Source organism: Eucalyptus grandis, chromosome 3 (assembly GCF_016545825.1).
Source record: "Eucalyptus grandis isolate ANBG69807.140 chromosome 3, ASM1654582v1, whole genome shotgun sequence".
In the NCBI taxonomy this organism is placed as follows: domain Eukaryota; kingdom Viridiplantae; phylum Streptophyta; class Magnoliopsida; order Myrtales; family Myrtaceae; genus Eucalyptus; species Eucalyptus grandis.
In genome coordinates, this window is record NC_052614.1 from 17756197 (window position 1) to 17828285 (window position 72089).

Genomic DNA, 72089 nt, shown 5'->3' on the forward strand with positions numbered 1-72089 from the left:
TTCACTCAATAAATATGCTGCGTATTATCAAGTATATGCCATAAGAAAATGATCGCAACTGCCCAACCTCAGCAATGGCAGGTGAGTTAGCAAGGGCTGCACTTTCCCAGACTAGACAAGGGCGACCAAGGTCACCCTCACTAGATCTAGAAAAGGGGTGGCCAACGAGGGCAATCCTCGCTTGTGGCCAATGAGTAGCGAAGGAAGAAGATGAACAACATACTAGATAAAAAATAATAAATAATAAAAATAAAAAAAGGAAAGAAAAAGAAGAAAGGAAAGGAAAGGAAAATAAGGGTCCGTTCGTTTTACGAAAAAAAAGACTATTTCCGGAAAATATTTTTCCAGAAATCATTTTCTAGGAAAATGACAATATTTTCTGATATTCGGCTAAAACTTGAAAATGTTTCGAAAAATATTTTCCGATTTCGGTAAGGAAAATACTTTCTAAGACTTCACCGCTTAAGTATGCATCACTTACCGACCTATAAATCCATCAAATATGAACTTGCTTTTCTTGTTTCATATCTTTGTTTCCTCATTATCACAAAAGGCTCATCTACTCTAAAAAATGTCTATGGATTTTAAAAAGAAGCAAAGCATGTACAACCCTAATGAGAATCTTCCAGTTGAGTGGCATGTTCTCCCCGCATCTTTTGTGTTCTAATAAACAAAGAAAATAGAAGCAAAGCATGTAGAGTCATTTGCTTGAGTATTGTACAACTATACAACTGTAAGATAGAGTAAATAAAGAAAATGATAAGCAAGAGTGCAGAGCGTGAGCTTGAGATTGACAAGCTCAAGATTCGCCTAGCAACGGCTGACGACTAGCCAAGAAAGAAGAAGATGGGAAACAAAGAAAAAAAAAGAAATAGAAAAGAAAAAGGAAATTAAAAATAATTCAAATTAAAAAAGAAAAATTAAATTAAAAAATAATTCGAATAAAGAAAGAAAAGAAAAAGAAGAAATGGGAGGAGGAAGTGGAGATTTGTAGAGGTGTAAGATAAGAGAGATCAGTGAGGAAAATATTTTCCTCTAATTTAGAAGACTTTTTTCCTTTCATGAAAAATATTTTCCCCAAGGAATTCATTTTCCGTGAAACGAACATTGGAAAATCCGGAAAACGTTTTCTTGTAAATTATTTTTTGCGAAATGAACGGAGCCTAAAGGAAAAATTGCAAAATGTGCTCACATTAGTCATGCCACTTAAAATGGCCAATACTAATTAGACCGCAATATCAGCAATTTCAAGCCTAGATTAGCTTAATGAACTATATTAGAAAATCATCAAAAGATTTAGGAATAAATTAGCAAAACTGGAAAAATTCATGACTGAATTGGCCGCCATACAATAGGTGTAGGATTTTTTGGACAATCCTCCCAAGCAACTAGGGGTGACCAGCACTAATGACCCAAATCTATTAGTTGACCTTAGGAATGAATGTATTTATATATAATATATTGACTGAAATATCTTTGGATGTAATATCAATTTTCACTTCTTTGAACAGATTGTGAAGTGCAATTTTAATAAGCTTTTATGGTCGGGTTGTTATTTGACTGTCTCTAACTGAAATAACGACAAGCCTTACTACCAACTTACACCATCATTCGTTGTATCTCGACATGGATACATGTAATCCATAAAATAAACGTGGAAGCAATGAATATTCTATGGGAATGAACAAAGAGATCCTTCAACTTAGTATTTAAAAGTCCATAAGATTATGAGCAGGCTGCATTTGTTTATGCAGGCGTACCATCAGATTCAAGGAATCCAACATCTATCTTTTCTATTTGTCCAAATTTGATTTAATGAAGGGTCCTCCAAATACTAAAGTTTGAAAAATGAGGAATAACATTGAACCTGGCCTTCGTAAAGTGCCATGTTTAAATAAACCCATTTGACTGATCTACCATCTCATTGTTATTTTTTTTTTAATTTTTACTGTGGTGTTAAAATATTTAAATAATAAATCATGCATTCATCTAACAATTTAATCATTTAAAACAGTTAACAGTGATCTCACAAAATCTCACATGGTATCAGAACTGAAGATTCTGAGTTTGAATCTTTCTAGGCTCCATTTGTCTCCCCAGTTAACTTTTCACACTCAATGCTAAACAACAAAAGACCATACCACACATGCGAGGGATTGTTAGAATATTCAAATAATAGACCACGCATTTATTTAACAACAGTTTAAGTTTTTAGAACAGTCGGTGGTGGTCTCACAAAATTTAATAGGTGAGCTCAAACTATCGTGCATCAATTTTGTTAAAATATCTTATTATTTTCTTCAAAAAAAAAAAATTGGTGGGCGACAATCCCATTGGCTCTCTTTTTAAATTGGATCGGGTTAATTTGGGACACTTAATCTAGGATTATGCATTGAACCGCGTGTATGCAATTCATCAACCAAGCAAAGGCGGGTGTGAAAAATTTCAGAGCTGTTTAAGTGGTCATTGATGGGCCATTAGTCATAATGATACGCAATTTAGTGGCCATAAACTTATGATTAACGTGTTCATATCCATCTCGACTTTGATTACTTTGGTCTATAAAAATAATCCAAGTTGGTATGTCATTTCGGGGTTAGCTGCCTCCTAACGGATCTATATAATATAGATGGGGGATGCGTAGATGGATTGCTTCCTGTCATTTGACAGGCTTGAAATTAACCCTGAACAGAAATTAATATCCAAAGTTAACTCGATCAAAAGCAAAAGAGCCGAAGGCATTTTCCTGAAGTAGCCTGAACATAGAAAATGGTCCTGAAATACTTGAAATTGATAAAACTCAAGGCCATAAATGACCTCGAAGGTCCAGTGAGGTCATAATAGAACTTCTGAAAAGGCTTTCTGAATTGATCTTATGGATCTCATGACTCTTCTCTAATCGAAAGTTGTAATTGACTGATTAAGCAATGTACTAATAATATTCTACAACTAGACACTTGAACATAATGTTCAAAAAATTCAATAATAAATCGAAACATCATGTTTCCAAAGACGTGAAGTCCACTTGTTTATCAGCATCAGCATCCCTTTAGGTTGGTTAGCCTTACTTTTATTCATCCTTTGATGAATTTGATTTTGGATCAGTTTAGATATAAAGAGCTTGAGATTCAATCACAAGCCTTTTTATTTTTGGTAAATTTCCAATTAATACTTTTAGTTTCGCATCAAGTGCTTCATTGACATCGGATTCACCCAAAGGAATGGGCAGTTACCGATGAAGAGGTCACCAAATGTGACTGGCTTTCCTTCAACATCCTCAGCGCCTTCGTGTAGCACAACTCGGACCTCACAATCAAGGCGAAGATTTGGAAGCCCTTGCAACCCCTTACTAAAAGTTGTCAACAAGGGCTTTGAGACCCCCACCCATTTGGTGGCTAGGGCTTACAGACCCTCACCTAATGTTGGCCATGATCGAGGCCCCGACAACCTTGCCAACCCTTTCTAGAAAGATGATAATGAAGAAATAAATGAAAAAAGGAAAGAAAGAATTTTAAAATATATAACTTCTCAAAAAGATGTTTTCAAGTGAAGTTGCACAAGTCAAATCACCGGATGGACTTCATTGGAAAATTGCGACAAGTTTAGGAATGCATTATCCAAATTGAAAAGTTTATATATTGAATTAATGGCGACACAATAAGTGAAGGTCTTTTTGGATTTTTTTTTTTTTGTCAAACCTTAATTTTGACATGAGGTTGAAAAGTTTTGGCAAATTATGTGGTCCTCAATCAGCCACAAGTGAAGGCACTCAATAATGCATTCTAAGAGCTTGTTTGTCAAAACATTGTAGTAATAATTGCAGCTCTGAGAAAATAACATATTACAATTCAAAAAGTTATTTGACAACTTCTCATGGTTACAGGAATCTTTATGATTAGTTATCTTATCGTGTAGTAGGTTTAAAACATGAATTATCAATGTGCAAATCATGAAACTTCATGACACAGTTACATAAAGTCTTGGCTATGCTTAAGGAACACTGCATCCAAGATATCATATGGAGACAAGAAGGCCTTAGAATAAGGATGAGAATGGGTGAGAAGGATTTCATCAGTATAATAATGATCCAATACCTCCTAAAAAGATTTCTTTTCACGCTCCATCATGAAATCCACCATTGAAACCCCTGTACTTCCAATTCAAAGAAGATAGCGCTTGAATAACAACCTCTTGCCAAGATTGCATGCAGATATAACATAGAACTTAGAAGACGATTAGCAAAGTGCTTTAATTACGGGACAAGCCTAGTTTGATTTTGGAATTCATAAATGTTTGATTACAACTTTAAATCGAATCGAGCGAAGTACTATGCTGTTCACGAAAATTAGATCAATCCATCCATTGGTTCAAGACGAGCATAAATTATTATGAACTTCAATTTGTCCAAGAACTTGACAAAACTTTAGCGGGAGAATCTTCTTATATCAGTGGGCAAACAACGCACAAACGATAACCACACGGTCCTGTGTCTTTTCATAAACTACACGGTCCTATATTATTATCGCATAGCTGCCATGTTGAGATTATGAAACAGCTAGAATTGCCTGTTCTAAGGACAAAGTGGAGTGGACTGGTTTTGCTTTTGTAATAAAAAAGACAGCATTTGCTGTGTTTTCTGACAATTAGAGGGGACTGAATGTAACCCACGATTTGAGGTGCCAAGTTGACCATTACGATGCTGACTCATCGTATTTTTCATGGAGATGGGGATTGGAAGAAAATGGTCCCTTCTGATCAAGCGTGATCACCGATCACATGCTTTTTAGACTAAACGTTACACGGATACCGACATTCCGAAGTTGGTAAACAAATTTAAATCAAAGACTACAATTTTATTGGATATACCGACGGTCTAAAAATTCTTATGTATTGAATGATTCATGACAATGCCTATTATTCAATGAACTTCAATTGCCCCTTTCATCTCCCCTTACAATGTCAGCTCTTTGGACCCTCCCTCTTTGACATTTAAAGAATCGTGAATCCACCAAGAATTGGTTAACTTCATTTGACTTCTTAAATTGATCGAGGCATCGGAAAAATCTTGGCATCTTGGTCCCATAAATTTACCTTGACGTTGCTTAGTATGGATCTCATTTTCTGTCGTACTACCCAAGCTAAAAAAGAACAATAATTAGATACTGAAAAGTTTGATGGGAGCAGCAATTTCTAGTCATGACTTCAATTTCATACTATTCATTAGAGCGCGGGGGTAACTCAAATAAAGAAAGAAGTGTCAAGTTTGAATTCAGGCACATCTCCCCCGTTTGTTATCGGGTTTGGGAACAAGGGGGTTAGAGATCTTTGTGCGATCAATCAGTGAGCATTGCATCTCAATCAATTAATTGGTCTGTCAATTAACACAATAATCATCATTCCTCGACAAATCAAGCAAGATGACTAGCTAGCTAGCCAGCCAATAGAGAGGTGTTAGGCCACCGAAGGTTGTACATCGACAAAAGCTCAATTAAATGAAAGGGAATCAATAATTCCTTACATGATATCAGAATCTGGGTTTCATTTTGATTTCCTTCATACGACTCCTCCGTTGATCATCAAGTTCCAAGTGTCGTTTTCGATCCAACTCGCACATCAAAGAGAGAAAAGAAAAAGGATCAAAGAAAAAAAAAACCGAGATTTATGAATGTGCAATGGACCTTGCATGGGAAACGGGCATGCAAAGGGCGAGGGGGGGCCCCACCACTGACCGAAAAGTGCCTGCGCCCGTGGGGGCCCCACCGTTCATCCATCGGCATCCGCGATGCTTCTCGAAATATCATTTCCTTTTCCCCCACCCGCTTTACTTTTACGTTTTCTTTTTTTTTCAATACTTTTTTTGGTCGGACATATCGGGATCAGTTAATGGGGGACAGAGCTGACTTTTCCCCCTTCAGATTAAAAGACAGAAAATGACCGGCATACTCATTAACTGATATATATCAAATTTATCCCTTTTATTAGTTTTCATTAAATTTTATTATTAAATTATTAAATTAGATAACATATATTCACAAGTGTACCAATTTATGACTTTCTTATAATATAAATACAATTTAACAGAAATTAATGATGGATAAATTGGTTATAAATGCATGAATTTGGAGTATTTAATGGTCAAATAGGTATATCAGTTTAGAGTTTTTACAATCCAAAAATTAATTAGAGATAAATTTATCATAGATATACCAGTTTAAGATTTTTCATGATATTTATTAACCCGATGACAAAAGAAAAGGGAGAGGTTAATCTTCAAATGGAGAAGGGTTTTGGTGTCTTTATTTATGTCATGAGAGCAAAACAGACATTTCACCTTTCTAATTAACCGAAATAATAATGGTTAATATCACCAGAAATCTCAAATTATACACATGGTAACATAGATATCCCAAGCCTTGTTTTGTGTCATAAAATGCCCCCAACTAATATCAATGTAATAGAGATACCCAAAATGGAACCAAAATATAACTAATTTGTGGTACAAATGTATAAGCTTCACTTCACAACACAAAAAAAAAGAAGTTAAAGGGTGTTTTTGTCAAAGTGAATAAGTTTAGAATTTTTTGTAACATGAAAATAGTTTAAGGAAGTTTTATTAATTTTGCAATATTTTGCCTAAATAACAAATCTCTCTCTCTCTCTCTCTCTCTCTCTCTCTCTCTCTCTCTCTCTCTCTCTCTCTCTCTCTCTCTCTCTCTCTCTCTCTCTCTCTCTCTCTCTCTCTCTCTCTCTCTCTCTATGAATATATTTATCCTTAAATCAAGTCACTTCCTAATTTTAAAGGTGTTTTTTTCTCAAAAATTGACATTTTTTTCTTATAATGTTATTTGTCATTGATAAATAAATAAATAAAAAGTTACTTTACTACTAATAACAATCGCTAGCACAGAGCAATTACAAGACTACTGTCAATATATTTGAAAATTTTCAATTATTAGAGATAATTTCTACAAACGCATCTCTCCTTTATAGGATGGAAACAAGATAGGTGTCCCAATGTTGAAGCTCAAAGTCCGATCATATAATAGTGAATATACCGAATAAAAAGATGGAGAGATCGGAATGTACATCCTCTTATTTCATAAGAAAATGATGGCAACTGACCAGCCACAGCTCCGACAGGCAAATTAGTGGGGGCCGCGCTTTCCCAAATCTAGACGAGGGCAACAAAGGTCACCCTTGCCGGATCTAGATGAGGCGTGGTAGGTGAGGATGATCCTCGCTTATGGCCAACGACTAATGAAGGAAGAAGATGAGCAACATGATAGGAAAAAGAAAGAAGGCAAAAGAAAGAAAAGAAAAGGAAAAATTCAATTTTTTTAAAAAAAATTAGAAAAATAGTTCACTCTATATTAGAAAAGCATCAAAATATTTAGAAATAAATTGGCGTATTTGGAAAATTCATGACTAAATTGGCCGCCATACAATAGGTGTAGGATTTTTTAAATAATTCTCTCAAACAGGCAAGGGTGACCAGCGCTAATGACCCCAATCTATTAGTTGACCTTATGAATGAATGTATTTATATATAATATATATTTATACCGTTGGATCAATTGAAATATCTCTGGACGTAGTATCAATTTTCACTTCTTTAAACAGATCATGAAGTGCGTTTTGAGTAAAGCTTTTATGGTCGGGTTGTTATTCGACCGTCTCTAATCGAAATAATGACAAGCCTTCTTGCCAACTCACACCATCATTGGTTGTATCTCCACATGAATACATGGAATCCATAAAATAAACGTTGAAGCAATGAACATTACATGAGAATTGTTAGATATTTCAGCAGTTTTGAAATATTTATTAGAAATTATTATCATCATGAAAGTCATCATTTTGGCAACGGCTTTTTTAACGGTCATAATGGTTGTATAATAGTCGTCTAATGGCTTTATAACTTTTGATTTATTACTTCATAAACTCTTCATTATTCTATAATAGTCATCTTTTTAATTACCAATTGATTTATGACGATCTCCTAACTACTCTCTCTTTTTCTTGTTTAAATATAAATTAAACTTCAAACCACAACTGGTGAAGATACATTATGTTCTCATATCTTTCCTTTTCTTTTTGCTAGGTTATACACAAAAGTTGTTCTGTTTCCTTCTAATATTCAATGCGGAGTATAGAGGAAGGTCTGTTGTATCTTGAAAGGATAGCCGCTGAAGCCTTACGCATCGAGTTACGTACTCCAATGGGCGAAATTATCCTTAAAAATAGTGTTTGCACGCCTCAAACATTTCTTTTTATTTTCTAATCTTTTGTAATGTATTTCCAATAATTATTATTACTTTATGTATTCTAATACTTTTTCCAACAAGAATGAACAGAGAAATCCTTTAACTTAGTATTTAAATGTCCATAAGATTATGGGCAGGCTGCATTTGTTCGTGCAGGTGTACCCCCAGATTCATCCAACATCTATCTTATCTAATTGTCCAATTTTGATTTAATAAAGGGTCCTCCAAACACTAAAGTTCAAAAGAGGAACAACAATGAACATGGCTTTCGTAAAGTCTGTGTTTTAACAAACCCATTTGCTGAATCTACCATACCACTGTTATTATTTTTTTAATATCTTTCTTTATCGGGCTGAAACTGTCGTGTATCAATTTTGTTACAACATCTTATTATTTATTTCAAAAAAAAAAAAATTGGAGATGGTGACAAATCCATGAGCTCTCTTATTAAATTGGAAGGGTTGACTGGGGACTCTCGATCGAGGATTATGCATTGAACCGTGTGTATGCAATTAGTCAACCAGGCAAAAGCGGGTGTGGAAAATTTCAGAGCTGTTTAAGTGGTCATTGATGAGCCACTAGCCATTATACGCAATTTAGTGGCCATAAACTTCTGATTAACGTGTTCATATATCCATCTAGACTTTGATGACTTTGGTCTATAAAATAATCCAAGTTGGTATGTCATTAAGGGGTTAGCTGCCTCCTAGCGGATCCATATAACATAGATAGGGGATGCATGGATGGATTGCTTCCTTTCATTTGACCGGCTCGTAATTAACCTTGAATAGAAATTAATATTCAAAATGAACTCGATCAAAAGCGAATGAGCCAAAAACATTTTCCTAAAATAGCCCGGACATAGAAAATGGTCCTAAAATGCATGAAATTGATAGATTTTGAGGCCAAAAATGACCTTGAAGGTGCAGGGGGTCATAGTATAGAGTTTCTGAAAAGGCTTTTCGAATTGATTTTATGGATCTCACGACTCTTCTATGATCAAAAGTTGTAATTGACTGATTGAATAATGTACATATCCTATTCCCTAGCTAGACGCTTGAACATTTACTTTTCTAAATGTCCAAAAAAACTCCTTAATAGCCTAAAACATCATGGTTCTAAAGATGTGAATGTCCACTCATTTATCATTATGATTAGTCCCCTTAGGTTAGCCTCACCCTTTTATTCATCCTTTGATGAATTTAATTCCGGATCGTTTTAGATACAAAGAGCTCGAGATTAAGTCACAAGTCTTCTTAACTCTTGGAAAATTCCACTCTTAATTTCGCATCTTTCTAAATCAAGTTCTTCACAGGCATTGGATTCCCCTAGAGGAATGGGTAGTTGCCGGGGAAGAGGTCACCAAACTATGACTGGCTCTCCTTCAGCCTCCTCAGCACCTTCACGTAGCACAGCTTGGACCTCACAATTTAGGCGAAGATTTGGAAGCCCTTGGAAGCCCTTGCAGTCCCTTGCTCAGTTGCTAGCAAGGGCTTCGAGACCCCCACCCATTTGCTTGTTGGGGCTTGGAGACTCTCACCTATTGCTGGCCATCACGGAGGTCCCGACGGCCTCGCCTACCCTTTCTGGAAAGATGACAATGAGGAAACAAATGAAAAGAAGAAAAAAGAAAGGAAAGAAAAGAACATAATTAAAAAAAATAGAATCTCAAAACAACATATTTTCTAGTGAAGTCGTATAGGATAGATTGCCGATCGTGCCATGAGGATGATCATTGCTGACTAGACACCGCGTCGGTGATTTCTAGATTGGCCTAATGGACTTTTTGAACAATTTTCTTTCCAAAATTTCAATTTTTTTTTTTTTTGTTAATTTTGACATGAAGACAAAAAGTTTTGGCGAATTGTGTGTTCCTCAATCACCCCAAGTGAAAGACAGCTAACATCGCAGATTAAGAACTTGTTTGTCAAAACATTACAACAATAATTGCGGCTATGAGAAAATAGGATATTACATTCTAGAAAGTATTTGACAACTTCGCATAGGTGCGGGAGTTTTTGGAAATAGTTTTTTCATCGTGTTCTTCGATGTAGTAGATTTGAAATGTGTATGTATAAAATATCGAACTTAGAAGCCTATTAGCGGTGTACTAAATGCAGGCCAAGACTACTGTGATTACAAGACTCATAAATGTTCGGTCACAACTTTTAAATCGAATCAAAGTGCTAAGCCGTTCATGGAAAGTAGTATCATTGACCCATCGTTTCGAGACAACAAGCATAAATTATTATGATTTTCAATCAGTCCAACAACTTGACAATATTTTTGCAGGAGAATCTTCTTACACCAGTAGGCGAAAAACCCACAAATGGTAACCACACGGCCTATATCTTTTTTATACAAACTACACGATCCTACATTATTATCCCTTGGTTGCCATGCGGAGGCTTCAAAACATCTAGAATTGCGTGCTCTAAGGATGGACTGGAGTGGTTTTACTTTTGTAATAAAATAGACAACATTTGCTGTGTCATCTGACAAATGGGGGGGACTGAATGTAACCCATGACTTGTGGTGCCAAGTGCATCATCACGATGCTGACGCATTGTATTTTTTTTTATGGAGAGGGGCTTTGGAAGAAATTAGCCCCTCTGATCAAGCGTGATCACCGATCACATGCTTTCAGATCAGGTGCTGCACGAGCACTGACATTCCAAGGACAGTAGGAAAATTTTAAATTAAGGACTACAATTTTATTAGCTGTACTGACGATGAAAAATGATCATCTGCATTGTATGATTAAAGACTTTGTCTGTGGTTCAATGCATATCATGCATTTTGCTTTTCGTGATGTGTCAAAGAATTGCAAATGCATGAACTTCAATTCGCGATCTTTTTCTTCCCCGAAAATGTCAGCTCTCTCCACCGTCCATCTTTGACATTTAAAGGCTTGCGAATCCACCAAGATTTGGTTAACTTAATTTGACTTCTTGAAATGGTCGAGACATTGAAAAAATCTTGACATGTTGGTCCTACAAATTTATCTTGACGTGGCTGAATATGGATCCCATCGTAAGTTGTGCTACACAAGCAGCCAAATGACAATAATTCGAAGCACTTCTTAAATTATTTCTTTTGTAAATCAACTACTTTACAAATTACAATTTTCACCGAATGGCTTTTAGATCAATATTGCTTTCCAATATGTTTATATGGTACGCTTTGCGAAATACTACTTATATTCATTAGCTTAAAAGCCTTTGTATTTTTTCAGGGACATTCCCTTCAAGGCGGAACCATTGGCACCCTTTACAAGAGAATCGGAGCAGGTTGAGTAGTTGAACTGCAAAGATTGTCCCGCTCTCTCGTTTGGCGTGTGAGTTGCCGTTCTGTCTGAATCCGAAGAATGTGACTACACACCACCACCCCCACCAAACATCATCTTAAATGTTTTGTGTACATTCACGGGGGCTCGATGGTCCCATAGGGATCAATTTAATAAATTTAGATGTGAACGGAGACAAATAATAATCAAGAAAAATATGTTTTTGATGTTTCTTTTTTCCTAATTGGCCACATTGTCGGTAGTACTTCAATTTCCCCGCAACTTGGCTCTGATAATTTGGGAAGAGGTACCAATTTGCCGATCTTTTTCCCCTTCTTCCCATATTCGGTTTCACAACTTGCATCTGAAATTGATGGGATTCCTTTTGTTGAATACTCACAACTTGAACGGGGGAGGTCAAACTAAATTATGGGGTATTAGTGTTTTGGATAAGTTCATTTTGTTCTTTGACGTGTGCCCTCTTGGAGATTAACACACGATTGTATGCAAAAATGTAATGTATTATTTATCTAAATACAAACTCAATGTGGATATGTTGCTAGTGGTAAGTACTATAAATTCTTTTTCATCATTAGTAAATGTGACAAAAATGGTCACCATAGATTGTGCACTATCAAAAATTATTTTTGGAAGATGCTAGGTTATTTGGTCTATTTAGGAAAATGATCTTAAGAATATCTGATGCGTTAGAGATTTCATTTACTTATGAAGTACAATTTAGTCTCTGGAAAGAAAATTGGATGATATATAATGGCCTTTCATGATATTTATAAAGAGATATGATATATATAAATATCCAATTCACACTAACTCTGAGAGTTATTTTTACAAAAGTAGAATCAATTATTGTTTTTTTTTTCTTTTTCTTTTTCCCCTTCTTGGTGTAGAATCAACTCCGTTGGACTCAAATGCATGCATGCGATGAAAGGTAAGGACGAAAGATAACAAATCGATGGGGATCGAACATATCTCAACCCAATAACACTATCACAAACCCCAACTCCATGCTAATCGTTAGGGTATCCACCAGTCATTTATTTGCGGGTTTATGCATACCGCACGCCGGTGGGAGCAGCTCCGACGAAGGAAAGAAGAGTCCGGTTTGAATTCAGGCCCGTCTTGCCCATCTGTTGCCGGGTTCGGGAGCACAGGTGGCTTGGAGAACTTCGCACGATGGATCAGTGAGCATCCCACCTTGTTCAATCGATCAGTCCGGTGATTAAAAGCCAATAACCATTGTTCATGAACCCACAAGTGAAGCAAGACGACTAGCTAGCCAACCAACATAGGCCATACTGAAAAAAGTATGAATTTGAGTTTGATCACCCACACAATCGGTGTGGAGATTTGTATTATATTTATAATATGTACATGAGCGGGAAAAGCACAATTAAAAAGATTTTACAAAGATAACAATCTACAGTATCAGTATAGATTGTGAAAATTTTGCTCTATCGACGGAATTGACACAAATCATGGAAAATCGATTCAATCAATGAGACTGGCACAGATTGTAGAAGATTGTTGTATCATGGGAGATTTGCTTTATCTCACCCCCTCAAGCGAAATGGTGGCGGAGTCACTATGAGCTTGTCGCGTAAAATAAGAAACCGAGAGATGGATAGAGGCTTTGTCATGATACCAGCCGTTTGAACCTGTGTAGGAATGAAGCGAACTTCCAATTGCTTCTTTTTAATTAAATCACGAACAAAATAATAGTCAATTTTCTATGTGCTTGGTTCGGGCATAAAAGATGAGATTGGCAGCTAAATAGATTGCCCCTACATTATCACAAAGAACAAGTGGTGGCCAATGTAGAGTGTATTGAAGATCTCGAAGGAGTTGTAATAACCATAATAATTCGGAGGATACGTTAGCCACCCCTTTGTATTCCGATTTAGTGCTGGATCTAGAAACGGTTGGTTGCTTTTTAGAACTCCAAGAAACCAAGTTGGGACCAAAATGGATGCAATAGGCACTAGTAGATTTTCGGTCATCAAGGCAGCCAGCCTGTTGAGTAAAGCCTTTTGCAACGAGTCGTGCCTTGTATCTATCAATGGAGCCATCATACTTGGTTTTTAGGCGATAAATCCACTTACAATTGACCACATTCATAGAAGTGTCATTTTGAATGAGAGCATTAAATTCACTAACGATAGCTTGTTGCTAGTTGGGGTCTTTATTTGCAACGGAAAAAACAAGTGGGTTCACTTGGTATCAAGCTTGAGTGAAAACAAAAACAAAGTGCGTTCACCTAGTTTACGAATGTTATTTTTTAAACAAGTGACCATTGAATGAGTAGAAGTTGGCGGTTGAGGTTGAGAAGATTGTAACGGTGGAGCTTCTGGAGAAGAGGATCCAGAAGATTGTTGAATATGTGATGGGGAGTCATCCATGATAGTAGATGGACTTGATGGAGATGATGTGGTGGTGGACACCCCCTGAAACTAGGGGGGCTTAGTAGAGGAATAACCAATGCAAATAAGAGAACTAGGCGATGGTGATGACAATTGACCAGATTGTGAATTAGCAAATGGGAAGAAGTTCTCCTAGAAAATCACATGGCAAGAGACATATATTCGGCCAGTTGTATGATGAAGACAACGATAGCCACGATGATGAGGAGAATAGCCAAGGAAGATACATTGCATTATTCTGTCATCAAGTTTATTGCGAGTATAAGGGGGCAGCCAAGGGTATCATGGGAGATTTACTTTATCACATACATTGACAAAGCCTGTACCGGCGGAAAGGCACCCTAAATTTGCCCAATCCCTTTCACTTCAATATGGACTTTCCAACATGGTATCAGAATGATTCCGCTCCATTTTCTTTTTTATGGATGATCCTCCATTCGTCAAATTTCACAATCGTCTCTAGTGCGGGCTTGATTGCCAAAGGAGAAAAAGGAACCGATGATGTTCATGAATGTGATCGACAAGGTCTCGACAAGGTCTCAATTCATTGATCCTAAGCCCTGTTTTTCATGTTTTTTTCCATCTGAGAGGACCTAAGTGTCCCTCTAGCTTTCTGGCTATGGTGAACGACTAAATTAATGTAATGCATGGGAACGTGGCAATGCGAAACGGGCGACGGGGTGGGCGCCACCCTTAATTCCCAAATTCATTGTACAAATCCCCCCGGCCCCCTCCACTCGCGGCGGGACCGAAACGGGCTGCCGCACATTTTGGTGGGGCCCCACGCGCCACGTGGGCCCACCCCCTGCCGTTCATCCGCCGACGTCTGCGATGCCCTCTCGAAATATCATCTCGCCACGTGCGCCATGTTTCCATCACGTTATTTTGATATTATTATTAGAAAAAATACCAAATAAGGACTCAAAACACTGCTCTCTATTTCTCAAATAAAGATTCGAAATAAACCTCTAAAATATCCTTATTTTTTTTTAAATAAAAGCTTAAAATGAATATTACTTCAAATAATAACTTAAAATAATCATGTCAATCTCAAAGAAGCAATCAGCCTAATATATAGCACCCTCCTCCTTTATTTCTTCTTATTTTCTTTCATTTTTCCTTTTTCCTTAAAAAAAAAGTGGGAGAGCTGACCCCGCCCTCCCGCCTGGTTTCTTTTTATTTAATTTGTGTTTTCTTTTTTATTTTTACTTTTAGTCTTTTTTTAAGTATGTCTTTTTTATGGAAAAAACAGAAAAGAGAAAAAAAAAAGTAAAGGATGAAAATGTTTTTGACCAACCGATGAGGTTAAATCATTCTTTAAAATTGACATGGTACTTCAAGGTTTTATTTAAAATTATGTCCACTTTAAACTCTTATTTGAGAAAATAAGAGCATTCTAAATCTCTAATGTTCATTTCAAGTTTTTATCTAAAAAATTGAGGATATTTCGAGCCTTTATTTAAAATTATCCATTATTATTATTATTATTATTATTATTATTATTTTGGTCGAAATTATTGTGAAGGGCTCTCAAAGTGAACCAGCTAAGAAAGTGGGCAAATCCAGAGTAGTTAAGGAGGGGCAGAACTGACTTTTCACCCTTTCACATTGAACTAAAGACAGAAAAAGGATCGTGTCTTTGTCTCGTGCGGGTAAGACAAACCTTTACAATTCCCACTCTACGGAAATATATATATATATATATATATATATATATATCTATATATATATTATCTATTAGCTATCCTTAAATCAAGTCATTTTCTAATTTTCAAATGTGCTTTTCTCACGACGGAATATATATATTATCTAGCAGTGTTATCTATCATTGATAAACAAAAAAAGTTATTTTCCTGCTCATAACAATTGCTAACACAAAGCCTTACAAAGTCATTGTAAATTTATTTGAAAAAAATTTAAATTACTAAAGATAATTTCTATGTCACTTTAGGATAAGGTCTTGCATTGAAGCTTAAAATCCATAGGTGAACACCATTTTAAATATAAAAACGAACTAATGAAAATGATGCAAATAGCTTATGTATAGACCATAAAACTAGTACACATCATCTCGAATTAGATGTTGCATAGACATTTTCAGTTTCACCTTAATGTATAACAGCCAATGTTTCATATGATTAATGTACCATCCTCTTAGAATTTTCTTTGGTAATTTAGGGCAACAAGTATTATTAATCAAATGAAAAAGAGGAGAAAAACACGATTGATTCATTAAGAATTAGCAAGTATTGAATAAATGTTCTTATCTAAATACTCTCGAGTTGACGAAAGACTCATCGGGTATTGCACAGAATTAACATTTTTCTAGAATTTTTATGAATCTAAATCTCTATTGTATCGCAAAAAGGAAACTTCCACCTAATCAATTGATTTTGGGTCAATTTTTTTCCAAGTCTATGCTCAAGTTGTACCTTGTTCATTGAACGTTCATGGGAAAGAGCTCCTATCCGCGTCCGGGAGACGACAGGAATCGGCCGCTCCCCCATCGTGTCCATACGAAAAGTCGTCCGAGCTGACCAGCTCATCTGCACCGTACGCTTCACCCGCTGCCTGCAAAAACGACAAAAACTGCTTTTCAGTCGACTTCAACTTCCGAAGCTTAACGTCTCCATAACTCCAGCTGGAAGTTTGATGAATCCTGTCATTATAGTTAAACCCCCCCATAATCATCTTCATTAACCACCGCCTTGATAAGCGTGTTTAGTTGTTGAAGGAAATTATTGAATTGTTTACATTTTTCACTTAAAAGCACGTCGTTTCTTTGAAATATTATTCATTTTCGATGTTGGGAAATTTGTCGATACGTGATTTTGCGAATTTTAGAAAATATTAAGTACTTGCTAACAACAGCCAATATGGTCCAATTTCTTTATTTGGTTAATGGAAAAAATGGCAACTTTGGGGTCTTTTTTTTTTTTTCACTTAATAATGTTAAGTATGGTAAAAATGATCTACAGATTTGACATTTTATGTGATATGAGACTCATTTTGAATATTGAACATGATCTGCTCCTATAAATGCTTGCTCGTTTTGTTTAGAACTTTTCCATTCATGCCTAGAATTTTATTTTTTTTGGTCGAATGCCTAGAATTGTTACTCCCTTTGTTTTGTAGCATGTTTTTTTCATTTTTATTTTCCCTCCAATTCTGTTAAGTTTCCCCCAAACATTTAAGATCTTTAGGAATATTTTACTGCCTTTGCTTTGTGATTTTCCTCTAATAAATCTTCTTCACTATACATTCGTGTTGTACTAAGAAAAACATTAAAATTTTGAGAAAATTTCCACAAATGTCCCTCGATGTATATACTGGGTAATATATATAATCAAGTCAAACTGCATAAGAAATATGATCGCAACTTCCAAAGCCTCGAACAATAGGACAATACAACTTATTTCATCGCATCAATAAGAGATGATCTTCAACTCTTCTTCTCCTTCAATTCACTTTAAAGTCCCGTGGTATTGTTTGGTCTATTCGCAACTGGCAACCCATGTGAACAAAGAAGTCTGACAAACTTCTATTTCGAGATTCTTGAATTGAGTTTTGACTCATTGCTTGTCCAATCCACAGATTTAGAACAAGGATTTAGAATGAGATTTCATAAATTGCAGGATTATTTGCTCAAATCGGGTTTCTTGATCATTGGGAGCTATATTAAAAGTGGTTAATGCTGGTCTTGATTTCATGAGCACTACCACCAAAACACTAGCAATCTAGACTAGCCTTCGGAACAAAGTCATTTTAAATAAGCAACCCCTCTTGCGTTCACTTTCCCTAATCTAGCCCATGGTCCCCCTTAACCAATAAAAATAACACGAAATTAAAGAATAAAATCATCGATTCCCCTAATCCAATCCCCTCTAGGCCCCAATTTGGAATACATATAAATTATTATTAATGAACATATTTTAATTCCCTGGCCGTATCCTTCATAGAATATGACTAAACGCGACCAACACCACCAAACATCATTATGAATGTTTTGTGTATAGTCATGGGGAAGGGCTCGATGTGATTCCTTTTGTTGAATCCTCAGAACTTGGATGGGGAGGTCAAACTAAATTATGGGGTATTATTGTTTTGGATCAGTTCAATTTGTTCTTTGACATGGAGATGAACATATACGATCGTGTTCAATGGAATGCGTATATGATATGCAAAAATTTTACATGTTGTCTATCTAAATATAAATTGAACGTTGATATATTGCTAGTAGTAACGATTATGAATCCTTTTTCATTATCAGTAAGTGCGACAAAAATGGCTGCCATTTATCGTGTACCATCAAAAGAGAACACGCTTTCTATTCAAAAAGAGATAATAGTTCGTGGTTTCTTGAAGATGCTAAGTTATTTGGTCCATTCAAGAAAATGAATTTAAGAATATTTGATGAGTTAGAGATTTCATTTACTTTTGAAGTACAATTTCGTCTCTAGTAAGAAAATTGATGATAGATGGAGGCCTTTCATGAAATTCTATAAAGAGATATGATAAGTATAAATATTCGACATACACTAATCCTGAGAGTTATTTTCATGAAAGTAGAACCAACTATGTTTTTTTTTCCTGCCAAGTATAGAATCAACTATGTGGGATTCAAATGCATGCACGCGATAAAAAGTAAGGACGAAAGATGCCGATAGATGGGGACTTATCTCAACCCAACACCATGACAAAACCCAATTTCATTCCAATCGTTAAAGTATCCAATGTCGATCATTTGTAGGGTTTATGTGTATCTCGTGTGGGAGCTGCTCAAACAAAGAAAGAAAATTCCGATCTGGATTCATGCCCATCTCGCCCATCTGCTGCTAGGTTCGTGGAAAAACAAGGGGCTTGGAGATGTTTGCACAATCAATCAGTGAGTCTCCCATCTTGGTCAACCGATCGGTTCGCCAATTAAAGGCGAGGCAATATTCATCGTTTGTCGACGGGAGCCCAAAGCAAGACGACTCGCCAGTCAACGAGGTCCGTACGTCGACAAAGTCCCCATCTAAGGGAATGGAGACTCCAACCTGCCCTGACCTCTCCCACCACTCGAAAAATAGACTTCCCGACATAATATCACAGTCCCGTTCCGTTCCAACTTCTTTAATACGTGCAGACTTCTATCTGTCAAATTTCACGTGCCATCTCCAATTCAACCTAAATATCAAGGAAAAATGGGAACGAACATTCATGAATGTGATTAAGAATGTCTCATTCGAAAAAGAAAATAAGAATTTCATACGCCCATTTCCAATCCGTCCGTAATGTAAGGAGGAAAATGGGACGGTATTCATGGATGTGATTGAAAAGGTCTCATTCAAGCGAAGAAAAGGAGAAGGAGATTGACGAGAGAATCCATTGATCCTAACCCAGTTCTTTCTTCTTCTTTTTTAATACCGGAGGCGACGAGCTAATTGGAAGCGTCCTATTACGGACGGCTCGATGCCAATGGTGCAATGGACCTTGCATGGGAACGGGGCACGCAAGCGTGGTCCGGGGTGCGGGTGGGTCCCGCCCCCTGATTCCCCAAATTCATCGTCCAAATCCCGCCCCCGCCCCCCGTCAACCAAGCGGCGTTACGACCGCCGAAAAAAAAAATGAATAAAATAAAATAAAAATCGCGGCGTCCCCAGCGGTAGAACGGAAAAGCGGCTACCGCACGTTTAAGGTGGGGGCGCGCACCGCCACGTGGGCCCATCGCGGGCCGTTCGTCCGTCGACGTCTCCGATGTGCTCTCTCGAAACATCATCTCGCCGCCCGCGTCACGTCACCATCGCATTATTAATTTTTTATTATTTATTATTAGAAGAAGAAAAAGGCGAAGAGCTCTCAAAGGAAGCCAAATCCAGAGTAGGTAAGGAGGGGCTGAACTGACTTTTCTGTCCTTTCAGATTGACCAAAAGACAGAAAAGGACAACGGAAGGAAAGGCGAATCTTCGTACCGAGGAGGCTCGTGTTGTCTTTATTGGGTGGGGGTAAAACGGACACTTCACAAGGAGAGGGCTGAAAGCTCCGTATATGTATGGATGTATATAGTTGTCCTTAAATCAGGTCATTTTTTCTGTTCAAAAAAAAAAATCAGGTCATTTTCTAATTTTAAAGGTGTTTTCTCTCCACGAAATAGATATAAATATTTTTTTTTCTATTAATGTTATCGCTCACTGATAAACGAGAAATTTATTTTACTACCAATAATAATCGCTAGCACGGGGCATTATAGGATCCCTGGCAATTTTATTTTAAAATGTTTTCAACTATTAAAGATAATTTTTATGATACGTCTCTCATTTATAGGATAGAAATAGGATACGGTCTCATGGTGAAGCTTAAAGTCCGATCATATAATATAATATAGTAAATAAAAGGATGGAAAGATCAAAATGTAAAGCCACCTATATTAATAAGCGTTTATAAAACTCGTGAATTTTTCATTTTATTTGGAAAGTATAAACCATAGGTAACCACAATTTAAATATTTAAACGAACCAATGACAACGATGCAAAGAACTTGTGTAGAGACCGTGAAACTAATACGCATTCTCTTTAATTAGACAGCAACTAGACATGTTTGGCTTAGTCATAATGTACAATAGGCGATGTTATGTACGTTCGATGCATCGTCCTCTTGCTGTTGTGAATTTTCATTGTCTCCAACAGCTACTACTAATTTAATGAAAAAGAAGAGACAGCACAACCAACTCATTAAGGTAGTGTAAATTCATCGGGATTTCGGCGAGCATCAAATAAACGTTTCTTACTGAACACTCTTGGCCGATAAAATTCGATGGAAGGACTCATTCAACATTGTACAGAATCACGTGGTTCCGAATTTCTTCCGAATTTAAACCAATGTTATAAAGAAATAAGTCACATCGCACTAACTGAAGGAAACTTCCATCTAATCAAATTGATTTCTGGTCGATTTTTGCCAGGACGATGCTCGAGTTGTACCCAGTTCATTGAACATTCGTGGGAAAGAGCCCCTGTCCGCGTTTGGGAAACGACAGGGAATTGACCGCTCCATCTTGTCCGCACGAAAAGTCGACCGGGCTGACCTGCTCATCCCCACCGTACGCTCCTCCCGCTCTGCCTGCAAAAACGACAAAAACTGCTTTTGGGTCGACTTCAACTTCCGAAGCTCAACAGATCTGTAACTCCAGCTGGAAGTTTGATGAATTGTCATTGAAGTTAAAACCACCCCCATAATCATCTTCATTACCCACCGCCTTGATAAGCGAGTTCATAATTTTAGGAAGGAAAATATTGAATTATTTTGCATTTAAGAGTATTTGTTAAGGGTGTTTGGAATATGTTGATTTTTTATGTTCAAAATTTGTCGACATGGGGTTTTATGGATTGTAGAAAATATTAAGTGCTTGTTAACAAAATCCAATTTAGAATAACTTTAACCTGAAAAAGTACTGATTACAAACAGTGCAGGGCTGGTCGGTCTATCGAAATTGCCTCAGAAAAAATTGCAACTTCGTTTTTTTTTTTTTTTTTTTCATTTTCAGTGTTCAAAATTTGCCGATATGGGGTTCTGTGAATTTTAGAAAATATAAAGTACTTGTTAACAAAATCCGATTTGCATTAACTTTAACTTTCAAAGCTCGATCACTTTATATGGTTACTCAACCATTGCCTCAGAAAAATCTCAACTTTGGGTTTTTTTTTTTTTCACTTAATAATGTTAAGTATGGTAAGAATGATCTACAGATTTGATATTTTATGTAATGGAAGATTCCATTTAAATATTGAACATGATCTGCTCCTGTAAATGCTCACTCATTTTGTTTACAACTTTTCCATTCATGCCTAGCATTGTTACTCTCTTTGTTTTGCAGCATGTTTTTTTCATTTTTATTGTGCCTCTAATTCTGTTAAGTTCCCCAAGATATTTAGATCTTTAGGGATATTTTTCTCCCTTTGCTTTGTGATTTTCCTCTAATAAATCTTCTTCACTATACATTTGTGTTGCGCTAAGAAAAATAATAAATTTGCAAGAAAATTTCCACAAATGTCCCTCAATATATATGCTGTGTATAAGAGATGACTGCAACTTCCAAGCCTCGGAAGAACAATAATAGGCCAATACAACCTAATACATCATCAGATCAATGAGAGATGATCTTCGACTCATTTTCCTTCTATTCACTTCAGAGTTTCGTAAAATTGTTCAATCTGTTCACAACTAGCGACCCTTGTGAACGAAGAAGCCCGGCTGACTTCGATTTCGAGATTCCTAACTTGAGTTTTGGCTCATTGCTTGTCCAATTCACAAATTTAGAACAAGATTTCATAAATTGCGGGATTATTCACTTAAACCGGGTTTCTCGGTCATTGGGAGCTATATTAAAATTGGTTAGTACCAGTCTTGATTTCATTAGCACAACCGCCAAAGCACTAGCAATCTAGGCCGGTCTTGGGAACAGAATCGCCTAAAACAAGCAACCCTCCTTGTGTTCACTGTCCCTAATCAAGCCCATCGATTCCCCCTAAACCAATAAAAGCAAAAAGGGATTAAAGAATAATAATCCATCGATTCCCCTAATCCAATCCCTCCTAACCCCCAATTTGGAGTACATATATTTTAAATCCTTGGCCGTCTGCTTTCCAGGAAGTGCCACTTGGTGCAGACACAGCCCAAGTTGCAGGGGTGAGTTGAATGAGAAAAAGTTAGGATACACAAAAGAGAGGGAGGATGAAGATGAATCTCCACTGCTCAGACAGTTGTATTCCCCAAATCCCAAGTGCTACTCCGTCCCCATCTATCTGGCATGCCAATTGCCAATTCATCTCCCATGAGATTATAATTTCTCATCAACTTGTCAAGGCCATCAATGGAGATGCAATTTCATTTTATTTTATTAATCACATTTGGCAAAAATTAATTGATTGATTCATTAATTGAATAGCTCTCAGCCCCACCTTCACCTAAATTGATGCTTTGTTAAGCTAAAGCTAAGACTAAAGCGTGGTTTATTGAATGATGGAATCTTTTTCTAGAGGGCATAGTCATAAAGCATGTAATGAGGCCCTTGTTTCGCACCACTTAAATGTAAATTCGAGTTTTGACACTTGATAGAGACCACCCTTCTTCACGATTGGCATAGATTCTAGCTAAATCAAGAGGAGAAAGAAAATTTGTTCGCAAACGCTTGGGGGACATGTATCGAACCTTCGAATAAAGAAAGATTATATCATTCCTAAATCGTTGTTTTCCTTGTATTATGCATATAATCAACACGTTGGAAATGAAGACATTTTTTTTACATTGGCATCAATGAACGCACTCAAACTAAATTGGAAATATTTCCTGGAAAAGACAAAAAGCAAAGGAAAAAGAAGAAGGATAGCCATTACAAAGCTCAAATTGGTGCACTTGTGTCATAATTACCCATAAACTAATCTTCATGTACACAAAAAGCCTAATAAATATGCCACCATCAGCTTTCGACCAATGTCCCTCTAAATTGTTGATGTGGAAGCACATTACAAACAACTCAGATGATCAATGTGCGAGGTTGAATGATTCAACGTGAAAATTTAGCATACATAGGTAGGTCTCTTAAATTACGTTGTTTAGAGAAAGCTAGATGAAGTAGATAAACTTGAGATTGAGAATTAAACAATAGAATTGAATTCACTCCTTCTCTTTTTCCCAAATCACCAAAATCTTAGGGCAAATTGGGGTAAAATCAAGGATTTTAGCAGATTTTCAAAATGTCAATAAGCTCTTAGGGAAAAATTAGCAGGCTTTTCTAATCCTCATATTTAGTGATTTTGGATTTGTTGTGACACCAAAATTAATTGTGTGTAAATGTGGCACTCATGTATCGATTTGAGATTGCTAGTAGTATTTACTCAAAACTTAATAAGCAATAAGACAATGATCCTAGCAAACCAAATGCCTTCCTTTCTTAAGCGATCTTGAATATCGCGTTCAATTGCAATAACTATGCCATCACGAGCCGTCTCATCCACGATTAATATTGGTGATGGGTTTAATTCATAGACAGTAATTACGACTCAAATTCGACATTCCATGTGGGTTCAGATATTATCGTGATCTTCCCGTCTTTTAAATAATAATAATAAAAAACACGAAATCCCAAGGAAAAAGAGCAGAAGATAAAAGGGGGAATTTTTTATGGAAAAGATGAGAAATTTCCAGTTGCTCCTACGATTTTTTTTTCTCTCTCTCTCTCTCTCTCTCTTTTTTTTCTTTTTGGGGGGGCTGAGGTGGTTGGTTGGACTAGGAATGAATGCCCGGTTTTGAGGATGGATGCATTGCACTTTGCATGTACTCTCTCTCTCTCTCTCTCTCTCTCTCTCTCTCTCTATCTGTGCAGTGACAGATGACACCAATATAACCCCTTCGCGTGACACATTCCCAGCCCAGGACCAAACGCAGCACTCCCACCTTCTCCCTTCTTCTTCTCCTTCTTCTTCTCCTCCTCCTCTCCTCTCCTCTCTACTTCTCTTTTTGCCCTGCTTGCTAGGGTTTCTTGGCTGTTCCATGCTCTTCAAGAACTCGCTCGGTCTTGTAAATGCATTCATGCGCTGAAGGCCTACCGGGTTTCGTCTGCATTGTCGTTTCGTTCTTGGCGTTGGGTCTCGTCCTCCTTGCGCTCGGTGAAGGTTCTTCTTGCTCTGGGGATCAGCCATGCCGACTCTCGTCAATTATGGAGGTAAAAGCTCCTCCCTTTTGTAAGCTCTTCAAATGTTTTCTGGGTTTTGTTTGGATACTGGGTTTTCTGAATGAAGAAGTGGTGGGAGTTCTCGCGGTTTTTGGTTGGTGGGTAGCGTAGAAGTTGAAGATCAGGACTTTATGACTTATGGCTTAAGATATCGATACCCTCTTTCCGTTTTTGTTGGTAGATGTAAAGATCGATTTGTGATTTTGATCTTCTGCTAAAGCTAACAATTAAGAAGTGGCTCCATGTAATAAGACGAAACTGGATTTCTTGAGTGGTTGATAGGAGGTAGAAAGCTTTTGCTACTGCTGTGTTAGGTTGTGTTGCTGCGTTTATGTTTGAACACTTGGCCAGATTAACTCATCAGACATGTTTATAATTGGTTTTGCAGGTGAGGATCAATTCTTCGGTGGCGGATCTTTATGTACAAGTTCTATCGACTTGGATCGTTTGTATTCGATGGGTTCCAGCATGGACATATACTACCCTCCCCACAAGCGGGCTCGCATATGTGGCCCATACGCCGTCAGCTCTTACGAGTATGAGGGGGAACATCCATCGTCCATCGGGGAACTCCCGGATGAATGCCTCTTTGAGATCTTCAGACGGCTCCCCGCGGTAGAGAAAGGAGCGCCTGTGCCTGTGTTTCCAAGCACTGGCTTTTCCTTTTGAGTAGCATGCGCAGAAATGAAATATCAGGTGGAGCTGAAAAGTCTGCAAAGGAGGACGAGGAGATGAAGACTTCGTCATCTGTTGATGTCGAAATGGCTTCATGCGATGTGAGCGGAGGACTTGAGGGGGATGGGTACCTCACAAGGTGCCTGGAGGGGAAGAAGGCGACGGATGTCAGGCTTGCTGCTGTAGCAGTGGGAACTAATGGTCGTGGTGGTCTCGGCAAGCTTTCGATCCGGGGAACCAGTTCTACTCGTGGAGTCACAAACATTGGGATATCCGCAATTGCCCGTGGCTGCCCTTCTCTTCGGGCTCTTTCTTTGTGGAATCTATCTTCAATTGGGGATGATGGTCTAGTCGAAATAGCCAAAGAATGTCGTCTGCTGAAGAAGCTTGATCTTAGCCAGTGTCCTTTCGTTTCCAACAAGGGTCTGATTGCTATTGCAGAAAATTGTCGAGATTTGATTTCTTTGAACATCGAATCTTGTCCAAAGATTGGGAATGAGGGCCTGGAAGCTATAGGAAGGTGTTGCCCTCGGCTGCAATCAATCTCCATCAAAGACTGCCCTCTAGTTGGAGATCATGGAGTTGCAAGTTTGGTATCTTCTGCTTCTTCTGTCCTGAGCAAGATAAAGCTTCAGGGATTGAATATAACAGACTTCTCTCTTGCGGTGATTGGGCACTTTGGCCTGGCTGTCACTAGTCTTTTCCTTGGCAGTCTCAGAAATGCGAGTGAGAAGGGCTTTTGGGTCATGGGCAATGCTCAGGGTCTCAAAAAGGTGTCGTCCTTGACAATTGCCTCCTGTCACGGAATTACGGACTTGAGTCTAGCGGCCATTGGAAAGGGTTGCACAAACTTGAAGCAGATGTGCATCCGTAAGTGTCTCTTTGTATCTGATGCTGGGTTGATAGCTTTTTCGGGGGCAGTTAGTTCTCTTGAATATTTACAAGTCGAGGAATTGGACAGGATCTCCATGAGAGGAGTTATCGGTGTGATTTCAAACTGTGAAATGAAGCTGAAGTCTCTATCTATTGCCAAGTGTATGGGAATTAAGGACCTTCTAGAAGGGTCTCTGATGCTCTCGTCATGCACATCTCTTCGATCATTATCGATCCGAAATTGCCCTGGATTTGGCAGTGCTAGTTTGGCCATGGTGGGAAAGTTGTGCCCTCATCTGGAGCACATCGACTTAATCAGCCTTTGTGGGTTAACAGATGCTGGGCTTTCCCCTCTTCTGGAAAATTCAGAAGCAGGACTCGTGAAAGTTAACCTCAGTAACTGTTTAAACATCACCGACGAAGCAGTTTCCACCTTGGTCCGGCTACATGGAGGGACCCTCGAGCTGCTTAATCTTGATGGTTGCAGAAAAGTCTCAGATGCAAGCTTGGTCGCAATTGCAGACAATTGCTTGTTACTTAATGACCTTGACATGTCGAAATGCAGCATTACTGATTCTGGTGTCTCAGTCCTCTCCTTAGCCGGGCACCTCAATCTACAAGTACTTTCTCTGGCTGGTTGTTCAATGGTCTCAAATAAGAGTGTGCCTTTCTTGAAGAAGTTGGCGGGCAGTTTAATTGGCTTGAATTTGCAACACTGCCGTTCCATCAGCAGTGGCATGGTTGAACAGCTAGCAGAGAGCCTGTGGAGATGTGATATCCTCTCCTAGTCAAGCGAATCTGGTCATCGACTGGATTAGGAAGTGGATATGAAGGTCTTTGAACATGAAGAAGTTTGGCCTGGTAGTGACGTGAGAGAGAATAAGGAAATAGCTTTAAAGATAGTGATGGGCAGCAGCAAGTTGTAGAGTAGGTTTTTTAGGCCAATTAGTCTGGTTGGGATGGGCGTTCAGTGGCTTGGTTGTTTTCTAGGGAAGTTTTGGCAAACTATTACACCAACTATACCCTCTTTTTTGCAAGCTTTCGCGTCTGAAATGCTTGTTGCGACTGTTTTCCTTCCAATTGCGGAAGGCCACCGCCTCTTTAGTGGCCATTGTTCCTGAAGAAGTCAGTCATCAAGTCCCTGATGTTATGTCTCCTGTTTGTGGATATGTTGTGGTCGACAATCTAAGGTCTGTTCATGTACTGCTGGTTGCTCTTAATCCAATGTTTTAGCTGTGTCGGGCATTTTGTGTATTCATTTGTCTTACATATTTTTCTTTTTTTGAGCTTGATCTTTGATGAAAGAGCGGTCACCTTTGTTCTCATTTTTGCATTCTCTGTCCTTCCCTGCCTTTGTGCGCAGTGCCTGTTGGGTTCGCTGGCTTTAACTTGCTAACATTGCACCATCATTCACCGATAAAAACGGGATTAATCTCATGGTTCTCTGCTTTGTACGGTGACTGAAACGCTTTAGATAATCTGGGATGAGCTTGTGTCGATGCTGTCATCCTCATCTGTACTTGGAGAAACTATGTCCAAGCAAAGACGAAGTCATCTTTCTGCTGGCATAATTCAAGTTGAGTTTGGCTTTCGAATCTCTCCAAAACCATTACAATATAATATCGAGCCCCACAAACAGAACCCCAATGCTGCAACGCACTTACATTAGTTCTAACTAAAGGGGGTTTTCAAAAGTTCTAACTCCAGGTGGCTTTCAAATTTGAGACACCCGTTATTCAAACCGCAATCTGATCCCTCGTCCCCCTCGTCCTGCCATCAAACTGGACCAAACACAGCTTGATCTTCATCTTGAAATGTGTCTCAAACCAATTCAGGACCTGTTCCCCTTACACGAGCTCCTACATAGGATGAAAGCATTCGTCCCCACAACATATTTAAATCCGACATGGTGGGATCATTTTGAATAAACTGACTTACTAGATGCATCTTATCGAGACAGATTTCATTAGTGGCTTCGAGGAAAAGGGTTAGAATGGAGCCGACTCCTGTCACGACTCGCCATTTAGCTTCAGCGAGCCTTGATTGCGATGGAGAGTCTCTAAATGGAGGATACAGCTGGACAGCGGACACAGGCAAATGCTGGAAAGATTAAAACGCTTCTGAGATTTAGAGCAAGTAAACTTTTCTAAACTGCAAGCGGAATAACTGTATCCTGAAGTGTTTTTCCTGTACAATTTGAAGGCTCATTTCGAATGACATAACATGGCAATGTCTACAAAATTAGCTAAGCGAACCATTCAAAGTTCTGCTGCCGAAGAGAACAGAACGCCATCAGCATTCAAGGTCTTTTTAGCTTAAGATGTTCTAGACTCGATGCTATGATGACACGCCTGCAAATAATTCGAACTCGTGAGCTAATTCTACGCTACGCCAGGAAAATTGAATCCGTACAAAAAGAGAGACGCTCACGCCATTGAGTAGAAAAAAAGGGCTTCTATGTATCTTGCGACTTGAGATAGTCTTGAATTGCTCGTTTACATAGCTTCGTCTGAAATATGAATTCCAAGGCCTACGACCATAAGACTGTAGATGATGATTCTCAGGTCAAGAAACAAACATCACATGTAATGATTTCGTCACTATATAGATCGTCAAAAATTAAGTTTATATACAGCACAAGACCGCTCCGGCACGCTGTTGCCTCGATTTGCAAGTTGGTTGCACCACTACAGAGCCTGCTTAATTGATTTGCTTTACATCAATACAAACTAGGAGTTGCAACTCTTCGTTCTAAGCAGACCATGCTTGGCATTACTCTCTGTTGGCTTCCATATAATATGCTCAAGTTTTTTACAGAAACTCCTGTAAAACTGCAAATCGAGATGAAATAATTTAGTTCGTGTGCGATGCTCAAAGAAAAGCTACTAAAATGCCTTTCAAGACCACTCGAGAAATTTTTAGGAGGTCTTTTAAGCTATTAAGGAAGGTTAACCGGAATAGATTTTGGATAACTAAGTTTTTTTATTTTCTGAAGTTCACCTTATGATAATCAAGAGTATCTCCAGCGGCCTTCCTAACATCTACCAGGAAGAGGGACGGTGCCACTTCATAAACCTACAAATGAAAAAGGATCTCAAACGCATGAGGCCTCCATACCTTAGATATTTCAAATGAAGAAATGCATACGACGATCTCAAAATTTACCTCAATGACAGCTGCAAACTGGCCGGCTTTATTTGCAGACAATCCTTCAAGTCTTGTCTGCGAAGAAAACATATCACTCGAATGAGACTGGATAACTCTGAATACAAATTTTCACAGCACATGCTTCACTCAAGACGAGACTAAAGTCAATTTTCCTAAACAAACAACTCACATCCTTCATAAAAAGAAGTCAAGCCTGTCCAAACCGTCTACTTTACAATTGTCCAACATAGTATATGAAAAGGGATGTTCTGGAAAACGCTTTTGCCCAAAAAGCATTAACTAATTTTAGAAAGCTTCAGAGATATTCAATATTTCCCAATCCAATGTGAGGTCAAATTTAAAACCATTCTTCAAGCACCGATGGACAGTAAACCATTTTGGATGAATCAAAACAAATTACACATACCTTAAAATTACGTGTATGGACCTTGAGACCCATTGACCCTGCCACTGCTTCTATAGATGAGATGATCACTTTTGCGGATTTCGGGAGACAAAACGAGTTTGTCTCTTTATGAAATCCTACACAAATGAACAGCGATGAGAGAGAGAGAGAGAGAGAGAGAGAAAGAGAGAGAGAGAGAGAAACTTCTTTATGTGCAGGCTATCCAGATTTATCGCTGACTATGAGTGAACCTCATGGCTCAGGACGAGTAGAAGTCAGTTAAACGGGGATTTCAATTCAAGACTAACCAACCGGACAACTAAAATGCAATAGATATTTAACTTAAGAGAGAAGTTCTGACAATCAATCCACAGCATCTCATCTGCCTTCCTGATCATTATACTGCAATTTCTGTGTTTTGACTGAGATTTTTAATCAATGCTAAAAAATTCACAGGTTTAGCACTGAACAATTACAGTCAAGGTTCTTATTCAGTACACAATTTTTGATCAATCTAGATTTCTGGTTCCACATTGGTTTTCTTTAATTTCCTTCTAACTACTGATTCTGCATTAATGAAGCAAACAGAAAAATAATCCACACAACGAGGAGAAAATTTTGATTCATGTGCTAAATTTAACCTTGAATTTAAGGACTATGCAGATCCAGATGATATATAATCACAGGCGGGGCAAAGAACAAAGTCACCTACAAACAGTATTCAAGTGATTTTCATACCAGCAGAAAATCAAGAAAACTATGATATCAATTTTTTTATAAGGGCCTAGAGGCTAGAATTCACGGAATATAACTGGTGAAAGTGCCAAACTACTGCACTCTAGACATAATTATCAGGATAGAAAATAACTGCTGGGAAAACAAAATTCAACCTGCTGCCGGTCAAATAGTGATGATAGATTTAATCCCTGAGATAATGTGATCATCTCAAATGCATTCATTATCAAAGGGCCACCATCTTTGGATTCTGACTGCTCAGCTACATATTGCTCCTGCAAATTACAGCAATAACCAACAAACCAAAAACAAAAATATCAAGGGTACTGGAAAAGCCAACGGACAGCGATTCCTCCAAAAAGTCACTATGTTTACAACAATGCATAAAACAACAAGTGAACCTACAAATGCTGGATATCTGGGCTATTCAGGAATGTTGCACAAACCTTAATGTCATCAAAAACAGCGCGGACATCATCCAAATTAACTTCTTCATCTTCCTTACATCTTGCTGGCATATAATTTTTTCGGAACCATGAATGCTTTCTAATTCCTTCAATACCAATGCGCTGCCAGGAAAATTAGTAATATGTCAGGCTTGAAAACATCATTATTCAGACAGCCAAGACGAGCTAAGCAAATTGAGATCCTCTTAGCTTATTTTTTTGTCTAGCAATTTTTGCAGTCAATTGCCAGGTCATAACCTGTATACTTCTGGTAAAAGTTCAGTTGGTTTATCTAAAGCAGGATGCCAACTTTGATGTGATAAAGTAGCTACTTACATTTCTAGGATTGGGATCAAGTAATCTTTTGATCAATGACGTTGCCCCCAGAGAAAGCCAAATCGGACATACATACTCTGCAGCAGTTATCTACACATAAGCAGGGGATCAGAAACTTCCACGTATATTTCCTGTTCTAAATGCTTGAACCAACATCAACAACAAGGTTAGAAAAGAAAGACAGCTGTGAAAACACGTCTTCTCCTAGTATGCAATATGAAGAAGACAGAGAACTGCATAAACTAATACATAGGATACAATCAAACACACATGCGGATGTGAAAAATGAGCCTTGACAATATGTGTGGGAAAAGACAAGGGTCACTTGCAACTCCCCAAGCAACACTCCATTGGGTAAAGAGTTCATGAAAAATACATATACAAACAAGAAAAACTAGAAAAATCATGAAGGATTCTGAGAAACCTAAAGAACTATCCACAACAAGCTGGTGCACCATTCGACCCAAATCTTGCATTTAAATTAGCTCAATAGTGTGCACCAACATCTGACCCAGAGATTAAACACTGAACAGGTAACTACTTTCAAACATTATGGGATAAATGAGGGTAATTTGGCAGCAGACCCATCAAGAATTTCACTGCATTGCTTCAAGAAATCATCCATTAATTTCCCTCATTCACTGATAAATTAAGGAGAAAAGGAAATGAGTTTCAAAAGCCATGTGGAAGTAGAAGAACAAGCTTGCAACAAGAAGGGGAAAGCAAACCTTTTTGTACAGTGTTGGAAGATCTGTCTCATCAAATGGAAGATATCCAGCCATTAAAACATAAAGAATGACACCACATGACCATATATCAGCTGCGGCACCATCATAACCCCGCTGACCGAGAACCTGAAACAGATATTTTAGTGTGCTAAGATGCAAATATTTGATATCTAAAGGGAAATGAACAAGTTTGTGGCCTCTGACAGATGCTTAATCAAATGACCCAAAAAATTGTAGGAGTTCTATTCTTGATGCGAAGGAAGAAGTTCAGAATTTTGCACCATCATGGTTGCCAAATGAGAAGCACGCATGAAATTTCATCTTTTATCTTGGCAGTGAACAGATTGAAATGTAGAGAAACTCGAGATCCCTCTATTCAACCCAACTGTCATACATATCCAAGACGTACAGGTAGATCCATAAAAAGTAATTGAGTTTCTCCCTTTTCTAGCGCATATAACGGTTTCTATTCATGATGGACTGTAATCATCTACATGTGGAATGTTCAAGACAACAGAAAAGCATGAGAAACATCAAATGCAATGTCAGTTGTCAACTGTACCTCAGGAGCAAGATAATTTGGGGTTCCACAAGTTGTATGAAGAAGTCCATCTCCCTGCTCCTACAAAAACCAAAGAAAATTAATCTCACAGGTCAAGTAACTTTTGCACATAAAAGTGCACATATCATCATGCTTACCTGAAGGGGCAATGCACTCAATCCAAAGTCAGAGACTTTTAAGTTTCCATGACTATCAAGAAGAAGATTTTCAGGCTGTGTCAAGAAAGAGGAGGAAGAAAAAAAATCAGGAAGAGATTTCGTTCAGAAAGCAGCAATATTGCTGCACAGTCGCAAAGCTAAGCACCTTCAGGTCCCTGTGGTAGACACCCTTACTATGACAGTGGGCAACTGCATCTATTAACTGCTGAAAAAACCGTCTAGATTCATTTTCAGAAAGCCTTCCCTGGTTAACCTGAAAATTAAAACCAAATTAGTAGAAAGGAACTTCTCAATAGAATATAACTGCAAGTGATCCAGCAAATCCTCCCAGTGGTTGAGAGATTAGGCAAGGCTAAGGGTGAAAGACTATTAATTAGAAACCTAGAATTTGTCTAATGATGTATGGGGATTTACTCACTCCCACCTTAATCTTCCTAGCCAAAAGATCATTTCACTGCACCAGCACTTGATAGAACCTATTAAATAAATAAAACTAATTTTTTCAAAACAGGCCAAGCAAAGTGAGGACAAACAATTTCTGGCGTTTTCTACAATGTATAGATGTCAGAAATACTTACAATTTTATCATATAATTCTCCTCCAGAAACAAACTCAAGAATAATGTATATTTTTGTCGGGCTTGCCAAAACCTGGAATTCAGAAAAGATATGAGGGGAAAATGAAATTAGTTACAGGCAGTGGCCACACTGAACTTATACTGTGGCTAAACAAAGGTCATCGTTGATTTCAATTTTTGAACTTCAAGGAAACAGAGATGATATGTCATACCTCATGCAATCTGACTATATACGGATGTCTGACAATCTTCATTATGGATATCTCTCTTTTGATCTGGAACCAAAGTCAAGGGAGGAAAAAGTGAAGGTCACTTAGAGATCTAAGTGGAGCCAAAGCCAAAATGAATCATGGCCCTTGGATAATGGTTTAAGCACAACAAAAGAGTTAACCTGGGCCAATCAAAATCTTGATCTTTGAGGAATGAACCCCATGATATATGACAAAACAATTTCTAGAATATCTTAATGTCTGAAAAATAGATAGCTATTACTAGAGCAATCACTACCATTTTCTTTCAAATAGTAGGATTTTTCATGACGAGATTAAGAGCTGAGCACCTGATCAACCATTCTGTGCTTAAGAATGGTGCTTTTAGCCAAGATTTTCACGGCCACGCACTCTCCATTCTCCGTGTTCTGCGCAAATTTGACCTTTGCAAAAGTCCCTTCTCCTACTGTCCGGCCAACCTGATACTTCCCCACCTTCCTCGTCACCATCTTGGCATGCTCTTTCCACTCCGTCCGTAAAAATCCAGCGCCTTCCTCCAATTCACCGTCCAAAAAAAAAAACTGGAAATCTGCACGAGCGATCTGCCGAAGCAGCTATATCAGAAACCCAGTAAAACCCAGAAAACAAAACTGGTCCCAGCATCGATTACACCATTTTCCAACGAAATCACGCAATCCGAAATCTGAACTCCCGATTTCAGCAAGTCCCAGCAAACAGAAAGAAATCGAACCACGCGGCGATCACCCAGAACTAAATTAACCCAATGACGATGCCCAACAATCTCCAATCCTACCCACAAACAGCAACCGACCACATAATCCGACGACGAACTAAATTGAAATCCAATCCGGAACCGAATCCTCAGTCCCGGAGCAGCAACATTCGGCACCCCCCAAAAGGAAAAGATCACGAGGCGGGTCAATTGCGCACTGGACCCTCGTTCAGACGCAACAAGCACCACACGCGGAAGCAACAAGAACCGCGCGCGAGAACAAAGAACGCGGAGTCGAAAGCAACAGAACCTGCCAGCAGCGCTCGACCCCAAGATTCTCGCCGGCGGAATCGACGGAGTCCCCGCTTCGACCGGCCGGCCGGCCACCGCCGCAAGCTCCGGCGGGAGCGCGATTCCGAGAGAGAGGTTGAGATCGAGAGGGTCGAATCGAGCGAAGGTTTTCGACAGCTGGGGAGGAGGGAGGAACGACGGGGTGTGGCGGTCAATCTTGTGGTGTGCATGCATTGGAGAGACGGAAAATAAATTACGCGAATACCGACCGAGGAAAATACAACATTAAATTTACCTTAAAAAGTACAATTATATCTTAAAATTTATAAAAAAATGCAATCAAATCATAAAACGTTAATTCATTGAGTTCCGAATACGCACCGTTAGATTTATTAACGAAAATTGTTGACGTTATTTTAAATGAATTTTTTATTTTTCAAATGGCTTTTTAAATTATTTTTTATTCAAAATATTTAAAAATTAGATTAAGAACTAAAAAGGAAAATCTCAATTTATTTAAAAAAACAAAACTGTTCAAAATAATAATAAAAAAGGCACCGATGGACTTAAGCCGCCCCATCGCCGGAGGACCAACGACGGCCACCGACCCGGGCGGGGTGGCCGACCCTTGCTCGGTGAGGCCTCGCGCCACTCCCGCCAGCCGGGCGAGTACACCTAGATCCGGGCACACCGGCCCTCATGGGGGCCGACCGTCGCCGCCTGGGCGAGTCTTTGCCGACCCTCACGGGGCCAAGCAACCATCGCCGCCTCGGGTGAGGCCTCGTCGGCCCTCGCTCGAGGCGGCGAGGGCCGACAAGGCCTCGCCTGGGGGGCGACGGTCGCTAGCCCGCCCGGGGGCCGGCGAGGCCTCTCCCCGGTCGGGCGAGGGTTGGCCACCCCGCCCAAGGCCGACGACCGTCACCCGGCCCCTCCAAGTGATGGGCGGCGGTAGCGGGGGAGAGGAGAGTGATTTTTTCTTTTTTAAACAATTTTAATTTTTTTTTTAATTTTTAGTGAAATAAGATAAAATAAATAAATCTAATTTTTTAGTTTTTAAATCTATTTTTAAAATGTAATAATTTAAAAAATCCACGTGGAAAATAAAAATATATATTTAAAATGTCACCTCGGTATTTTTAACTAAAAGATTAACAAGTTAACTTTAGGACTCAATTGAATTAACTTTACAAGTTTTAAGACTTGATTGCGCTTTTGTAAAGTTTTTGACTCACCGCACTTCCTTGACAAGTTTTAGGATTACAAAAAAATATTTTTTTTTTTGTCTCCCTCTCTTGATTAATACCGTAAAAAATCCAAATTGATGATACACCCATGAAAATTTACCTCAAAATTTTTAACTATAAAAAAAAACAAATAGATACATCGTTATAAAATTTACCTCAAACTAATTTCAACCATAAAAAATCTCAAATCAACACTTCTATATTAATTTTCGTTAAATTTAATTAATATCACAAAAATTACAAATCAATACATCCGTCAATTATCATATGTCATCTAACTAATTAATTTGGAGATCAAAATTTAACAAAAATTAATAGAGGATAAAGTTTTTATAAAATTATTGATTTAGAATTTTTAATAATAAAAAAATTAATTCAAAATAAATTTGTCATAAATAAATAAATTTGAAATTTTTCGTAATATTAACTCTTTTTTTTTTTTTTTGTCGAAAATCCGAAAGTCGATTAAGGAAAGTAACATTTCACGCGTGTGCCATCGGATGTAGCAATGATGTATTAATTTTCCTTTCTACAACCTAATATATCATAAAGTTGACCAAGAAGATCAGGTGATGCAAGCGCTTTTACGAAGTGGGATCTTTATCAGGGGCGCGTGTAAAAAGAGGCCTTAGCCTTTACACACGATTGGTCCCTTGCGATAACGTAAAGATGTGCGCGCGCGGCGGGCGTCCATTGGCCATTTACATGTGCAATAAAAAGTCACACCACTCATGCATTTTCTAGAATTTTAAGGTTCACAACTTAGAACGATAATGCTTTCCAGGACGTGGATGGATCAGTACGAAATGACGGGCTGTGGAGGGTCATCGGTCGTTTGATTTTGACATGGGAAAGCGAACGACGCGAAATTCAGAGTGCAAACGCTAAGAAACCGTCATTGCCTACGGTGTAAATTGTGGAAAAGATCGATGGCAAGCAAGTAAAAGATAAAACTTGCGGAGGAATGTCGAGCCTGTAGTTGATTAGAGATCTTAAAATGATACCGCGTGGTATTTATAACCCGTGATCGGTGGTTACTTACGAGCGGGTATTGGATTTGAATGAACAGATATTTTTCTAATTTTATTTGTGGTTACAAGAAGTTCGGCTCTATCTACAATCTCATCATCTATCTAATAATGATTATCCACAAGCAATTACAGATTCACCACTTGGCAATTACACAATGGTATCTATGACTTTTAACAGCCAAGGCTTTCATTCATGATTGTGATGTTTTATCATTTCACTTGTGAGTTGTCAATATTCTCTGAATTTTTTGTTATTCTATTTATTGACTTCTATTTTTGCTAAATTCTGCCCTCCTCAACTAAATCCGTCACTAGTTAATAACAATCAAAAGTTTTTTTTTTTGTCAATGAATACTTAACATATCAATTCACTTTGCTTCTTTTTTTCCATTCATTTTGCCGAAATTTCAAATTTCAAAACCATCTACTAGAAATACGTAAGTGCTAAACTAATCTCATATTACACAAGAATTTTTGTCAATAAATTTACTTACACTACCGTCAATGTCTCTTTTCACTTTGATTATATATAAAAAAAAAGTCAATCTACAGCACATTTTCATAAATTTCTAGTGATAAGACTTGACAACACGTCATGATAGAGACGATCCAGTCCAAACATTTCATTGTATGAAATGACATGGTCAAGAATGGAGGCATAGCAGGAATGTAGTCCAAACCAATCTGCCAATTTGTTTAAAACATTTGAAATATGCAACATTTTGATTCAAGACAATCCTGCCAAACTCTCTTCTTGTCTCGGTTCAAATCAATCGGGAGGAGCCTCTAGAATCCTCCTCGATTGGTATAATCCGCGGCCCTCCGTCATTGCTCGCACGTCATTTCCTAATTCTTCTTCTTCAGTTTGGACGCTAGCGCTCGTGCCCCAGAGCTCCAAGATTTTGACTGTACTGAAGGGTCGAAAAGACGTTCGGATGGGACGATTCGAAAGCGCTCCGACAGAAGGATATGACGTTCGCTCTTTATGGGTCGGTAGAAGATGAGTTCCAAAGCAATTAAGGAGTTCATTTACGGTAAAGGAAATGTAGCATTATTTCGAGAGTACGTTGCGGGCAATCGTGCGAATCGTCGATGAGATTAGAACAAAAGGAACGACGATTGTTGAGGAGAAAATGTTATAGCTTTCTAACAATACTCAATTATAACTACTGAGATTCATCTCAATGGCCACTTATAAGGAGAATGTTAGGGGTTTTATGACAATACTCAATTAGGGAAACAAAAGTCTTATCTAAAAAATCATAAAACTTTCTAAAAGTTAAAATTTATAATATGTATGTTAATTCAATCTTAAATTTTTTGAGTTGAATTTAATTATAAATTTTTTTGTCAATTTTTTCATGTAATTCATACAACCAATTTAAGTAAGAAATCATTGATGTAGTGATTCAATCAATATTGCTATATATTTTACATGGCATGATTGATGTATACGATTTCAATCAACACCATGCTTTTGAGAAATTTTATAATTTTTTATTATTTTTTTATTGTAAATGGTCTCCTTATTTGTTTTTTTCCAAACTTTTACTGTCCTGAATTTTTTTTCTTTTTTTCCTTTTTTTTCTCACTATTCATCTTCTTTTTATGCCGCCCCACCATTGGCCTCACCATTGCCAATGGTGGAACGGCACAAAGAGAAGATGAGTAGTGATGTCCTATTGGCGATGAAGTGGAAGGAGATGAAGACAAATGAATAGTGATGTGAAAAAAAGAAATAAAAGAAAATTAGAAAAAATAAATTTCAGAATTTTTTTTTTTAAAATGCAAAAATATGTTTCATTTATTTCTTTAATGTTCACCATTAGCCTTGCCACATAGAATGGATGACATTGACTAGATTTTCATATCAACGATTTTGGACCTAAAGTGACCTAATGGATTATATCAAAAAATTGTCAAAAGGTTTACAACTAAGTTGGTCAAATTGGAAAATTTAAAATTACATTGGAACTCATATAACAGATTTAGGACTTTTTCTGGGTAATTTTCCCAACAATTATGAAATGCATATCTATCTTGGCACTAGACAAGGGGCTAAATAGACCGTGGTTTTAATTAGTGGAGAACACTGGCAGCCTTAGGGATCGATCGTCATGCCCAAAATACTTATATATATCCATACAAAAAGTTCATGAAAATTTTAACTTGCATCTATTGTTAAATGGGAAAGTTCTTTCGACATCAACCTAACCAAATACGTAAAGACTGTTAAAATAGCTAATTTATTCGCTCGTGTCTTGCAATAGTCTGCCAAAAGATATCGATTCAAGGTGTATGATACTGTAAAGAATTATCCCTGGTCACAATCCCTTTGAACAGTCCACTCCACAAGCATGCATCGTGACCAAGAGACGATTTGCTTTCGTCAGTACAACGATGATTGGACCATGAGATCAGGTTCCAATTCCACTTTGGTTGTGGGGCGAGCACTGAGGTTTAATTCATTGGCCACTTGAGGATGCATGGAAGATACCAATCATCCCTTGATCAATTAATCAATCAAGATACGTCAATCAAATAGGTTAAAAGAAGACTAGAACAACCTAGGACTAGGTTGTGTCACTTTTATCTTGATTTGGAATCATGGGCAAACGTCAGAAATCTCTCTACAATGCTTCATAATCTATTCCATGAAGAAATAAGACCAAGTAACTAACTACAAGGAGATGACTGATTGACATTTGGAAGACTTCGAGGCAAAATTGTGAGTGTCAGTGTTGGTCCAGATCTTCAATGGAATTATAAGTTTATAACCACGCCATCCATTCGCACATTTAGATTAATCCAGCTGTTTTAGTCGAATGTGTAGGAACCCTCTTTTTCAAAGTTATAGATTGAGAATATCCGTTCTTTGGTAGGGATCTTCCAAACAAGAGATAAGATATATACAGTTCGATAGATTCCTCTTTATCCCATCTTTTGTTATTCGATTCGGAAAAGCAAACTAAAGATACCCAACTCCACACAATATGAAAATAGCATCAGCATATCGCATCATAGTCTTATAATTGAGTTCCTTTTGATTAGGGATCACATCTCACGTGTCCGATCCCATTGCATGTCATGATCATGGATGCACAATCGATCTACTCGCGAGCATGAAGAGAGGTGAAAAACCACTCAGAAGAACAGTAGCTTAAGAGGCTCTACATTGCCTTTTCCTAAAAATCTTTCAGCTAAATCTACCGTAAATTACCGATTTCTCTCGCTTCGGATGATGACAAGTAGAGTAGACAAGGAAAACAAAATTATTCTATCTGAAGGCTCCCATAGTTTTCTCTATTAAGCACCAAAGCTCACAAGACTCACTAGGCTTAATCAGTAAAACAATTCTTACGAAGGATAGTCATCCATGTATACTCAAGCATCTTCATCTTTAAGCATGTCTTGTGTCGGAATCAAACATTATGGAATTAATGGCAATATAGCATTTTCACATTCTTCTTCGGAAAATGAGCTCTATGATATCAGCCAAAAGCAAACGTGAGCCACTTACACACCGTTGAAGAAAAGTGTGGAAGCCATACCAAGAGAAAAGTTTGAAGAAGAAATTTCCTCTAAGCTACAGGAGATACCTCTTTTATTTATTTTTTTATTTTTTTTTTTATGTAGGTAGGGTTTGCAATCTTATATGCTTGTACTTTTATTCCTTGTTGAAGCATCTCGTACTCTCTGTCAAACCTTTGGTCAAGACAAGCTTCAGAGCATCAACTCCCTCTTGCAAAGCGACGTCAATCTAGTTTGTCAAAACCATAGGAGATCATATCATTAATATCACTGAGTAATGTTGCATGCTGGTTTAAGATATGGAGACAAAACCTAAAGAAAGATTAATCTGCTAATATTTGTTTGACATAGTTTTAAAACTAGGGGCATCATCATGGACTATTATGGAAACAAGGTAGGATTATACACGCCACTCAAGAATAGATTTGTATAAGAAAGGGAACAAATGGATGCATTATCAAAACCTGTCAAAATTCATAGTAAGAGAAGCATTGATTATCAGATAATATCATTGGATAATATGCTTTTGTTTATCTAACACATTTTATAGCTGGATCAAGTTTTCTTTTGTCCTGTACCTAATCTTCTTTAAAATGGATTAGGACTCCAAGGATATGCTTACCTACACACACATCCACGTGCACAGAGGTGTAAATTATTTACTTCACAAAAGAGGAGGGTAAACTAAACAGTACCAGAAACTTACCAATTCTCAGCCGAGCAAATTCTCTGTTTCCTCGAAAATGAAATATTACATTCTTCAACCTAATGCAGAGAGAGAGAGAGAGGGTGGTACTTCAGCAACGAGAAGTGCATGAAGCTACTAGAAATCTCATTAGTAACGTCAAAGTCTAGTCCTTCAGAATTGCAGGTCATATCAGGCAGTTGAAATTGCACCAACAGGACAACTGAAACTTTCCAGAACACCAGGAAACCAATTTATGTCTCATTAGATTTTATTCATTTTTACATTGTATAGGTGTAAACCAGGCTTTGCGAACATGCGTTTTTTTTACATCTATCCTACATTTATTTAGTTCTTGACCATTTGTCCTATTTTTTAGCAAAGAACTTGTGATAGGGAGGTTCTCACCGGCATTGGATGCAGCATTAAGTTGGTATTGGTCGCAGGATCACGTCATTTCCATTTTTAAGGAAGTTTTAGAGACACTTTTGACTTGATGGGATCAAAGTCAGGCTCTTATGCAGAAGGCCACCATACACACTGACCTTTTCTTGTTGGCTTGAGTTTTATTTTTCCTTTTTGCCATTTGCAAGCATTATGTTGACTCATTTCCTTATGACACTTAGATGATATGTCAGTGCCAATGGCCTTATGATGTAAGGGAACCTAACCAACTGTCTATCCATTTTGCTTCATTGATAATGCAAAGTGGAGAGATCCCGTACTTAGCCCTCTCGTTGAGACACTGCTTTGGTTCATTCACTAGAATGGGCAAAATTTGCGATAAAGTCTTTTCCGACAGCACGTTGCTTGCTGCTTACCATCTCCCAAAGCCTCCAAGTCAAACCAGCACTCTATGTTTGGCATATAAACCAACTAGATCTGTATATTTCTTCTCTCATGCCCCATCTACTTTAGTCCAACTATTAATGTTTCCAATATATCCTCTAGAACCTGGGTGTAACACCTCTGCACAAGTCATTCCATTCTAGAAACTCTTGTACATACCTTAGAAGTTTTCAGCAATTACCGAATAAAAGACAACCATTCTCTACATGTGGGTTAAGATATCCCTTTCTGTAGCCACCAAGTCCCAGATTTAGTTTTATTCCCATAAAAACCCCTGGTATAAGAAGACTGTAGTCTGAGAGAGTCAAGTTGCACAGCATTAGTCCTCCAGGAATCTGGAGAATAGCTGGGCAGTCAAGAGAAGCTACACTAATGACAGAACAAGAGAGTTGTAACATGATTCAAGGTCTCATGACACTGTCATACCTTGAACACGAAAAATTAGCAGTAAGCATGCACAAAAGGTGTGCTCTGCAGGCTATCCAATGTAATGTAGCACAACAAAGACGAATTGAAGAGCAACTAAAGATGGCTATCTAATGTGATCTCTAGTCCTTACCCATTGTGACTTCCATGACCACCTTTATGTTGAAGCCGAAGCACCCCACATGGCAAGTCCATGTCATCATGAATCTAAATAAAGATGACCAATTGTTACACTGAAAGAAACTCATTCAATGCAAGCCAATAGAGAAACATCAATATGGAAGAGCAAATTACCACGAGCACCCTATTAAGAGGCAGCTTATAATAAGCAGCCAGAGGTCCAGCCTGCAATTAAACAAAGCGAACACATGCTGCATTACTATTGAAGATGAGCACTACTTGTTACTTGTCACAATTGCCATCCAAAAATTAATTTATGATAAATTTGTCGGAAATGTATCAAAGATTTTTGTGATTAAAATTAATTTTGAATAAATTTATTATAAATATACTAATTTGAAGATTTTTTTTTTTTTTTCAACTTAATAGAGTCGAATGTGTCATAAAGTTGACCGAGAAGATCAGGTGATGCAAGCGCTTTTTCGAAGTGGGAACTTTTTTGAGCGTGCGCAGAAATGGGGCTTGGCTTTTTCGCATGATTGGCCCCTAAGATAAGGCAAAAGATTTTGTGTGTCCATTGGCCATTTATATATTTTTATAGTCAATGGTTACTTACGAGTAGCTATTGGATTTGAACGAAGAAATAATTTCCTAATCCTCTATGCAGCAACAATTATCCACAAGTAGTGTCGATGACCTCATCACTAGTGAAAGCTCTTGTTTATAACCTGCGGTGTCTTCATTTTATTGGTGAGGTCTAAGTACCCTCAGAATTGTTGCTTATTCTATTCATCGACTTCCATTTTCACCACATCCTACTCTCATCGATTAAGTCTGTCATATGTCGATAACAATCAAAAGTTAATCATTTTTTTTTATTTCAATGAATACATAATATAGCAACTCACTTTGCTTTTTTTTTTTTCCCTTTATTTTGTCAAAAGAAATTTCACACATGGATACCGAAACCATCTATTAGAAATATGTAAGTTCTTCGCTCATTTTTACATTGCATATGTGAAATTCTGTTCATAAATTTACTAGCACTATCGTCGATGTCTCTTCTTCATCTTAATTATTAAAAAAAAAAAAAAAGTCAATCCATGGTGTATCCTAATAATTTCTATCGACAAGACTTGTTGGGTCGTCGCGAGATGTAAGATTTGGGAAGTTGCCTAAGACGACCAATCAATTTCCTAACAGTTTTATAGTATAAAATCATGGGGTCAATTGTGGAGGCTGATAGGGGGACGTAGTCCAAAGCGATTAGCCAACCCGGCATTTGTTTTAGAATATACGAAAGGTGTGAGATCATGATTCAAGACAACCTTGCCAATAAAAACCATTCGAGGAAGTCTTCGCATTGGCCACTCTCCTCTTGTCTTGACTCAAATAAAAAATCGGAGGAGCCTCTAGAATCCCTCCTTGGTTAGTATAGTCCATGGCCCTAATCATTGCTTGTATGTCATTTCCTGATTTAAGATGACAGAAGTAGCATAATTTGATGAGTAATTTGCACGCAACTACGCGAATCATCATCGATGAGGTTTGCTTGCCAGGACGGGCTTATACAGCATACGACTAAATCTCATCGAGTCGAGGTAGTCTTTTTCTTTCGATAGCTGCGTTGCCGAAAGTCTAGCAACTCAATTTCTGAATTTCCTATTGAATCATTTATTTTGGTCCATCTATCCAAATGTTTGGCCGAATGGAGCAAATAAAAATGCGTTTGGTAATATTTCAGAATAAATTTTATTTAGTTCCATTTATATTTTTTGGAGGAGTATCTAAGTATTGGAACACGTTTGATAACTGCACAAAGTTTCTAATTTCGGAATAGAAAAAGAATAAGAATGTATATGGTACGAGTCTCAAATTTTTTATGACATAATTTTTTAAAATTTTTAATAATTTTCTGAGATTTTTATCTTTTTTTTTCTTCTTTGTTCCTCCTCCTCTAGCCCGTCGCCAGGCCACGGTGAGGTCAAAGTTGGTGACGGGCCCCAAGGCCTGATAATCAGCTAGGGAGGAAGAAGAAAAGGCAAAAAAAAAGAAAGAGAAGATAACTTGTCTCAAAAATTGTTTCTAAAAACAAGGAAATAGATTTTTTTTTTAACTTCTTATTTCTTTATTCCATAGCCACTGACCTATTCTGAAAATAAAAAAAAAATAGCTGCCGTTAATCAAATAGATTTTTTTTTTTTTCTGTTCAGGGACCAGGAAAATGGAAATTTTTAAAAAAGAATTGTTGCAAACATGGCCTTAATGACCCCATGTTTTGGTTTAGAGTGCTTTAAGCAAGTCGTCCAATTGAGAACCTATGTTGGAATCCCTCTTTTGCCACGAAGCGATGATACATGTTGTGTGGATAAATTATCCTTACACACTTATGTCGTCTTATTGCTTAAAACACGAGCAACAATAGTTATAGAAGAGAAAAATTGGTAGCTTTTGGCAAAACACATTTAGGGAACTTATTTAAAATGTCATAAATTTATTGTACGGATATTAATTTAGTTAAATATTTTAAGTTGATTTATGTAATCCTAAATTTTTTTGATAATTTTTCCATATAGTTTATTTGGCTATTTTAAGCTTAGAAATTATTGATGTAGTGATCCAAGTCAACACCAATCTTCTACATAACACAATCGGTGATTTGAATGTATTGATTTCATTCAATATGACGTGGCTTTAAGAAATTTTATAAATTTTTTGTTTCTCCTTCCCATTTTTTCTACATGGTCTTCTTCTTTTTTTCCTTAAACTTTTTACTATTCCGTTTTTTTTTTTCTTTTTCCCTTTTTCTCATTGTTCATCTTCTTTTTATGCCGCCCCACCATAGTGATGTCCTTTTGAAGATGAAGTGGAAGGAGATGATGACACAATGAACACTGATGTGGAAAAAAGAAATAAAAGAAAACAAAAAAAATGGAAAAAACATATTTCAATTTATTTCTTTAATATTTGTCATCGGTTGTGCCATATAAAACCGCCAACACTGAGTAGACCTCCATGTCTTCGATTTCCAATCTAAAGTGATTGGTGGATTACATTGAAAAATCATTAAAGATTTAAAACTATGTTGACCAAATTGAAAAAAAAAATTAAAATTAAATTGGAATCCACACAACATATTCAAAAAAAAATTTGGGTAACTTTCCCTACAACTATAAAAATGCATCTATTTTGGCACTTTGGCACTTGACAAGAGGCCAAAGAGACCGCGGTTTTGATTAGTGGAGAACATCGGTAGCCTTTCATGCCCAAAATACTTCTAGCTCCATGCGAAAAGTTCATGAAATTTTTAAGATACATCTATTGTTAAATGGGAAAGTTCTTCCGATACGAGGAAATCAACCTATCGAGACGCATAAAGTCTCGGTTAAAATGGCTAATTTATTCGCTTGCGTATCGTAATAGTCTGCCGAAAGATATCGATGTGGAGGTGTATCATACTGAAAAGTATCATCCTCAGTGACAAATTCCTTTGAAACAATGCACTCCACAGGCATGCATTCTGACCAGTGAGACAAATGGACCTTTGATGAGATCAGGTTCCAATTGCACTTTGGTTGTGTGGCGAGCACCCAGTTTTTGAATCATTGGCCACTTGGGATCACGTGGGAAGAACTACAATCATCCCTTTAATCAATCAATCAAGATGACATCATGGGGATGGGAAAAACAAGACTAAGGGTTCGTATGGTAATTCCTGAGAATATATATTAGATTTTTTTTTTTTTTAGAACAGTTTCTAAACATTTGAATGCATTTGATAATTATACAAAATTTCTATTCTCCGGAAAAAAAAAATGTGTTTAGTATAATCTCATACATTTTTATGACTTGAATTTTTTTTTTTTGATTTATTAGTAATTTTATTACATTTTTTTCTTCTCCTTCCTCCAGTGGCCAAGGCCGACGATCGGCTAGACAAGGGCGACAAGGTCATCAACCTCGAGGGAGCCTTGCCCAACCACGACAAGCTCCGGGGGGTTCTTGGTGGCCGATGAGGTGCTTGTCCTTGACCACCCAGCCACGACGAGGCTCGGGGGTTCGCCGGTGGTCCGCGACCTCGGGCGACCTCACCGAGGGCTGGTGGGGCTCCAACAATCAGCTAGGGGAAGAAGAAGAGGAAGAGGAAAAAAAACTTGTTTCTTATTTATTGAGTCGTTCCTGTAAACAAGAAGTAACTTTCATTTTTGTTTCTTTTGTTCCAAATCTGCTCTCGAGAACAAAAAACTTACCAAACATATTTCCATTCTATTTCTGTCTCGGGAACAAAAGAACATAAACACTTGTTTCCTAGAGCATTACCAAATGCAGACCAAGTGACCACAAGGAGATGACTGATAGCTTGTTAGTAGTATACCCAATGAGTTAGTCGGCACTGATCAACATTCCAAATACTTCAAGGCAAAATTGGATCGACCTGGTGTCGGTGTTGGTCCGGATCTTTGATGGAATTATAACCACGCCATCCAGTCCCACATTTAGATTTATCGAGCTGTTTTAGTAGAAGGTGTAGGAACGCTCTTTTCTCAGAGTTACAGGTCGAGAAAAACCGATCCTATTTGTAGTCATGTTCCAAAGAAGAAATGGGATATATGCAATTCGATAGATTCCTATATTAAAGCAAACTAAAGACACCCAACTTGGCACGGTATGGAAATATGGCATCAGCATATTGCATCATCGTCTTATAATTGAGCTCGTTTTAATAAGGGATTATATTTCACGCGTCTGATCCAATGTCGTGTCCTGATTAAGGATGCACAATCAATCTACGATGGGAATCATTAGGAAAGGTGAAAAACCACTCTGAACAACAGTAGCTTAAGAAGCTCTACATTGCCTTTCCTAAAAATTTCTCTGCTAAATATGCCACAAATTACCAATTTCTCTCACTTTGGATGATGGGAAAATGAAATTATTCCATCTGAAGTCTCCCATAGTTTTCTCTATTTAGCACCAAAGCTCACAAGACTAACTAGGCTTAATCAGTAAAACAATTCTGACAAATTATGGTCATCCATGTATACTCGAGCATTTTCACATTCAGAAAATGAATTCACTCCCTATGATACCAGCCAGCAGACACGAGCCACTTACACACTGTTGAAGAAAGAAATAGAAGCGAAACCAAGAGAAAAGTTTGAAGAAGAAATTTCCTCTGAGCTACAGTTGATACCTATTCTTCTTTATGTAGGCAGGGTTTGCAATCTTATATGCTTGTACTTTTGTTCCATATTGAAGCATCTTGTACTCTCTGTCAAGCCTTTGGACAAGACAAGCTTCAGAGCATCAGCTCCCTCTTGCAAAGCGACATCAATCTAGTTTGTCAAAACCACAGATCATATCATCAATATCACTAAGTAATGTTGCATGCTGATTGAAGATATGGAAACAAAACCTAAAGAAAGATTAATCCGCTATTATTTGTTTGATAAAGTTTTAAAACTGGGGGCATCATCATGGACTATTGTGGAAGTAAAGTAGGATTATACACGCCACTGAAAAATAGATTTGTGTAAAAAAAAGAAAAAAAGGAAACATTATCGAAACCTGTCAAAACTTCATAGTAAGAGAAGCATCGATTATTATCAGATAATATCATTGGATAGTAATGCTTTGTTTATCTAACATGTTTCATAGCTGGATCATGTTTTCTTTTGTCCTGTACCTAATGTTGTTTAATATGGATTAGGATGCCTAGTATATGACCAGTAAGCAATTACATGCTTACCCGCTCCCTCGCTGTCTGATTGAATTTTTGAAGCAAGAATGCTTTGGGATCCATCTGCCCAGGAGGCCTCCCAATACCTACACACATCCACATGCACAGAGATATAAATGATTTACTTCATGAAAGAGGCGAGTAAACTAAACAGTGCCAGAAACTTTACCAATTCTCAGCCGAGCAAATTCTCTGTTTCCTCGAAAATGATATATTACACTCTTCAGCCTAATGCAGAGAGAGAGAGCAGTACTTCAGTACTTCAGTAACCAAAGTGCATGAAACTACTAGAAATCCCATTAGTAACCTCAAAAGTCAAAGCAATTGGTTTTAATCCTTCAGAATTGCAGGTCATATGAGGCAGTCGGAATTGCACCAACAGGAGACAACCAAAACTTCCCAGAACACTAGGAAACCAATTTACGTTTCATCAGATTTATTCATTTCTACATTGTCGAGGTGTAAACCAGGCATTGCGGACATGCCTTTTTTTAAAAAAAATAAAATTATCCTATATATATTTAGTTCTTGGCTGTTTATCCAATTTATTATCAAAGAACTTGTGATAGGGATTCTCACCTGCATTGCATGCAGCATTGAGTTGGTATTAGGTGCAGGATCTTGGGTCATTCCCAATTTTAAGGAAGTTTTAGAGACACTTTTGACTTGATGGGATTGAAGTCAGGCTTGTATGGAAAAGGCCACCATACACACTGACCTTTTCTTGTGGGCTTGAGTTTTTTTTTTTTTTTCCTGGGTCATTTGCAAGCATGATATGTCAATGCCAATGGCTTTATGATGTAAGGGAACCAAACCAACCATCTAACCATTTTGCTTCACCAAGAATGCAAAGTGGAGAGATCCCATACTTAGCCCTCTTGTTGATACACCGCTGTGGTACATTCATTGAAGCAGGCAAAATTTACAATAAAGAGTTTCTGACAGCATGTTGCTCACTGCTTGCCACCTCCTGAAGCCTCCAAGTCAAACTACCACTCTATGCTTGGCATCTAAACCAACTAGATATGCATATTTCTTCTCTCATGCCCAATCTACTTTAGTCCAACCATTAATGTTTCCAATATATCCCCTAGAACCTGGGTGTAACCCCTCTGCACAAGTCATTCCATTCTAGAAACTCTTGTACATTCCTTAGAAGTTCCCAGCAACTACTGAGTAATAAACAACCATTCTCTACATGTGGGTTAAGATATCCCTCTCTGTAGCCACCAAGTCCCAAATTTAGTTTTTATTCCCATAAAAACCCCTGGTATAAGAAGACCATAGTTCGAAAGTGCTAAGTTGCACAGTATTCGTCCTCCAGGAATCTAGAGAATAGCTGGGCAGTCAAGAGAAGCTACGCTAATGACAGAACGACAGAGTCATAACATAATTCAAGGTCTCATGACACTGTCATACCTTGAACACAAAAAATTATCAGTAAGCATGCACAAAGGTGTGCTCTGCAGGCTATCCAATGTACTCTAGCACAACAAAGACAAATTGAAGAGCAACCAAAGATGGCTATCTAATGTAAACTTTTGTCCTTACCCATTGTGACTTCCATGACCACCTTTAGGTTGAAGCCGAAGCACCCCACATGGCAAGTCCATGTCATCATGAAACTGAATAAAGATGACCAATTATTACACACAGAGAAACTCATTCAATGTAAGCCAATAGGGAAAACATCAATATGGAAGAGCAAATTACCACAAGCACCCTATTAAGAGGCAGCTTATAATAAGCAGCCAAAGGTCCAGCCTGTAATTAAACAAAGCGAACACATGCTGCATTACTATTAAGCCTGGATGAGCACTACTTGCCAAAATTGCTATCCAATAATGCCATTCATTCAACCTTCCATATCATGCACCTTCAGAAAGCTTCAAAGGTAAAAATGTCAACGTAAAATTGTACTAGAAGCCAAACTGAACTTTTATCTTTCGTGCATGATCTCATCAAAGCACGTCATGAATTTTTTTCAACAGAAAAAACAGATTTCGAAGACTTTGGCATGACAATGAAATGGTTACATAGAGCCTACTAAGTGATACACTTCATAGACCATGGTCTTTGCTATGTTGTACAAGTAAACAGTAGAAAACCACGAAATCTAGAAGTCTTATAAAGAAAAAGAGATAATCTATCTGCTCAAATGACAAGGAATAAAATGACTCTGGAAAGACCCACATGGCCAAGATTTGAGCAAAGATGAATTTACTCAAAAACATTTTGAAAAGGATTTATCATCAATAAAAGACAAAAGGGTGACTCATCTAATCATCCCACTAATAACAACATTAGTTCTTTAAACTTCCTCACTTATTTCTCCATGTTAAGTCACTTAGAAAACCAACACTTTGATTTTCCAACCAACTCGTAATACAATGATGAACGAGCATTGAAGTTGGACAGCCAACAAGTCCATTTATTAGCACAAAGTAACATCAATCAACAGAATTTGAAAACCTCAAGAGGAATGCAAACTCCACATGACATCATTGGTTATTAGTGTCAACATAATCTTCATTTCAACCTTTATTTATGATGTACAAGTCCTCACTGAATTTCACACAATCCCCATACAAAACAGAAAATTTCAAATAAGGGATTTCATTCTATTCATTCTACTTCTACAACTTTTAGAACCCTGATATTCTCCTACGACATAACCATCTCTCACTTAAGCCGGCCCATCTTACAAAGGGCAGGAAAATCAGTTCGCAATTCAGCCTAGTAAGTATCCAGAGTAGGGAAGAAAACACCATTGAGACGGCTTACCGACTCGCCACTCAGATTCATGTAAGTCTGAGGCTTTGCAAGAAATACAGGGACATCACCAACAAAACCTGCATCAATGTTCCATCCACCAAATTAAATGCAACCCACGCGCTCCTCACAAAATAAAGCTGAAACGAAAATCACTGAGCACCTGCCTTGCCCGAACATAGCTTTGCAGTGGACCGTGCTCATTGGAATCCCTTGTGATTCGGCAAAAGCATCGATCATTTCGAACCCTACCTGCTCGATCATAACCCAAACACAGAACTAACGGTTCCGCAACTAGGAATTCCAGCAAAAAAACAAAAAAAGAAAACATATTTTAGTGCACAGTGACTGGGTTCAGCTACGCACATTATGCCTGGTTCCTCTGTACTTATCCCCGGGATTGCCCAAGCCGACGAACAGCCAAGGCCGCGGAGCCCCGGTGCAAAAGCAACGTCTAGCAATCACGCTATGCATACAGAGATGTCTCTTTTACTTCCCTTCTTTCTCAGGTTTGAGCTGGAGTTTAATGGGTTGGAAGAAGCAGTGTAATTGCGACAGCCCTCCAAGTAGCCAACTTTGTACCGATCAGGAAAGCATGATCGTCGAAAACCGAATCGACCCACCTCAAGAAAACACCCAAGAAGCAGCTGCTGATCGAGACACGAGCCTCCGAGGCCAGCAGCTTCACTCGGGCATTTTCGCGAACACCTGAGGTGCAGAGACGAATGCGCTGCGGAGGAGCGAACAAACGGGACGAGGTGGAATCGAGACTGTACCCGAACGAAAGAGGCGATGCCGAAGGAGAACGAAACGACCTCAAATCTTGTCGTTTCGGCGGCGCGTCCACCGTGCGCGGATGAATCTCCGCCTTAAAAATCAATTTTTGATCTATGTACTGAGACTAGGCTACAGGGATTATTCAATCAGGCACCGTATATCTGATGCTGTCACGGATCATAAATAAATCTTTTTTTTTTGGTTAATACCTTAAAAAACCTCAAACTGGTACACATATGATAAATTTACCCAAAATTATTTTTTTGACCATGAAAAACCCCAAACCTGGTATAACGTGACAAATTTACTCGACTAACTATAAACAACCATAACCGGTACATTTATGACAAATTTACCCCAAATTAATTTATTTGACTACAAAAAAAAAATCAAACCGGTAAATTTGTGACTAATATACCATCCGAAAAATTAGATTAATACCACAAAAAAATCACAAAAATTATAAACTATGACAAACAGAGTGTAAAATCTCAAATTGATATACCGGTCAATTGTCACGTGTTATTTAACTTTCCTTTAACTAAAACTAATAGAGGGTAAATTTGTCACAAGTGTACCAGTTTAGGGTAAATTTGTCAAAGGTATACCAATTTTGGGTTTTTGGTGGTCAAAAAAATAGTTTGGGGTAAATTTGTCACATGTGTACCAGTTTAGGGTTTTTCAAGATATTAACCCTTTTTTTTTTTGTTACAGTCCAATATCGACTATCGTGGAATATTTTTTTTTCAGGTAAAATAATTTGTAAGTTACGATATTTTATAGGACTAATATCACAAAAAATCCTAAATTAGTGTGCATGTGACAAATTTTTTAAAACTAATTTTTTGATTATTAAAAATTAAAACTATACATTTATGATAAATTTATTTTTCATATTTTTATTAAATTTTACCATCAAATTATGAGTTGAATGACTTTACAATTGACGAGTATATCAATTTGAAATTTTACCCTTTGTTTATCATATTGTATCGGTTTATAATTTTTTTGATAATAATCAATTTAATGGAAATTATTGAATGACAAATATGTTATAAATGTATCAATTTTGATTTGTTAGTGGTTTGTCACATGCTTACCAATTTGAGATTTTTGGTATAAAAATTTAATTAAAGGTAAATTTGTCATGAGTGTAACAATTCAGAATTTTTTGTGGTATTAACCCATTTCATAATATCATGTTTGAAGTTTTCCTTTTATTACGTGCTGAATAACGATTAAAAAAATGAAATGACTTACTAAAACCATTTATAACTCGGGGGCTCCATGCCCTCGGCACCTTACATGGGCCGCCTTTTCTTTTTCAACCAAGGAGGGTGAGAAATATGAATGAAACTCCAATTTCTTATCTGTTTAGAATGATTTATTTTTGGTTGTAAACTTTCTCTAAATATTGCGCCTTTTACACTTTCATATAATGTAGCGGAAGCACTTGATACCCTTCAGAAAAAGGGGTTCTGATTTTGACCAGTAAAATTATATTTATTTTATTAATAATCTTTCGATATTTAAATTTCTTTTTCATTATAGAGAAAAGGCCACATATAAAAGCAATAAAATATTCAGTTTTCTTAGACTCAAAAAGCTACTTTCGTTTTTTAATTTGAAGAAAAGGTCATCACCATTCACTAACTGGAGCTGCTTTCTGTGTGACTAGACTGGCTTCAGCTGACGTTGCTGATTCATTGCAATATTTCGCTGAATTCGAGCCCGTGAATCATAAGCTCTAAAAGCTGCTTAGGAGATGGAGTTCGATATAGTGCTCGTGGTCTAACTCTCGGTATTGTTTTGCTGATTTTTCTGTCGATGTGATCCGTAGCCAATTCAAATTTTCGTCCCTTAAGTTGCTATTTAGCTTGCAAACCATATGGTTCAACCTAGTAATACTAGTTCACTTTGTACATTCTTTAGATGTCCGGCATCATGCCATCTAAATCTGAGTTGTGCTGCTGATATTTGATGTCACCTGCATTTTGCCAATAGAGAGGATGAATAAGAGTTTATTCCTGCATCTTTCAACATCCGTTGACCATAACATTCTAGGACTCATTTTACCAAAAAAAAAAAAACATTCTAGGACTCTAATCAATTCTTGGTGCAAAGAGCATTCAGCTTGACTAGTTCTCTCGACTAAAGCCTAAATGATCCAAAACCAGCCAACGATTGAACCACCGACCAACCCAATTCCCAGAAACACGACCATCATGATCGCGGCAAACTCTGCCTCCGAAGCTGGCACCGTCTTCGGCGTCAGAATCATTAGGACGCTCGTGAGGTAACCATTTGTTAACCCGAGCATGAATGTCAATGTGGCCATCGGACCTTCGGTTTTCAACCAGTCGGGGCCGTGGAGGAAAACATAGAAGAGGGGATAGAATAGAAGCCTGGAGATGCAACCCCATGTCGCCTTCTTCAGGCTCTTCATGACGTAGATCGCAGTCAGGGACTTCCCTGCTAAATCAGCAACATTGTATATCGTGATCAGCAAAACAGGATACCAATTGTGGAGAACCTCGGATTTCAAGTCCTCTGCGATGAATCCAGGAAAAATGGACAGTGTCACTAGATATATCGTGACTATGCCGAAAGCAGGGAGCCAGATTTTCTCGGCTACGACCCAGAGCTTCAGCCTTGAGTATTGGAGATTGTCCTGATGAAACGTGTAATGCTGGCGAGCGACTGGCAACTTGTGCAGCAGGTTGGAGCACACAAGGCACAGGAGCAGAATGAAGGTGCTCACTATGAAATAGAAGTGAGCGCTGGTCCGGAGACCTTGCGGATTCTGTGGAAGAGAGGCTTTTGTGATTATCCTCAGGATTGAAACCAGAACTCCTGTCGACACCAACAGATGCATATGGTTAGGTGAAGTCGACATCCGCTTGCATGTTCAAAAATTGCTTTCGATGATTTCTCAATTTTTCGTTGATGATTTGTATCTATGAATCATGTTAGGGGCAATGCTAATCCTAGTGACTGAGTCATAGAACCTTTGAATGCTAATAGAAATGTCCCTGGATCTCGGGAAAAACAATGGCTCTGCTAATGATTAAGAAGCAACATTAGGAAGTCACAAAAACTGACCTGAGGAAGCTGTTCCGGCGAACACAGCCTGCATGTACTGTTTTGGCAATTTCCCGGCGGATCCAATCAAGCTTCCTCCTATCAACCCATCGGCTAATCCGCACATGACCACTGATGAAACTGTGACAGCATACGCCACTTTTCCTCCTCTTTTCGTGGCACTGCCACCACCTGAAGTCCAATCTATGATTGGAGCCACCATCAGAGATAGAATAAACAACGAAAACCCCACATTCATCCTCGTCCTGAGGCTCAACTTCCTGCTCCATCCGCCCAAGCTCACCACCACGACCAAAACCAGCACCGACGAGCTCATGTACCCGACTGAGAAGACCCTCTCGATATGCTCGGCAGGATAGAGATGACCGAAGTAGTCCACGGCAGTGATAAATGCATTCCAAGGAAGCAAATTCCCGGCACCTAACAAGAAATGGATGATATAAGCAAGCTTGCAGGTGTCTAGTGGCTGAAGATCATCTCCAGGACCCTTCAAGCTCTCCATGTCTTTTTTTTAACTTGGACTCTCCCTCAACAGTTCTAGAAATTTGAAGTGGAATTTGAGCACACACAAGTAAGGGAGCCTTGGCATACTTTTAAAGTGATCTTTGATTGGAGGGGCATTAGAGGGAAAAGCAAAAGCCCTGTCTTGACAAGATGTTGGGATGGTGATACTTGCAATTGTAAGCCACAATCAGAGGGAGGGAATTAGAGTAAGAGCCGGTGAGGCCCCTATTTGACAGCTCGTGTCTATGTGTTTTTTGGGCCAAGGATTTGATTGATGGGTTAGGATTTGGAATAAGTGCAAGCTGGTGCATGTACAAGAATTGTGTGTGCCCGTTGTGGGGTCACCAATGGATGGGCGGTATTAGAAGTACTCTCTGAGTCCTAGTTGTCCTGCTAGACGTAGGAATATGATTGTCAAAATAATTGACCTCTGCAAGAATTTAAACTTATACCTCCTTTCTTTCTTTTTGAGTTCATCACTGACATCACCAATCACATGTTTATGAGTCGTCGAAAACCCACAATATCATCAGCTTTATTACATATACTGACCGTGAAAGTAAAAGTCTTTTTCACATTCACGGCTCAATATTCCTAGAGAAGATTGCTTTAACAACTCTTTGAATAGGCGAATGTCACGTTACTAGGATGCCTCGTGAGGTTGTGCAGATACTCTACTTTTTCGGATAGGAGTTTGGCAATAACATGGAAAAGAACATCTGCTCCATGTGCTCAGATACCTTCTCACTAAATCCCAATTTATACGAGAGTTATCTTTACACGATTCCTCGCTCATTTTTGCATTTGGCATGATCGGCTTTTGATCTATGTTTTTTCTTTGTCGAAAGGGTTGCAGTCACTTTCTCCTACTGCACAAGGTAACAGAAAAGGGCTTAGGCGTGGCCCCTGAGCTTGCTCAGGGAAAGACACAAATAGGTCACCATCTTGAAGAGATTATTCAAAGAGAACAGATCCGAAAAGCAGGTTCTCGTCAAATGGGGAGCTTAGGCGTGCATTAGAGGTTGCCTCAGTTGATTAGATTAGCCTCCATAGATTTGCTTGAGCAACTTTGATTCTGTACCTCTCAAATATGACAATATCATCCAAATCATTTCATTGAAACAGGCCAATCTGCTTTCAAGACATCATTTAAAACATTCAAGTCACTTCAGAGAGCATAGACCTTGACATATTTGTATTGTGATTGATTTTGTAATTTACATCGCTATTTTGTTTTGTTTATAATGGATATGGGAATCTCCCTTGGCAAAAGAAAGCTTCATTGAAACAGGCCAATTTACTTTCAAGACATCATTCAAAACATTCAAGTCACTTTAAAGAGCATAGACCTTGACACGTTTGTATTGTGATTGATTTTGTCTATTAGGTCGCTATTTTGTTTTGTTTATAATGGACGTGGGAATCTCCCTTGGCAAAAGAAAGCTCCATGTCCACCAACGTTGCTTTGACACCTGTAATTCAATCATGACCTTTCTTTCTTCCCATTTGCTACTCAAATTTCATCTTCCATGTTAAAGGATGGGACCTACACAAATAAAAGGCATGTCTAGTCGCCCAACATATAGGAATTCCCGCGGTAAATATCGAAAAATATGCGCCCGGGAATCAATCTGCACGATGTGGTGTTTCAGCATCTAATCATAATCGGATGCGGGAAGGTGGCATTGTTATTGCACCAACAAGAAATAACAAGTTCATGCACACAGCCTGTTGCTTCGTTTGGTTTGCTGCACAAGCATGCTTGGTTTACTGATAAGACTCCTGTTGAAGACTAGCCATGTAAATGGTTATTACAGCCTGAGGAACGGGAAAGAGTTTGGTCCTGTAGTTGGAAAATTCTAGCAAAAGAGGCAACACAGATAGGAGGGAGTTTTGATTGGTACAGCAATGGGTTACACACTTGATGACAGGCATGACAAGAAATGTGGTTATGATGAGCCCCTAGGGATTAGGCAATTCACTATATTACCATGTTAGTGGCAGCCCTTTTACTAAAAATTCCTATCTTATCAGGTCTACTGCTCAATTAAACTGTCATTCTCTTTGATCGTTTACTCCGATATAGTGAGTGAACATTCAAATAAATTTTTCCTTGTCGAAGTGCCAACTCACTCATTCGGAGTAATTAAACTAATCCTTAATCCCCCAATTCTACCGGTAGCTTTCCTTTATAATTGAGTGTAGCTTTATTCCTTCACTAGGATTTTGGGTCCAAACCTTGACTTCCATATCCCAATCAGCGTAGAATCAAATGCACTCCTAGGATCAAGGATGAACACATGCTTGATCGAAATTCTTATTCGACCCGCAACGTCGACTTAGATCAAGATTCATTTTAAGGTGGGCGTTCTTATTGTTACTGCACCGACAAGAAACAACAAGATCATGCACACAGCTTATTGCTTCCCTCGGTTTGCCGCACAAGCATAGCTGGTTTGCTAATAACGCTCCTGTTCAAGAGTAGCCATGTAAAATGGTCGCTGAAGCCTGAGGAATAGGAAAAAGTTTGGCCCTGTGAGTTGGAAAATTCTAGCCGATGAGGCAACGCAGACAGGAGGGAGACGTGATGGGTACAGCAGTGGGTTTGACATTTGATGACAGGCACAGCAAGAAAGTGTGCTTATGATGAACCCCTAGGGATTAGGCATTTCCAAAGCCCCCACTACAGAAAAGCATCAAGAGGGGCAGACAAGCCTCTGCTTTATTTCACGGGAGTCTTCATTTTGCATCAAATCAAACTGATCAGATCATGAACATCTTTCGGTAAGTCGGTTCTGGTTTCAAAAGTCCACCAAGGCATCATTTGCTAGATTATCTTTTTTCCTTCTAGGGTAGTTGGTGATGATTGTTGTAACGCTATCGTTTGTACTTGGAATCTTTTTGGTGAATAGGCAAAAGGGTTAATTGAAAAAAAAAAAAAAAAGAAGATCTGGAGCTTTCTTGTTGGGTAAACACTACAAATTGCAATAGCCAGAAAAGCGAAAAAAACAAAAAAGAATAATAACAGCATCAGATTCAGCCATGCGCAGAAACGGCTACTTCAGCCTGTACTGGGAATTAGATTCCGCCATGCCTGGTCTGAAAACAGACCCCTACGAGACCATTGGCTGCTCCTCGAGTGCGACATGGGAATTTTGTTAATTCATTCGTCGATTGTGCCGTGTGTGTGCAGACCCGAGTCTATTCATTTCGTTTTGAGATGCAATGTCAAGTGAGATACTTTTTGTACAAAGTTTCATTTGATGGGCAATGCCAATTGAGACCATACGGTGTTGGTTGGACGGGCCCTACATAGTACATGATTGAGATTGCTTTCCGACTTATTGAAAAGGGCGAAGGAGACATCAAATGTCTTTTTCATTGTTCTTTCACCTTGCGCAGTGCATATGCTCCATTTACTCTCTTCTCTCTTTTCTTGCATCCTTTTCCACTTCTCCCTCTTTTTGAAATCCCTAAATCTAAATTCATTCGCGAATTGTAGTTGCCTCGGTCATAGCCATGACTAGTGGTCACTCGTGGGTAGTTGTTTGCAAATCATAGCCATAAACAGGTTGTCTTTTGGGAGTCCTCGATAGTGAGACCATGTGATATGCTTCTTGTGGCCTTTTTCATCAGCTTCCACTATGCATCCTCGTTGTGGTCATTCTTGAGACGGGCTAGCACAATTGGCCACAATACGGTTGTGACGTCCCGACTCACGGCCGTGACAAATTTCTTTGTAGATAAGAATGCTAAGTCTTTACTACTATCTCTGAACAATGAATGTGGATCTTAGCGGATCTTGCGTACTCCCTCTTTGATTAGTACTTGCCTTGGAAAGATGATAGCTTTTTAGAGACAATGAAATTCAACTTTTCAGGCATCACTATCTGACATACCAAATTGCTTCAATTTTCCACAAGAATATGGACAGGGTTGATTTTGTTTTATTGAATAAATTTGAAAAACTTTCTTGCCAATGAAACTTGAAACCATGTATTACTTTCACATTTCGATTATACATTGATGCACATAGGAAAATTGATCAATAATTTTATTTTATTTTATTTTGATTAATGAGTTTGAAGATGTTTTAAATATGCTCAATTATGTCGATTCCTTTAATGTTAATATATTGTTGAATTTGGTTTCCTTAATTTGGCAATAATTTCCTAAATCAATGGGATTTATATCCTTCACTTTAAGCTAACACCAAGATTATAGATTCCACATTTTTCTCAAGCAAGACTAGTCAAAATAGAAATTGCGAATTCAACTTTGACTAAGCACAAAATCATTTTGAAGGAATCAAATCAAATTGGCAATTCCTGGTGGTTAAAAATTTATTACTATAAATGATTGAGATATTGTTAAAATCATACGCGGCGGCTCTTAATTTTATTTTAAAAACTGATGACGTAATAATCCAAACTGATAAGCTAAAAATTCGGGGCGGATCGAAAACATATAATTTTGGAAAAGCCGAAATAATTTAGCCGCAGACGACCCAAAGTAACCCCGCTCTCTCTCTCTCTCTCTCTCTCTCTACACTCGAGAAGTTCGCCGCCGATGGAGAACGACGGGGAGGCGGCGGCGGCGGCGGTGGCGGCGGCGACGGCGACGTCGCATCAGGCGGAGCCCGGCAGGGGCGCCGGAGGAAAGATGAGGAGGCCTCCGAACCGCAACCCGCGGGCCACGCCCTACGCCCGCCCCAATTCGAGCAAACCTCAGGCCGTTGCCGTCGGCGGCGGGGGCGGTGGCGGCTGGTTGTCGAAGCTGGTGGATCCGGCGTACCGCCTGATCTCCGGCGGCGCCACCCGCATATTGCCCTCGCTTTTCTCGAGGTCGCCTGCCCCTGCTTCGCTCCCTCCTCTCCATGACGACGACGACGACGACGACGACGACGACGACGACGACGGCAGCGACGACGACGGCAGCGACGACGACGACAGCAGCGACGACGACGGCGACGGTCTGTTAATCTCTCCTCGGTTTGCGCTTTTCCAATCTTCGCTGCCTGTAGTTGTTCTCGTGTGCTTTGGTCAGTCGGCATGAAGTTTTCCCGCTTTTTGATTAATTCCCGTGATTAGGGTTTTTTGTTTGCTTCTGCTCTATTCAAGAGAGGTTTCCGGTACTGTCTATTTTGGTACGTAATGGAAGCACGTTGTCCATTCCTTGGTGATTTGAAGTAATTTCTTTCTCTTTGTTTATGCTCTTTTTTCAGTGATTGAAGAAGAGAAATTAAGTGTTGAGATGATTAGAGAGAAAAAAAGCGATGAAATTTGCTAAAATGTATTGCTTACTGTTGTTATGCATACAAGTAAATGTATAAATCTTTGAAAGTAGCGTCTCAAATTTAGTATCTTTACCATCTCCCACTGCATATAGAAACTCTGCTTTTGAAAAAATCCCAGCCTTGCCTAATGCGCTTCCAAAGCCTGATTTTTATGTGCTTGTTGACTAGATTTAGTTATCCTCTCTGTATCTTCCAAACCAAATTCGCAATCTGTTCCCTCCTCCAATGACTGGTTTTCTCCACATTAAATCTCCACAGCCATTTTTGAAGGAAAGCTTTATTTACAAGAATCAGTGCTTTACCCCCAACCCCCCATTGACAACTGTTGGTGCTACAATATTCCAATTAACTAGATGAGATTTCGGATTGCGATCCTAATCTAATACATAAATTACTTATTTCAGTATTCAAGGACTAAAGAAAATAGAGTGGGAACTGTAAGAACCAAAGTTTGGTCATACAACTCACTATGCAAATCTAGACTCCATTATATGCGTGTCTTTTTAATGCTCTTTTCCATGTCAGCAATATCTGATAATGAAAAATAGATATGTTCTCTTCATTATTAGAATCTGTCTATGGAGTGGTTTCTGTTTCGGGGGACGTGCTTCTAACGTACAGAAGTTGTTTATGACTATGAGAAGTCTTCAAGGATTACAGTTAAACAAAAAGGATGGTGTATGACCGAATAAAAGTATTAGGGATCAATTATACAACAAGAAAAATTTCATTTGGTTTTTGTGCACTCCTACTGTCAAGAATGCTTGTTTTTGTATGGCTGATCTTGTCAGCCACCATCTTGCATTGATTTTCTTCTATTGCAAGGGAATTTGCTTTGTATTGCTAGCTTGATTTTCTTTGTTGAGGAAGTTTAAAGGTGAACTATGCGTTCAAGGTATACTTTTACTTTAAACATTCAAAATTTGATTTTTGTTTAATATCAAACTCCCCAATTCTTTTAAAGCATATAAATGCTGACATTTTGATTCATGCAGATTTTTCCTCTGTGATTTTTGAGAATATATATATTTTAATTTAGGCAACTCAAAATAAGTTTCTAAGCTGCCCCTAGCTTGAGATAACTGATTCTCTGCTTGTCCGATGTATGTACTCCCTTCTGGGCAGCTGTGGAGTGCATTTCCTGCTCAAGATAATTTCTTATGTTCACTTTGCATATATTCAGTTCTTGTTTCTTTTATGTATAGCTGTTTCTCGACATAGTATGTTATTCTCTTCCGGGCAGTTATAGTGTGCGCTCCTGCTTGTGATTTGCATGTGGACTGTATATCATCCTCCCTTTATTTTAGTGCGTCCTCTGGTTATATCTTGGAATGTGACCTTTGTAACTTCAATATTCAGACTTGCTTAGATAGCTATTTCTGTATGCTATGCCATGTTCATATTTTCAATCGGTGTGATGTTCTGTTATAGATAAGTTGAAGAGAGAGATTGATCAAGATGTTAGAGGGAGTAACCATGAAGGCAATTCAGATGTAAGTTACTGAATAGCTCTTGTTCATGTTGAGGCACTCCAGATTGTATTCTGGTTAATAATCTTGCAAATTCTTTCATGATTTCTGGATCTTGCATTTTCTAGGATATTGCATGAGGTCTTTGTTGTTCTGGTTGACTGGGTTCATTCTGAAATAGTTTTATAATTGTGAAGTTACTGAACAAAAAGAGTGGCTGATGGTGCCACGTAAAAGTATTATTTTCCAAGCACTGCAACTTTGTCCCTATGTTCTTCATCGCCGTGTCATTTTTGTTCATGTTTTCTTTTGCCAAAATTCAAGTGATTCTGTCAAATAACATATGTGGCGCACCATTATCATATATTTCTGGGTAAAGATGCATGCTTTCCTGTCATGTTTTCAAGGAAATCATCGTTTCCTACACGTGACACCCTTGCTCGTGTGGCTCTATATGCACACGGCTTTTGAGGTCAGGTGTTTGGATTAACTATCTTGTCCCAAAAGTAGCTTCCAACATGTGCTTATCTCCATCAAATGAAAGGTATACGTCTTTCTAATGACAGACGTTGTTTTATTTTAATCTCATAGTTTTCTACCATTGGCTTCATTTGTCTTTCTTTTTAATATAATGTTGATGATGTTCTTATAATATGCAGCTGGGTTTATCAAGATCAGCCAAAGTAGAAAATGCTGTTGCGTCTGATCTACCAAAAAGAATTGTGTTTGATGGGTACAAAGAATTCAAAACAACAGAAAACAAAGTAACTGACCCTCCAAAAGATGGTACCTTTCCTGAAATTGAGCAGCTGATTAGAGGAAAAATGTTCTCCAGGTAAATCAATCTTTTGTCTAAAGGTTAAATGTACTATGTACTAAATTGTCCTGGTGCACGTTAACCTGTGAAGTGCTTCGTCTTTTTGAGTTCATGCACATGTATCTCTTTTCTGAAAAGTCATTCGCGATAATTTATTGTGCAATTTTATCTTTTGAGAAGTTTTGTTGTCTTACCTTTAGGTTCTTTAGTGAGGGAGGGGAAGGGTAAAGATCAGAATGATGACCTCTTAGGTGTTGGTGAGGGGGAAGTACCACCAGGCCAAACCTTGTTTCTGTAGTTTGTTCTGAATTGTATACCTTTTGCAGAGAGTTTCCTTCTTTCTTCTGGTAAATTGTCTGTTTCAAATATGCGCCTGCAACAACTTAAAGTGGGCAGGTGGAAAATGGTGGAAGGAAAATTTGGTTTTGTTGGAAAAATTTCAACCTGCTTTTTAGAAATTACTTTGTCCTTTACTCTTTAATGGCTTATTAATCTTGCACAGTAATTCTGGTTGACAATGTATAATTGATAGGGACTCTGAAAGTTAACCAACAAGATTTGTACATAATACTATTCAGGGGATGTCTTTTTTGTTCCATGCCTTGATGGTTTTTATCATCATGCAGCGATGAAATTAGTCGTCTGACTGAGTTATTAAAATCAAAGTCTGTTGATCCACCAAAGATGAAGGAAAGGGAGAACAACTCTGAAATGAATGCTGTGGGTGAAGTTGAGGTCCGTGCAATTGTGCCTCACATTCCAAGCAAAACAAATGGGGGAGTGCAGGGAGTTTTGAACAGAGCTCTATGGGAAGTTTCAACGCCCCTTCATCATTCAAATGTAAGTAGAGTAGATTCTTCTATACATTTCTCTGTCAGAACATGTTTTCTCGAATGTTTGTGCTAGAGTACACAGGCATAAGGCCAATGAATTCGAAGCAACTTGTAAAGAATGCCATTGTTGTTTTAGATGTGAGCCAAGGATTCTCAGAATAGAATGACCTAGAGATCCCTTGAGTTAGAGAGAAAGTTACTGGATTGCTGTAATTCATATTTTGGCCATCATGACAGATAAGTTCCGTTGGCATCAATAGTTGGTAACTGATGCTTGGTCACTTGATGGTTTGGCAACTATCAAGATGTCTTATTATGAGGTTTGTGGCCTACATCTAATTATGTTGTATTCGTGAGTTTTCAGCAGTTTGAAATCTTTTTTACAGAGAATGTTGAAGGTAGCTTAATATTGGAAAAGCTGAAGGATAAATCTTATTTTTCCTTGGGATCTAAATAGCTTATTGAGATGACTATGGATACATGTGATTTTCTAGCATTCTTTGCCCCAACTTTGCCTCAAATTGTTTATGAAGCATAATGGAATTTCTGTTATGTGCTTTTGAAGTGTGTTTGATGAAGTGAATAGTATAGTAATGCTCTTCCTGCACCTCCACCATGCTTTTATTGGAAATAAATATTAGAAGGTATTCGAATGTGCCTTGGTACATAGCATTAGTGAGTCTTTGTTGGGGTTGATGACCTTTTGCTTCTTTTTAGTTTCTGCTAGCTGTTTTGTAAAATTTTATGGGACCGAAGCCAACTATTCTAAATGGTTAATTATTAGATGAAGGTGTGGTTTAATATTTAAGGGCATGCTTGGTTGTATTTAAACAAAAATGAAAAGACTCTGTTTTCTTTCCTACCAAAATTTTAAAAATATTATTCAAAGTTCAAAAAATTATGTAAAAGTTACATGTAAATTTACATTGCAACACTTGAGCGTTGTGAAAGTTTAAGGAGAATCAGATTTCATAAAAGTCGTGCATGAGTTGCAAGATTTAGATTAAGCAAATAGAAAAATTAAAAATTTAATCCAAACAGCCCCTAAATGGTTTAACAGTGCCCATCACACTTAGGTGTGACTTTGATGTAAGACTAAAGCGTGGAAATATATATGGGGAGGCAAATGAGGGATGTGGAAGGATTTGAATTCAGGATCTCATGCTATGGCACCCTGAGAAATTTTGTAGGATCACAACCAACCGATCTAATAGTTTAAACTATTAGATCATGGCATGATTAATTATTTAACTGGTCTAACATGTTTATTATTCTCCCTGTGTGTCGGGACATTTCCCAAATATAGTGTGGATTGCTTCTTGATGTCTGTAATGTTAAGGCATTTTATAGTGCCATCTTGTCTAATGAAGAGCATCAGATTGTCTCTTTGGTATTCTAACATAGGTATCCTATTAAATGTGTTGTGATGCCATCTCTCAAGTTTATAAGTTACTGAAATTTTTCTGCTGTTTTCACGTATGTTTATAAATAGCTAAATATCTGTATCCTTTTCAAAAAAACTACTCAAATAGTACTGCTTTTTATGCATGGAGTGATTTTCTTCAATTGAAGTGGAAGCCGTTGGTGCTAGCTCGTGAATTTTAATATGGTGTTAGCAGTGAAACTCTGTTTATTTATTTGTTGGTGATGCCTCTCTCTCTCTCTATATGTGTGTGTATATATATATGGGGAGGCCATCTAGACCGGATGAAGTTTTCTTCAGGTGTTAAGAGTTCCACTTCAGTCTGGGTATTGTTATCTTCTGTTGGCTTGAACCAAATTTAGAAAACTGGTAATGTTTGTTCTGACGATACTTATGGTGCTCTGAAAACTCTGCAGTTACGTGATGAAATCGGTGCTTCACCTGTCGACATTGCTAGAGCATACATGGGAAGTCGAGCATCAGAAGTTGGCTCTATTCTTAAAAGTAACCTGCCAGAAGATCCGAAAGCATTGCTTCGTGTGGATGGCTGTTTACAGAAACCTTATAGTCCATCGCCTCTACCCAAGTCATCTCTATGCTGGCCTGGTTCAGTAGTACAAGATCAGTATTTGACCCCACAGACTCAAAGAGGCAGACACGCGACTCCAAATTTCCGCAGAACCCCATATTCAAGACCTGTACATTCTATGTCCAAGTCTATGGTATGCAAAACATGTTCTATGAATTTTTAATATCGATTTGATCTGTAACATATGTGCCTGTCAATGTGGACATGCTCATCTGCTTGTGAAGCAAATAGAATACTCCTAATTGTTCTCCAATGACAAATGGGAGAAGTAAAGTCACCAGAGGCAGCTGCAACTGAGCTAATTGTTCTGGTTAATGACGTCTTATCTTTTATCAAGATGGTGTTGAAGTTAAAGGACAGATAGGAGTAATGGTGAAGTAGAAAATGAATGTCTATGTACTGTTTTGCCGTCTCTTTTGCACTCTAATATGTCATTAATCCAAATCAAAGCTGGGTCTGGGTGAGTACTTTTTCTGGCCGAGCATGGTGCGAGTGCGTGCTTTTTTGGAAGCAATTGGATCAGTTATCATGGCAATGAAAATTCTTTGTGAATATGGAATCAAGTTGAATGTCTCCTACGGCAGTAGTGATGAATATGAATCTTTGTTTTTGGATTTGTTTGTTTTTAGTCATAATTTAAATGTAATCAAATAATTAGCATTAAGATGCAAAACATACATCATAAGCTGACTCTTGTGGTTACTAAAATTGTGTTTTTCCATGCTTATAAGAGTGAAACCTATGATTCTGGTGAACTGAAATTGATTGTATTAGATTTGTTGGAATGCACGCAGGTTAGATTCAGAAATGATGAATTGCAAGGTGACCATGGATCCATAGGACCCATTCGTAGTTCAAGGCAAAAGTTCATCACTGGAAGTGCCCAAAAATTTAGTAGTTTTCCTTCTTTAGTTGGTTCTTCCCAGAGGGAAACAACTGACTTCCGCATGCCTTCTTTTCCTGCCTTCAACAAGAATATGGGGGCTGGAGGAACAAGTAGCAGTTCAAAACCTCAATCAGTGGAAAACAAGTCACTAAATTTTGAGGTTGGTGTCTCAACTGTTCCCACACATTCTATTCAGATGGCTAGAAAGATACTGGAGCATCTTGATAGAAGCATTCCAACTCCCAAGGATAAGGCTGCAGAGTTGAAGCAAGCCACTTTGAGGAAAAAATCTGAGTCTTCTGATGTTGCTTATTCAATGTCGAGTAGCGGTAATTTATCATATCTGTCTGCTTCTGTTAAATATGGCAAAGCAGACGAGACTAACCAGATGAATGCCGCTCTTTCAAATGGAGGTACAGGAACTCCATTTTTTAGAGTTCCAGCGGAAGAGAATGTTAACAAAACTGCTAATGCTGCAAAAGGACACTTGTCCAGTTTTGATGAAGATATTTGCAATGCTATCCCGGTTCCTGGAGTTAATGACACTGCTTCACTAGACTCTGGTGTGGCTGACAAGTTTGTCTCCAAGAGGACAGATAAGGTACCGCCTCAACTTTGCAATGGTTTTCTACCACAGAGAAAATTAAATTAACTGCGAATGGGTTTCCTCCCATTTTTATCAGCAATTTAGACCTTTAGCGGCAGTTAAGACATGAGTTGTTTAATATTAGATGCTCGCTCTGATTTAGAGCTGACAGGTGCCTACGGTATGATATTTGGTGAATGTCTTAACTGATTAGCTCTTTCTTTAAAACTATACTGATATTAGGAGACTAGCTGTCCTTTTTCAGTCATTTTTTGATGTGGAAGTTGATTCCACCCAAGTATATGAACACTGGCTTGTATTTACAGATATATGCTGAAAGATTCTCATATAGATGTCTTTCTGATTGGGTCATATGCAGGATGTCTCCAAGGAACTTCCAAGGTTTTCATACTCTCGTGGACATATGATACCAAAGAAACCGGCTTCAGGATCTAAAGCAGCTCTTCCGCATATTTCCATTGATAAGCCTCAAGTAAGGGCTGCGGTTTCTTCTGATAATAGCGCTGGGTTTACATTTCCCATTTCTGCTTCGCCTGGGATGTTTCCTGAGCCACCAACACCGTCCATCATGCCTCCCTCTTTTGTCGATAGTCTGGATCAACCAAAAGAGGATTCCGCCATTCCCTCTTACAAGTTCGGTCTGAGGAGGTCTTCACCTGCCCTTATCTTTTCTTTCCCTTCAACAAGCAATGCCTCAATTCCCAGTGACGCCTCAGATCTGAAATTTAATTTTGGATCCGATAAGAAGAGGATTTCTTTTAGTTCAGTCGGAAAAGATGCCATTTGCTTTTAAGTGTAAGACATATCTTTGGGTTACCTTCATCGAATTTCGTTATTTTTCTCCTTTTCAAAGAGAGAGTTTACCCGGCCATTTGAATCTATTTTCTACTTAGTTTGTGGTCATAGGACTTTGATTGAACATGCCACATGGGTGCATTTCAGAGCCACAAAATTGGCCTTTTATATATTGTTAATGTGGTCTATGGGGTTATCGATGCTTGATCAAAGCAAATATCACATTTTCACGAGCAGCCATAGACGTTATTAATCAGACTGTCTCTGGCTCTTGAAGATTAGTCTAGTATCACAAACTTTTGAGGCAAATCGTGCGAGCTCTTCTTCTTCTCCTTCGTTTCTTTACCCTGGAAGACAAAAATGGGGAGGAATGGGAAGCTGAGACGATTTTGCCATGTTTTAGGAAGATCGTCACGTGAAGGAGTGCTTTTTTATTATTATTTATGCCTGGGAAGTTAATGTGAAGTACTCAAGAATCAAGATATGATCCACAGTCGTCATCCATCGCTCTTATCTGGGCCTCACGGTTCTTGCTTCTCGTGATTGCAGAAGGATACAAGAAAGTGAGTTCAGTTCAACCATAATGAAATTTCACGCTGTGAGATTTGCATAACTGGTTACTGGTTAGAAGGTTGATTTACTGGGTTCACGACTCCGGTTCTCCATCTTATTCATAGGACGGCTAGTCACGCTTGTTGGTTTCGTTAACAAATACTTAAAAACAAATTTTGCCCGCCCAAGGCCTGGAACAATGTAAAATCTGACCCTACATGGAGAAAACAGTAGATAGACTGACGGGGTAAGCCCACTTTTTGCACGGTCCAGTCGACGTGTTTCAATATCTCAAAATTTCTACTATGCCCGTCCATGAGGAGGGTTTAGGAGCATTATGGGAGCGACACGCGGCGCGGGTTCCGACCACTGGGTGACGAACGTGCTGTCGTTCACAGAACATGATGCCTCATGGGAGTCACATGTTCCCATCCGATGACTCACGGAAGAGGGAGGAAAGAACTTATCACCTTGCGTCTGTGCTAGAAACCCAAACCCATGTGGTGAGAGAGAGGGTAGTTGGGCCCTGTACCAGAAATTTGCAATCAGTCTGAGCAATTCTGTGGATGGGTCCCAATCAAAAGGGTGCTGTGTCCTCTTGTAGGAACACTAGGGATCAAGGCATAAAAAGATTCCAAAGAGCAAGCAAGTGCGTGAGAGAAGGGGGAGAAATCAGAGAGAGAGAGAGAGAGAGAGAGAGAGAGAGAGAGAGGAGCAGAGAGAGGGGGCCGGGGGACATCAGAATTGAAATTGCATGCTTTGATCAGACATTGAGCTTGACGTTTCAGATTCTAATTGTCAGAAATAGGTGGGCAGCGCAATGCAGTGGGAGAGATGGAGAGCAGCCCTTCCTACCTAATTTTTTTTTATAGATAATTGAAGTGCGACGTGAGTCAATGCATGTAAATCCTTTAAATTATTTTTTTTCTCAAATAAAATTCACATAATTAAAGATTGGGATGCATTATGCTCGTATGTAAGAACACACATGAAAAATGTCTCATCCTTAAGGCTGTTGAGCCATGGCTCCATCCAGTACATAAAATTGGAGATCGAACTCCTAGGGAAAATTTATCATTGTCAATGCATTGTTTATCTTGTATTACTGGTGCATTGAAAATGTAAAATGTTATATGAAGGGATTCTTTTAATAATTACTTAGAAGCACTCCTTGACAAAAACTCTCTTTTATGTATTTCTGTTAAATGATATATAGCTTCTCTTTTCTTTCAAAAACAAAAAGAGAGGAAGAAAAACATTTTTTGGGTGCTTTCTGAATTCTGATAAAAGCAGCATATGCCAACTTGTAATCTGCTATGTTATCTCTGTTCAAAAAAAAGAAAAAAAGTATGCTATGTTATCTTAGACCAAAAAAAAAAAAAAAAATCTGCTATGTTATCCCACATTGTTGATCCCGAGGTGCCCCGATGGTTTTTATTCTCTCCTACCTTTTTCTTCCCCCTCCCCCGCTAACCCTACCTTTTTCTCTTTTTCCCATTTTAAAGCTGTACGGTCTCACCTACAAGCACCTGCATATATCTTCCCCCATATTTTGGTTTGCTGGGAACTAGGCTTACAACATTTTGATTTTGTCAGCCGTTCATAGAAAACTTTTGAAATGTTCGCAAAGAATGACATTTTGTATAGGAAGTACGATAAAATGAATTTTAACATGACATTTTTAAGACGATGAATTAGTCCGTCGAGGGTTCATAAAACCCTTAAAGCAAGGGAGATTTTTCTTTCTCTCCTTTCCTATTGTTTTTATTTTCTGTTTATGCAAGACCTTGTCCACAATGTAATTGAGGCTTACTTGCTGTGGGTTATGAGTTTGCGAGTTTATGGGAAAATACATTAACAGGAACATGCGTTATTTCTGCTTCATAAAAATTGGGAAAACTCAATATTGCTTGCCTCCCATCTACAGTAATTTCTTATAACTTTCATGACATAAATCATATAGCATGATGATGTAGTATCATGGATATTCTCAATTTCGAAAGTTGTGTATATTATTATGAATAAAGAAGAATATTTCAGTAGCTAGTAATACCTGTCTGTAAAGCCTAGCAATAAATTAACAGAAGATATACTCAGGGCGGACTCTCTTCTTTGCAAGGCATTTTGGTGGCTTGAAGTGCCCTCTGTCTCACTGGTATCTTCTCTCTCCACAGCTAGTCTCGTTTGGCTCACGGATTTTGAGGTTTTAGGACCAAAAAGTTAAGAAGTGACAGCTTATACAGTTTTGGTAAGGGCCAAAAAGAGGCATTTATGAGAAAATAACAAGTTAGTCCGGATCAAAAGTCATTGTCGTTGCACACACCATCCATCCTTGCAGTTGAGTCATAATCATTTAACAAATAACTACAAATAATAGACTGCCCATTATGAAAATGACAAGACAACCGTGATGAACATTGTGGATCTCTGGCATTAGTTAACTATCAATAATAATTGATCGGAGGAACAAACGTGTTTGTGCTTTATAATTCAAGGTTGTGCTTTTATTTGTGTCTCGCTATGTGAATTTAGCATGAGTAAGAGATCATTCGAAACTTCTTTTGCGGGATAAATACGGTGACATATCGAGTAGTACTTGATGTACTCGAATTATACTAAAATCCTTGAGTCTAACTGCCTAACCTACCTGACAAGACTAGTGTATATCCATCATTATATCATCTATGTATGACCCAAGATCTGAAAGTTTCTCCTAGTCTTCTGTATTGTTGGAGAAATGGACATACAAAAGAAGGCTAACAGAGAATATCTTACTAGTACAATCAGGAGTCCAAAGTTTGTCCTTTCCCCTTGACAGGCTCTGTGAGACTTAGTTCTTCAAATCTTTCCATGATTAACTTTGCCAAGTTAAATAAAGATGTCCTGAACTTTGCCTCTTCTGGGCAAATGCTCTTCTGACTGGACACATCAACTGATTAATTAGCTCGCGATTCACTCGTGACTCAATGGCTTGAATTACATAAGCTGTTGGTAGATGATTTGATTTGTGAATCGGAAATTACAGTCGTTTAGTGAGAAAATTCGATTCAGCTTTGAGCTTTTAAAGCATGAACCTGACATGCGGCAAAAGCTATTGAACTGCATCTGAAACTTCGCAAGAATTGCAAGTACCTATGTTGGACAAACCTGATTTCTCGTAAGAATTCCTAAGGTTTTGAGCGAAATGTAGGTAATCAAGTTCTAAACCTTAAAATTTTTCGCAGTCGATCGATCCCTGAATCTTTTTTAGAAGCTGCCTATGTTGCAGTCGATACTTTATTATCAAGTGGGAAGACAACAGAATTTTCTGGGGCATTTGACAATGAATGAATTTTGATGTCTAGTGGTTATACCGATAGAAAGAATCATTGTCTCGGATTGATACCTCTTTAACAGAGCCAAGCGACAACGCATTATATCACTGTGTCGAGTTGGCTAACCTAGCGAAGAGCAGAGTGCACTCCT

At 38.3% G+C, this 72089-nt stretch overlaps 5 protein-coding genes across 7 annotated transcripts; 2 read left to right on the top strand and 3 right to left on the bottom strand.

The window, feature by feature from the left end:
- Positions 1-24384: 24384 nt before the first annotated feature.
- LOC104436921 (EIN3-binding F-box protein 1) lies at positions 24385-27573 on the top strand. Its single transcript, XM_010049780.3, is given in 3 exon segments — positions 24385-24691; positions 25089-25310; positions 25313-27573. Coding segments are annotated over 3 exon segments (1971 nt in total). The 5' UTR covers positions 24385-24666; the 3' UTR covers positions 27037-27573.
- A 1109-nt stretch (positions 27574-28682) lies between these two features.
- LOC104436794 (CBL-interacting serine/threonine-protein kinase 24) lies at positions 28683-34731 on the bottom strand. The gene is given in 16 exon segments (XM_010049656.3): positions 28683-29079; positions 29249-29323; positions 29414-29470; positions 29823-29905; positions 29908-29938; positions 30692-30811; positions 30983-31105; positions 31319-31408; positions 32047-32172; positions 32609-32668; positions 32746-32820; positions 32912-33019; positions 33345-33416; positions 33556-33618; positions 33903-34154; positions 34596-34731. Coding segments are annotated over 15 exon segments (1344 nt in total). The 5' UTR covers positions 34062-34154; positions 34596-34731; the 3' UTR covers positions 28683-28977.
- Positions 34732-47390: 12659 nt separating this feature from the next.
- On the bottom strand, positions 47391-51892 carry LOC104436920 (peptidyl-tRNA hydrolase, mitochondrial). Of its 3 annotated transcripts, XM_010049777.3 has the most exons (9): positions 51751-51892; positions 51341-51682; positions 51142-51226; positions 50987-51054; positions 49916-49966; positions 49754-49827; positions 48372-48430; positions 48212-48288; positions 47391-47798 (listed from the first exon to the last, which is right to left on the bottom strand). In XM_010049777.3, the coding sequence occupies exons 2-9, from the start codon at positions 51446-51448 to the stop codon at positions 47667-47669; spliced, it is 654 nt and encodes a 217-aa protein (XP_010048079.2). In that variant the 5' UTR covers positions 51449-51682; positions 51751-51892; the 3' UTR covers positions 47391-47666. The 3 variants fall into 3 exon arrangements, with proteins under 3 accessions (XP_010048079.2, XP_010048078.2, XP_010048080.2); XM_010049776.3 differs by having other exon boundaries at positions 51341-51892; XM_010049778.3 differs by lacking the exon at positions 49916-49966 and having other exon boundaries at positions 51341-51892.
- Positions 51893-53754: 1862 nt separating this feature from the next.
- On the bottom strand, positions 53755-55539 carry LOC104436792 (equilibrative nucleotide transporter 8). Its single transcript, XM_010049652.3, has 2 exons — positions 54854-55539; positions 53755-54604 (listed from the first exon to the last, which is right to left on the bottom strand). The coding sequence occupies exons 1-2, from the start codon at positions 55353-55355 to the stop codon at positions 53910-53912; spliced, it is 1197 nt and encodes a 398-aa protein (XP_010047954.2). The 5' UTR covers positions 55356-55539; the 3' UTR covers positions 53755-53909.
- Positions 55540-59866: 4327 nt separating this feature from the next.
- On the top strand, positions 59867-68325 carry LOC104436917 (nuclear pore complex protein NUP1). Its single transcript, XM_010049772.3, has 7 exons — positions 59867-60329; positions 62085-62146; positions 62782-62957; positions 63566-63779; positions 65612-65917; positions 66579-67271; positions 67636-68325. Exons 1-7 carry the CDS (start codon positions 59927-59929, stop codon positions 68068-68070), a joined length of 2289 nt encoding a protein of 762 aa, XP_010048074.2. The 5' UTR covers positions 59867-59926; the 3' UTR covers positions 68071-68325.
- The last annotated feature ends 3764 nt before the right edge of the window (positions 68326-72089 follow it).

Excerpts from the sequence above, each read along its gene's own strand:
- LOC104436920 (XM_010049777.3), bottom strand. The coding sequence starts at position 51,448 with ATGCATAGCGTGATTGCTAGACGTTGCTTTTGCACCGGGGCTCCGCGG. Across the intron at positions 49,967-50,986 it reads TGAATCTGAGTGGCGAGTCG|GCTGGACCTTTGGCTGCTTA; the intron begins GTAAGCCGTCTC and ends GTTTAATTACAG. Across the intron at positions 48,431-49,753 it reads GGTCATGGAAGTCACAATGG|GCTGAAGAGTGTAATATATC; the intron begins GTAAGGACAAAA and ends TCTCTGCATTAG.
- LOC104436792 (XM_010049652.3), bottom strand. The coding sequence starts at position 55,355 with ATGGAGAGCTTGAAGGGTCCTGGAGATGATCTTCAGCCACTAGACACC. Across the intron at positions 54,605-54,853 it reads CGCCGGAACAGCTTCCTCAG|GAGTTCTGGTTTCAATCCTG; the intron begins GTCAGTTTTTGT and ends TGGTGTCGACAG.
- LOC104436917 (XM_010049772.3), top strand. The coding sequence starts at position 59,927 with ATGGAGAACGACGGGGAGGCGGCGGCGGCGGCGGTGGCGGCGGCGACG. Across the intron at positions 62,958-63,565 it reads AGAGGAAAAATGTTCTCCAG|CGATGAAATTAGTCGTCTGA; the intron begins GTAAATCAATCT and ends ATCATCATGCAG. Across the intron at positions 63,780-65,611 it reads CGCCCCTTCATCATTCAAAT|TTACGTGATGAAATCGGTGC; the intron begins GTAAGTAGAGTA and ends AAAACTCTGCAG.